General features: G+C 46.7%; 3 protein-coding genes and 1 pseudogene across 3 annotated transcripts; 2 read left to right on the forward strand and 2 right to left on the reverse strand.

Annotated features, from left to right (window-relative positions):
* Nucleotides 1-14,329: 14,329 nt before the first annotated feature.
* LOC123449217 (probable leucine-rich repeat receptor-like protein kinase At1g35710) lies at nucleotides 14,330-18,034 on the reverse strand. Its single transcript, XM_045126739.1, has 2 exons — nucleotides 15,091-18,034; nucleotides 14,330-14,993 (listed from the first exon to the last, which is right to left on the reverse strand). The coding sequence occupies exons 1-2, from the start codon at nucleotides 17,867-17,869 to the stop codon at nucleotides 14,635-14,637; spliced, it is 3,138 nt and encodes a 1,045-aa protein (XP_044982674.1). The 5' UTR covers nucleotides 17,870-18,034; the 3' UTR covers nucleotides 14,330-14,634.
* Nucleotides 18,035-26,521: 8,487 nt separating this feature from the next.
* Nucleotides 26,522-32,689, forward strand: LOC123450101 (carotenoid 9,10(9',10')-cleavage dioxygenase-like). The gene is made up of 12 exons (XM_045127692.1): nucleotides 26,522-26,649; nucleotides 27,853-27,999; nucleotides 28,116-28,218; nucleotides 28,320-28,579; nucleotides 28,665-28,844; nucleotides 30,440-30,518; nucleotides 30,611-30,692; nucleotides 30,863-30,925; nucleotides 31,010-31,148; nucleotides 31,274-31,595; nucleotides 31,691-31,752; nucleotides 31,830-32,689. The coding sequence occupies exons 1-12, from the start codon at nucleotides 26,536-26,538 to the stop codon at nucleotides 32,043-32,045; spliced, it is 1,767 nt and encodes a 588-aa protein (XP_044983627.1). The 5' UTR covers nucleotides 26,522-26,535; the 3' UTR covers nucleotides 32,046-32,689.
* Nucleotides 32,690-34,102: 1,413 nt separating this feature from the next.
* On the reverse strand, nucleotides 34,103-36,196 carry LOC123453048 (annotated as a pseudogene).
* A 9,541-nt stretch (nucleotides 36,197-45,737) lies between these two features.
* Nucleotides 45,738-47,335, forward strand: LOC123451128 (gamma-gliadin B-like). The gene has a single exon (XM_045128263.1). The coding sequence runs from the start codon at nucleotides 45,807-45,809 to the stop codon at nucleotides 47,157-47,159; it is 1,353 nt and encodes a 450-aa protein (XP_044984198.1). The 5' UTR covers nucleotides 45,738-45,806; the 3' UTR covers nucleotides 47,160-47,335.
* The last annotated feature ends 24,754 nt before the right edge of the window (nucleotides 47,336-72,089 follow it).

The raw sequence follows: 72,089 nt of genomic DNA on the forward strand, positions 1-72,089 counted from the left end.
CGGGGTTTGCAAAACATTCGGATCGCAACACAATCCAAAATCAGTGAGTAATAGCATGCAAACCTGGCCGGAATAGGTCAAAACTGTGAGTTTTGACGAGTTCTACGAAACCGGACCCCGAGGTTCCCAAAATATTTGAATCGCAGCAAGACCCAAAATCAGTGAGTAATAACATACAAAACTGGTTGGAATAGACCAAAACTTCGAGTTTTGACAAATTCCCCGTAACCGGACCCCGGGGTTCCCAAAATGTTTGGATCGCAGAAGGAACCAAAATCAGTGAGTAATAGCATACAAACCTGGCCGGAATAGGTCAGAAGTGCGAGTTTTGACGAGTTCCTCAGAACCGGACCCTAGGATTCCCAAAACGTTTGGATCGGAGCAGGACCCAAAATCAGTGAGTAATAACATACAAAACTGGTCGGAATAGACCAAAACTGCGAGTTTTGACGAGTTCCCCGTTACCTGAGCTCGGGGTTCCTGAAACGCTCGGATCGCATCAGGACCCAAAATCAATGAGTAATATTATACAAAACTGGTCGGAATAGGACAATACTGTGAATTTTGATGAGTTCCCTGTAACCGGACCCCGGGGTTCCAGAAACGTTCGGATCGCAACACGACCCAAAATCAGTGACTAATAGCATACAAAATTGCCACAATAGTCCAAAACTGTGAGTTTTGACGAGTTCCACATAACCGGACCCGGGGTTCGCGACACGTTAGGATCGCAGCAGGACCCAAAATCAGTGAGTACAAACCTGTCCGGAATAAGCCAAAACTACGAGTTTTCACGAGTTACCCGTAACCGGACCACGGGGTTCCCGGAACGTTCGGATCACATCAGGACCAAAAATCAGTGAGTAATCATACAAAATTGGCCAAAATAGGCCAAAACTGCGAGTTTTGACGAGTTCGCCGTAACCGGACCCCGGGGTTCCCGAAATGTTCGGACCGTAGTTGGACCCAAAGTTAGTGAGTAATAGCATACAAAACTGGTCAGAATAGGCCAAAACTGTGAGTTTTGACGAGTTTCCCGTAACCGGAGCCCGGGGTTCGCAAAACATTCGAATCACATCACGATCCAAAATCAGTGATTAATAGCATACAAACATGGCCGGAATAGGACAAAACTCCGAGTTTTGACATGTTCCCTTAAACCGGGCCGAGGATTCCCGAAACATTTGGAACGTAGCAGAACTTAAAATCAGTGACTAATAGGATATAAAACTGGCTAGAATAGGCCAAAACTGTGAGTTTTGATGAGTTCCGCGTAGACGAACCCCGGGGTTACCGAAACGTTCGGATCGCAGCAGGACCCAAAATCAGTGAGTAATAACATAGGAAACTGTCCAGAATAGGCCAAAACTACGAGTTTTGACGAGTTCCCTATAACCGGACCCGGGGTTCCCGAAGCGTCTCGATCGCAGTAGGACCCAAACTCAGTGACTAATAGCATACAAAACTGGCCGAAATAGGCGAAAACTGCGAGGTTTGATGAGTTCCCTATAACTGGTCGAATAGGACAAAACTGCGAATTTTGATGAGTTTCCTGTAACCGGACCCGGGGGTTCCCGAAACGTCCGGATCGCAACACGACCCAAAATCAATGACTAATAGCATACAAAATTGCCACAATAGGCCAAAACTGTGAGTCTTGACGAGTTCCATGTAACCGGACCCCGGGGTTCGCGACACGTTCGGATCGCAGCAGGAACCAAAATCAGTGAGTAATAACATACAAAACTGGTCTAAATAGACCAAAACTGCGAGTTTTGACAAATTCCCCGTAACCGGACCCCGGGGTTCCCAAAATGTTTGGATCATAGCAGGAACCAAAATCAGTGAGTAATACCATACAAAACTGGCCGGAATAGACCAAAACTACGAGTTTTGACGAGTTCCTGGAAACCGGACCCCGGGGTTCCAAAACGTTTGGATCGGAGCAGGACCCAAAATCAGTGAGTAAAAACATACAAAACTGGTCGGAATAGACCAAAACTGTGAGTTTTGACGAGTTCCCCGTTACCGGAGCCCGGGGTTCCTGAAACGCTCGGATCGCAGCAGGACCCAAAATCAGTGAGTAATAGCATACAAAACTGATCGGAATAGGACAAAACTGCGAATTTTGATGAGTTTCCTGTAACCGGACCCCGGGGTTCCCGAAACGTCCGGATCGCAACACGACCCAAAATCAATGACTAATAGCATACAAAATTGCCACAATAGGCCAAAACTGTGAGTCTTGACGAGTTCCATGTAACCGGACCCCGGGGTTCGCGACACGTTCGGATTGCAGCAGGACCCAAAATCAGTGAGTAATAGCATACAAACCTGGCCGGAATAGGCCAAAACTGCGAGTTTTCACGAGTTCCCCGTAACCGGACCCTGGGGTACCCGAACGTTCGGATCACATCAGGACCAAAAATCACTGAGTAATAGCATACAAACATGGCCGGAATAGGACAAAACTGCGAGTTTTGACGAGTTCTCCTAAACCGGACCCAGGGTTCCCGAAACATTTGGAACGTAGCAGGACTTAAAATCAGTGACTAATAGGATATAAAACTGGCTAGAATAGGCCAAAACTGTGAGTTTTGACGAGTTCCGCGTAGATGAACCCCGGGGTTACCGAAACGTTCGGATCGCAGCAGGACCCAAAATCAGTGAGTAATAACATACGAAACAGGCTAGAATAGACCAAAACTGTGAGTTTTGACGAGTTCCCTATAACCGGACCCAGGGTTCCCGAAGCGTCTCGATCGCAGTAGGACCTAAATTCAGTGACTAATAGCTTACAAAACTGGCTGAAATAGGCCAAAACTGCGAGTTTTGATGAGTTCCCTATAACCGGACCACTCGGTTCCCGAAATGTTTGGATCGCAGCAGGAACCAAAATCAGTGAGTAATAGCATACAAAACTGGTCAGAATAGACCAAAACTGCGAGTTTTGACGAGTTCCCCGTTACCTGAGCTCGGGGTTCCCTAAACACTCGGATCGCAGCAGGACCCAAAATCAGTGAGTAATAGCATACAAAACTGGTCGGAATAGGACAAAACTGCGAGTTTTGATGAGTTCCCCGTAACCGGACCCCGGGGTTCCCGAAACATTCGGATCGCAACACGACCCAAAATCAGTGACTAATAGCATACAAAATTGCCACAATAGTCCAAAACTGTGAGTTTTGACGAGTTTCATGTAACCGGACCCGGGGTTCGCGACACGTTAGGATCGCAGCAGGACCCAAAATCAGTGAGTAATAGCATACAAACCTGGCCGGAATAGGCCAAAACTACGAGTTTTCACGAGTTCCCCATAACCGGACCCCGGGGTTCCCGGAACGTTCGGATCACATCAGACGAAAAATCAGTGAGTAATAGCATACAAATTACTCAGTTCTCGTAGACCAAAAATCGTTCTCCCCGCTTCTCGGTCATCGGAGAGGAGCGTGGTGGGAGTCACTGCCCGTGATCGCCACATCTAGGAAGGAGCAAGGGGTGACTGTCATGGTTTTGGTCACGGCAGATGTTCTAGTGAGAGAACTTAGGTGTGAGGCCATCGCAACCATGTGGCGGCTTGAAGGGGTTGGTCGGAATCGAGAGACGCAAGTTTACCCAGGTTCGGCCCCTCCGATGGAGGTAAAAGCCTACGTCCTTCTTGTGTTCCATTGATGGAGATGATGATCTTGATTACAAGGGTGCAGACTCGCCACCTCTAATCTCGTGGGTGTCTAATCTGTCTATCCCATGATTTGTATTGTCTAGACCTAAGTTGTGAATCTTGTCCCTCTTGGGGCGCCTTACCCCTCCTTATATAGGTGGAAGGGGTAGGTTTACATGTAGAGTCCCACTAGGAGTAGGAATAGGACTAGTCTCTCTTGAATCCTAATCCGGCTCTTGTTTCTTTCTTGTGGGAGTCTTTCCTCTTCTTGGGCCTTCTCTTGTGAGTCGGCCCTCCTGGCCTCTCTATGAGTCGCCTTATGCCAGGGTGCACGCTGGGCCTTGGGCCTTCGTCATTTATCTAAGTCGCCTGTGGGGACAAGTATGAGTTGCCCGCCAGGTCACTGCTGAGTCGCCGGTGAGTCACCAAGTCCTTTGCCGGGTCATACTCCGAGCCGGGTTACACTGCGGGGTATATCCCCAACATTAGCCCCCAAGGTTAGCTTGAATTTATTCATGGTAAGCTTCTGAAATAAGAATAATAAATAAGTTAAGGGACCGGCTTGCTCCTCTGGCCGGCTTGCTTTACTGAAGTGGCTCCTTGAAAAATCCGGGTTTCATCGAACCGCCTTCAATCATCTCGTAGGTACGTGTCCTTTGTAATAAAATACATATGCCATTGAGTCGGCCTCCAATGCTTTGGCTTGATGAAAATTTGGGAAATAAGAAATCCGCACAATGTTGAACTAGCTTCTCTTGCTTCGGCGGGTTATGATTGACAATGGCGGGTCATGATTGACAATGGCGGGTTATCATTATTAGTAGTGCCCCGTCAAACAACGGAACTCCAATTGACAAATCCGTGTGATGTTGAGCCGGTCTTTCAGTGCTTCAACTAGATAAAAATATGCTGAACCGGTCTCCCAATACTTCACCTCCATGACAGAATAAAATGTGCTCTTCAATTTTTTGATATATCCATATTACCTGTAGCCCCCAAGGGTCGGGTCATCAGTGTATGATGGGCCGGGTCTTCAATTTGAACCTCATGATCTGTGAAACAACTTAGTGATGTAGACCCCAAGGGCCGAGTTGTCTCGCCTGCGGCAACCTGGGACTTTAGATATTATGATCTGAATAATGTAGCCCCTAAGTGATGGGTCGATTGCTTGCGGCGACTCGGGACTTCCACGTTCTTCTCTTTTGAAAATAAAACATCATATGATGTAGCCCCCAAGGGGCGGATAAAAATGATGAGCCGGTGCTTCCTTGAATCCATACTTGAATAAAGAGCGGTATGTAGCCCTCCAAGACCGGTTTATCTCCTTAATGTCGGGTCTGTTGATGATGTGATGATTTGAAAAGTGGATTGCATTAGCCCCCAAGTGTCATGGTGTATGCTTGCAGCAACATGGGACTTTCATACTTTGATGTAATCTTGATTTGAATAATGTAGCCCCCAAGTGTCGGATTGTGTGCCTGCAACGACTCGGGGCTATTCCTTCTATTGTAGAATAAAATCATATCCACTCCGTGAGCTGATGATGCCTTTGTGATAAAAGAAATCCTTGACCGTGGTTGCAATGTAACCCGGCAAATATATCCTTGAGAAATCCATATGTCGGAACAATCGACCCAAGATATTTTGAGGCAAGTCAGGAAAAAGCCTGAAAAACCTTGTGGCAGTGCCAGGAAGGTAAAAAATAGCAATTTTGTCGGCTCATAAGGTCGCGACAGGATAGGGCGAGTCAAAAAACTCAAGCGCCACCCAAGATAATGATTTCGTCGGCTCATAAGGTCGCGACAGGATAGGGCGAGTCAGAAAGCTCAAGCGCCACCCAAGATAATAATTTCGTCGGCTCATAAGGTCGCGACAGGATAGGGCGAGTCATAAAGCTCAAGCGCCACCCTAAGATGATGGTTTCGTCGGCTCATAAGGTCGCGACAGGATGGGGTGAGTCAGAAAGCTCAAGCGCCACCCTAAGATTATGGTTTCGTCGGCTCATAAGGTCGCGACAGGATGGGGCGAGTCAGAAAGCTCAAGCGCCACCCTAAGACGATGGTTTCGTCGGCTCATAAGGTCGCGACAGGATGGGGCGAGTCAGAAAGCTCAAGCGCCACCCTAAAATGATGGTTTCGTCGGCTCATAAGGTCGCGACGGGATGGGGCGAGTCAGAAAGCTCAAGCGCCACCCTAAGATGATAATTTTTCTGTAATGACCCGTGGTTCTTGAATTATTCATCCCAGTTGAGTCTGTCGAGCCATGTCCATGTAGCCCCCGAGTCTTAAGTCGACTCAAGGAGGCGGCTTGAGAGTCTCCATACTTGATTGTGGCATAAACTGACAGAGAAAAGATATTGGTACTCGCTCCATCTCCAAGATATAAAGCCACTGCACCGGTAAGTTGATGTTGTCCGGACCGTGAGGGTGGCGACTTATGTCCTCCTGTTGAGCGGCTCGTACAGGCAAGCACTGCACCGACATATTGATATAAACCGGACCATTGGTGCGGCAACTTGAATGTGAGAATTGTCTGGCGTTTTGGCATGGACTCGAGAATCGGCCGCGATATCGTAAACCGCCTTTGATTATGCGGACGTGACAGTTGGCCGCATCATTTGTAAATAGGCGCTCGCAGCGAGTTGTCCGTCAATTATGAACTGGCATGGACGGCGAGTTGGCCGCGGTATTGTAAACCGGCTCATGAATCCGTTGAGCATCGCCCGTAATATTATATCATATTTTTATTGAGTACTTGTCCTGATGATTTTGTCGGGTGAAATACCGATGACCCATACGCAGACGCTGATGCTGGTCTAGTCGTCCACGTTGTTGTATTTTCAGATGTTGCCTTGTAGTCATAGTATTTCTTGAGCAATCCACGTGGATACATGTCCATGCACATGGATCAAATCACATTGTCCATTGTGGCTTGGCTTCCTTGCCGAGCGTGGAGTTGATCAAAACATTTCCGGTCTTGCCATCCTTACGAACACTGCTATCCATGAGCCCCAAAGGTTCACCAGCGGCCAAAAGCTCGACGGGTCGGCGCGTGCTCGCGGGAGGAGCCGCCCCAGCTGGCGATGGCGTAGTCGGACGACTTCCCGTCGGGGGGGGGGGGGGGGGGGGCAGGCGAGCAGCGGTGTTGGTGCGGCCGGCGGCAGAGAGTCGGCTCGCTGAGAGATGGTCGGCTCAAGGTGAGGCCTGGCCAGCCCGAGGCGAGGTGAGCCATGGTGGAGATGAAGCTAGTACGTGCCTATTAGCTGCCTTTGACCTTCATGTAGTGACACGTAGGGACTCAGTCCATTAAATTTCACATCTGAGGTGGTTTGATCATGTCGGGGAGCTCCTGATCGCAACTGCCTGTGCATCTGTCACGACCTAACACGAAAAGTAACGTCCGGACGGCTTGCCACCAGTTGAGCTGCTAAGTAAGTTGAGCTGGTCTCGGTCTTCATGCCTTCCGGTCTTGATATGACTTTGATCCTGATGCGTGTAAATCAGTCTTCCGTCGTTGAGGCAACACTTTTGGCTGCTGTTGTTTGATCGCTGTTGAGGTGAGGTGGAGCCTAAGTCATGCGGCAAGGAGAGATCCATATGTTCGAGAAATCCATACGTGTTGTAGTTTATTACAGAGCACAAGTTGAAGAAATCCAAGGGCCGGTCAATTAGATGACTCGGCATTATATGTGATAGGGCGGCTCTTCGACAATAGTCAATTCTTCCGAGCTGGCTCAAAAACCCCAATCATTTAACACTGGTTATGATAAACCATGATAAAATCCAGTCAAATTGGCTATTCAAAGATTAATTTGCACCTGTAATAACTTATGCTTTGACCCGGTTTGAAGACCGGCATGATATGTATGTATGATGCATGATGCAATGCAAGATGATGCATGTATATGAAAGAATAGTGCTGGTATATGAGACTTGAATCTTACTTCAATGAAACTAGCTTGTTAGCCACTGGTTTATCCTCGCTCTCTGTAAGCCGGCACTCGCGACCAATCGATGTTTTAACCTCGATAGTTCAGGGTCCAACTGGATTGACATATGGAGAGTACACGGGATTCGGAGTAGCATCATGCAGACAGGCAGGTTTAACCAAGTTTCAAAGAAGGCGGCTTAATAGCCCATGGAATATCCTCGCTTTCTGTAAGCCGGCACTCGCGACCAATCGATGTTTTAACCTCGATAGTTCAGGGTCCAACTGGATTGACATATCGAGAGTACACGGGATTCGGAGTAGCATCATGCAGACAGGCAGGTTTGACCAAGAAGGTGGCTTAATGGAAAATGGAGTATCCTCGCTTTCTGTAAGCCGGCACTCACGACCAATCGATGTTTTAACCCGGATAAGTTCAGGGTCCATATGGATTGACTTATCATGGAACGGAGTACACGGGATTCGGAGTAGCATCACGCAGACAGGCAGGTTTAACCATGAATTCTTGCCATTAAGCCGGACACCATGTTGAAGTGCGCATCATGGCGACTCGTCCTCTTGGGCGACTTTAAAACGCCCGCCAATGAAGCAGCAGCCCTCGGAGCCGGGTTATCTTGCCTGTAATGATCCAATGTTCTTGAATTATTCAGCCTCGTTGGATCTGGCGAGCCATGTGTGAATAGCCCCCGAGTCTTAAGTCGACTCAAGGAGGCGGCTTGAGAGTCTCCATACTTGACTGCGGCGTAAACCGGTGGAGAAAAATGATGGTACCCGCTCCATCTGATGTGTTGATGTAAATTGGACCGTAGGGACTGCGGCTTGCGCATGTGTGTTGCGTGGCTTTTATAAGTGAGCACTGCACGTTATGTTGATGTCGCCCGGACCGCGAGTGTGGTGTCTTGCATCCGTTTGTTTGCGGCTCGTACAGGCGAGCACTGCACCGACGGGTTGATGTCGTCTAGACCGCGAGGGCGGCGTCTTGCATCCGTCTATTTGGCGGCTCGTACAGGCGAGCACTATACCGGCGGGTTGATGTAAACCAGACCATGGTCGCGTTTGAAACCAGCGTGGATAGGAAGTTGGTCAAGGCGTTGTAGCCAGTAGGGACGACGAGTCAATCGAGGCGTTGTAAGCCGGTATGATTGGTGGGTTGATTACGACCTTGTAAGCTGTCTTGGTCGCACGGTCATGAAAGTTGGCCGTGTCATTTTAAGCCAACGTTGATGATGAGTTGATCACAGCGTTGTAAGCCGGTGCGCGAGCCCTTTGAGCAGCCCAGACAGACATCATTATAGAATGGTGCTGGCCTGTACTCCATCTCTGAGATATAATGCCATCTTTGATAATGGATAATTGCCCTGCATAAAAATATCGCTGGACAGGGTAATTGTTCTTGGACAAATAACATGTATTAAAAGGTAGATAAGATGAATAACACCTGATGTATTTTCCACGGATGAATGTCAGGAAATTTTCTGACATTTTATATAAACCATGCAGTGGAGGCGGCGGCTTGCGTGCGTCCGTTGGGCGGCTTTTTTCTGACATTTTATATAAACCATGCAGTGGAGGCGGCGGCTTGCGTGCGTCCGTTGGGCGGCTCGAAGGAGCGGATGCGATACCAGTATGATGATGTAGATCGGACCGCGGGGGCAGCCGTTCACGCGCGTCTATTGAGCAACGCGATACGAACGAATACCAGCACAAAATGATTCTGGCGCCGCTCCATGTTCTCGAACAGTATATGTCCTGCTACTTGAACCAAGCCTCCACGTGATGTCTCTTCCTTTGTTTCTTCTTGTTTTTTGCTTGATCCTCACATGAGACAAAACCTTTTAAGTTTAGCGTCCATGTGGTTTTGATTGAAGTTTCACCAAGTCTGTGTGCACGCGCACAATTCCCTGGTAACGTGCCAGCCCCGGCCTCAGAACCTATAGTGCCCAGGAGCTTTCGAACCTCGATCTTGCTGTTGCGATGAGCAGGTATTTTTTATTCCTCTGGTAGTCATGCATCATGGCTCCGTACGACAGGGATTCCACCGAATTCAATAGCCACTGTACAATGATTTTTTTTTTTCCTGCGTAGAGGCGGCTGGCGAGGCTTGACGAAGCCGACTTGGACATGGCCGCTGCGTCGGGCGAGACGGGAGGTGTCGGATGCCAACCGGACTTGATTTGTAGGCGGAGGCTTGCTGCAGGCAGCAGTGTCACATGATGGGCGTAGCTCACCGCACATGCTGCACAACAACGATGAACTCACGATGGAAACGAGTCGGCGAGGCGGAGCTGCGTCCAACGTCATAAGCCACAGAGGCCGAGGCAGTCAGGCAGGAAACCGGCCTTTGAGGCGAGCTACGCCTGCAGAGGCGGGGTGACTCCCGGTGCGGCGGCGGCTCGAGGCGAGCGAGTTAAGGCGAAGCGGAGCGGGCCACGGAGCAGGCCGAATTCGAGGTGGGGCCACGACGGCTGATTTCTCAAGCTGAGGTGACGCACAACCGAGGTCAGCTCGGACGCGCGCTGGTGGAGCAAAGGCCGACTCGAAGTGAGGTGATGCTCGGAGGCAGGTGTGCTGCTGCGCTCGGACGCAAGGCGACGTCGGCCGGCTCGTAGGCGGTGGAGCCGACTACGGAGAGCGCGGCGAGGTGAGATGAAACTCGCGACAGCAGGGGCATGCTAGTGAAGCGGGGCGCGTTTGGCGATTTGGCGCAGCTCGCGATTTGGCCTTGATTTGTCGTGGTTTTTGTCACGGCAGATGTTCTAGTGAGAGAACTTAGGTGTGAGGCCATCGCAACCATGTGGCGGCTTGAAGGGGTTGGTCGGAATCGAGAGACGCGAGTTTACCCAGGTTCGGCCCCTCCGATGGAGGTAAAAGCCTACGTCCTGCTTGTGTTCCATTGATGGAGATGATGATCTTGATTACAAGGGTGCAGACTCGTCACCTCTAATCTCGTGGGTGTCTAATCTGTCTATCCCATGATTTGTCTTGTCTAGACCTAAGTTGTGAATCTTGTCCCTCTTGGGGCGCCTTACCCCTCCTTATATAGGTGGAAGGGGTAGGTTTACATGTAGAGTCCCACTAGGAGTAGGAATAGGACTAGTCTCTCTTGAATCCTAATCCGGCTCTTGTTTCTTTCTTGTGGGAGTCTTTCCTCTTCTTGAGCCTTCTCTTGTGAGTCGGCCCTCCTGGCCTCTCTATGAGTCGCCTTATGCCAGGGTGCACGCTGGGCCTTGGGCCTTCGTCATTTATCTAAGTCGCCTGTGGGGACAAGTATGAGTCGCCCGCCAGGTCACTGCTGAGTCGCCGGTGAGTCACCAAGTCCTTTGCCGGGTCATACTCCGAGCCGGGTTACACTGCGGGGTATATCCCCAACAGTGACCGTCATGATTGGGTTGTGTTCGCCGTGCCCCCACCTTATGTTCGTCCGCATCTGACAATGTCCAGCGGCATTGTCATTTGGGACGATGGCACATCCAGAGAAAGAATGGGAGGAGGGAATGTGTGAATAGGGGTGGACGGTTGTGCCCCTCTCCTTGTCGCATTGGATCATTTTGTGTGAACCAGGCAGACTCGCAGGGAGGGACGAATGTGATTCTCATCATAAGTGTTGATTTAATTATATTTGAAGAAGGAATATTTAGATACACATCTATCGATTAATTAATCGGATTTTTTCTTAAAGTATGTTATTTGTTTCCAGAAACAAATTGCATTGATGGGAGGTAATTTGTATGTTAGGCAAGTGTTGGTTTACAAGGAAAGAGTGGAGAGGATTTTCTTTTCTTAAAATATGTTTTTTCCTAAAACAAATTACATTGATGAAATATCTTTTGTATGTTAGGAAAGTGTTGATTTCAGGAAACGTGCGTAAAATTTGATTTTACTATTTGGAAACGTGCTATTGCTGTTTGCACGCCTCATTAGGAAAGTTTGAAGGAAAGTTTGAACATGTTAAGAAAGTTTTCAATAGATGATGGAAAAACCAATGTAAGATTTTGAGACGTGAGGCGAAAATAAACCAAACAAAAATAAACTGTGGAAACTAGCCTACCAACTGAGACTTTGGAAGTAGGGATTCCACCATGGCGCGCCGCATGGGCTTCTTGCGAGAGAAGAAGGCATGGCACGAGCAGCAGGCAGAGATTGAACAAAGCTCGCATTTTGCAGCCTAGTGTTTGCATATGTTGTGTTTTTGTTTGGGATGTGATTTCGTGCACACGGCTGCTCTATTTATATTTAACCAGCGTGTGTGTGTGTCGTCGACCATTGGTATCGTGCATAATGTTGAAGAGGCCGAACATTCGCTCGTTGCGATTGTATATATCAGCTCAGTATATCGATTGAATGAAAAATCGTTTGAATGAAAATATTCTTTACTAAAAGACGGCAAGCAAAGTATTCGTGTGTTTAAAAGTTGCTGGGGGATGTGATTCCGTGTGCACACGGCAACTGTATTTTACCATATTTAACCATTATGTCGTCCACGCACTGCTATGAGGTCCTAATAAGTCAGTCAACACACACAGCAATTGAGTCCAATTAAGTTGATGGTGCATCCTACATGCCAGACCAGACCATAGACCTCGCTCGCTCCCTCAAGTCTAGGTCCTTTCCGCACACAATACATGCACGTAACTGCACTCCAATTTCTGAGCTTACACTAAGCTAGCAAAGCAACCACAAAACACTACAGTACTTGAATGAAAAGGTTTTGATGCCTTGTTGGGTGAGTAAAAATCATATGGTTGGAGATATAGATAGATAGATAGATAGATAAACACGATACAAAATACCCGAGGATCGGCTTTGTAAGGTTGTACAAACATCATTTTCATATTCGTAGCCTGGAAATATCATCTAATTAAACGGGCCTATTACGGCACAACGGACGTGCAATCATACACGGGAGAGAGAGAGAGAGATAGACTGACTTGGCGCTTTAATTAGTCTACAATAATCCATGACCCGTGACACACACACACGGACACGGAGCACAGCAGTACTCCACTCCACTCCACTCCACTCCACTCGTGCTAGCTGTTGTGCAGTTACACCACAGTAGGCTCAATCCTACACGACGTGAGGGTATGGCATGGCCCATCAGCTGTACGTGCACCACAAGTGGTGCATGTGCCAAGACCGGAGGCTTGCTTTTTCACAGGAGCACCACACAAGTTTCGTCTCACCGCGTTTCAATTTTCCAGACTGCTGGTACACGGTGACGTGATGTACCGGCCGCATCAATCGACTCCATCGATCGTCTAACCAAGTCTTCGCCGTAGACCACCCGCACGTCCTTCTCACACTAGATAGATCAAGCAGTAATGCTACACATACACGCAATTACGGACTGATTTTGTTTACATGCTGACATGACAATAGATGATTGGAAAGAAGGAGAGTGAGGTGGGCCACCCCGATGAAAAATCAGGTGAGGCTGAGATTATTTATGAATGGTCCGTACTAAACCTGTAAAGACCCCGTAGGTCTAGGATTATTGTAGATCAAGAGTTCAAGGCGCGTTGACGACCGAGGAACATGACACACACACACGCACACACGACAGGAACGAAAGATTTGCCCTCTCGGATGCGTGCAAATTTCCGGTACGTTGATATATACACATAGAAACAATATACTTAGAAACCCGAGGATTTAAAATGACATTTTTCATATTTTGTAGGCATGCCAAATCCGCAAGCGGATCCACATGTTTTTTTGATGTCACTGCTTCGAGTATGATGATGACCACTTTGATTTGGGTAGTTTTTTTATTGCCAATACATGCAATCAACTAAGCCGAAAACCTCTTGCCGCCCTAATTGCCATCAACTTTTCTAGGTGTCTTCGACGGTTGGTTCTCTTAGGTACTCCGCTCCAAACACTTTTACCATTGCGCGCGGCAAACTTCACAGTGACCTCAAGACATGTGCTCTCCCCCCATCCGGACCATCTCATTAACGGCATCCTCAGAGAAGCCGTGAATTTTTGCAAAGGAGAAAACAACAATTGTCCGGAACAATCCTTCCTGAGACTGAAGTAGGAACATTTGCCTCCACGACATCCACCACGCGCAAGAACAAGGGTTTGCTCATCCAGAAGCGACGCCGAAAATGCCAAGTAGTCCTTGTAGAGCAGCGGTGCACCAACGATCCTATTGTCGTGGTAACGATTCCGACAATAGAAAGGGGGTAGGATAACGGAGCACGATCTATCGAGATGTACATGGGTGACACAGTGGTTTTAGCAAGTTTGGGCCTCTCACAGTGGAGATAACAACCCTACGTCTCGTGCTCCGGAGAGGCTTTGTTTTATCTGTCATGGACATGAGTTACATGGTATAGAGAGAGCCAGAGCTCAAGGGAAAGAATGAGCCCGCGGGGGGAGAAGAAGACGGTCCCTGAGCTATGTGGTGGTGGGAGGTGGCTTATATAGAGTGCGCCACCCCCTCACCTCTTATGTTACAAGATGGAGCATTGATCCCATAATGTCAGTCCACTACAGAACCTCCTCTATGCTTCGACTGCCTTACCGACTGTTGGTATTTGCATACCCGAGTGAGTCATACGGCCGAGTGGTTGACTGTCATCCGAGTGGATGGAATGTACTTGTCCGAGTGGATCCATACCGAGAGGATTAGATGTTGTCGCGATCCAGCCATAATTTCCCTTGTAGTCCTAATAATGAGGTGCCCTTGGGTAGGACATATAGGTCAGGCCTATGACCCTACCCTAGGACTGTATCCCTGTCATTAGTCCCCGAATGAGAACACTGGACGGGACACACATTTTTACGTTGAAAACCCTCGAGGGAAAAACCATGGGTACACAACAGTTATCTCTTGTTGTATCGGGAGAGTCTACAAATAGCTAGACGTACAGTGAGTCGTCAACTCATCCTGTGTGGCATGTCATGGCATACAAGAGGTATATATAGGTGGTTTATGAGTGACTCGAGCCAAAAGCGGAAACCTAAATCGGCCTCCACTTTGATAGACCCTGGATTCTCACTAGAATTCAGATGATATGTCAACATGCATCCCTTACTTGTTGTAATGTAAGTGTGCTGAAAGGCACGGTTCGGGAACTAGGAGAGGGCCGCTGGATGAGTGTTTGGTAGGCCTCTCTCATGGCTGGTCTTGCTTGTGGAGACGATTCCAAGCAAGAAAAGGCCATCTTGATGAGCAGAGCTAATCTATTCTCTTCTGTTTCTGTTGGTGATGTGGGCCGTTGGTCCAGAATATCTTTCACCATTATAGATTGTTCCACGCTCAACAAACTACCATCTAATAGATCCCTTGGATGCTTCCCCATCACTAGCTCCAGCACAACCACGCCAAAGCTATAGACATCACATTTCTCTGTCACAACAGATGTGTACGACAGTTCTGTGCAAAATCAAAACATTAGAATTAGGAACAAATTGATAGAGATGAATGCTTATGATGTGAGAAGAAAGGTTATAATAGTAGTACTTGTGCATACCAGGAGCTATGTAGCCGTATGTTCCTGCTAGTGCACTCCAGTTTGATGAATCGGGCTTAAGAATCCTTGCTGTGCCGAAATCCGAGACAAAAGCCTTGAACGCTGTATCAAGTAAGATGTTGTTGCTCGTGATATCTCGATGGATTATAGGTGGACTGCATTCATGGTGCAAAAAAGATATTGCTTGGGCCACATCAATTGCAAGAGCAATTCTCTTCCCCCAATCCAATTCCTTTGCTAGCTCCTCACTTTCCAATGTTCCGTGGAGGTTGCCCTGCTGAATGTAGTCGTAGACGAGAAATTTATATAATCGATGGGAGCAGAATCCATACATTTTAACAATGCTTCGTTGTCGGATCTGTGATAATATTTCCATTTCACTGAGAAATCTTCTCTCGTCACCCAACTCTTCTTCGGTCTGGTGAAGCTTCTTCACAGCAACTAGCAGCCCGTCTTGGAGTTGTGCCTTATAGACTTTGCCGTACCCTCCTGTTCCGATGATGTACTTATCATCGAAGTCTTCCATCGCCCTTAGAATATCGTCAAATGCCAATCTTCCATCAAAATTCCAAACAGAGAATAGGTCCCTTGCTTCCGCAGTGACACCTTCTTGTGGTTTTCTCTTCTTACGAGTAAGCATTATTATGACAACAATTGTAGCAACAATGACGAAACCCATCACAACAACAATTGGCAAAAGTAAACCAAGTATCTTTTGCTTATGGTGACTGACTAATGGAGTTGAATAACAAGGTGGCAGGCTAGAGAGGTTGCCACACAGACCTTTATTAGGTAGAAACCAATTCACTGAAGCATTTTGGGGAAGCTGTGTTGTTGGAACTGGTCCTTCCAAATCGTTGTAGGAAACATCGAGTGTTGAAAGGCTCACCATGCTTGAGAAGGAAGATGGAATGCTGCCTCTGAACTGATTATGCGATAAATTCAGAGATTCTAGCATCTCCAACTTCCCAATTTGTTGTGGTAACACACCATTGAGGTTATTGTTGCTCACATCTAACGTGATCTGCAGGCCTTCTAAATTTCCAATCGCGCCAGGCAAACTCCCACTGAAGTTGTTGTTGTCGATCTTCAAGGATTGTAGTTTCATGCATGCCCCTAGTTCCTCAGGTATTAATCCACTCAGTCTGTTCCCAGATATATCAAGATATCCTAGATTGCCTAGCTTTTCTATCTGTGTAGGTATGGATCCGGATAATTGGTTCGATGATAAGTTCAGGCTATATAGATTCGTTAAAGTAAAGATTTCTGGTGGAATCTCACCGCTGAGATGATTAGAATTGAGTCTCAGATCTACTAGGTTGGGCAATTGAGAAAGGATCGGAGGTATGGAACCCGTGATCAAATTTTCTGCCATATGTAGTATCGTTAGTTGGGTACATGCACCAAGATTTGGTGAGATGTGCCCAGAGAGTCTATTCGATGCTAAGACCATCTGTATGAGTTGTGGATACACACCAAATTGCTGAGATATATCTCCTGTTAGTTGGTTCCTTCTAAGGGAAATTCGAACCAAACTCGTGCAAGTCTTTAAACTACCTGGAACGGGGCCATTGAACATATTAGAATGAACATTGAAATATTGAAGTCTACCACCTGAACATATATTTGTGGGTAAAGGTCCTGAAAGTGAGTTGTTAGATAGATCGATGATAACAAGGCTTATGAGATGTCCAAATTCTTGAGGAAGAGAACCTGATAATTTGTTTTCATAGAGTTTAAGGCTTTTGATGCGTTGCAACTTCCCGAAAGTTTTTGGTATTGATCCCAAAATTTGGTTCTGAGACAAGCTTAAATATTCGAGGTTCATCAGATTGCCAATCTCATGGGGAATGGAACCGGTTATTTGGTTTTGGTCTAAGTTTAACACTTGGAGATTCAACAAGCTGCCCAATACTGAAGGTATTGGACCTGTGAGTTGATTTGTATAGAGAGTAAGTTCATTCAACATAGTGAGGTTCCCTAGTTCTAGGGGTATTGAACCTGCTATTTGGTTTGTGTAGAGGGCAAGTTGGTTTAGCATAGTGAGACGGCCTATTGCCGAGGGTATTGGACCTGTTATTTGATTTTCAAAGAGGAAAAGTGTGTTCATCTTAGTAAGATTAGTTATGGAGATTGGAATTGAACCTGAAAAATCATTTGAATTAAGCTGAAGAATTTGCAAATGGATTAGCCTTCCAAGTTCTTGGGGTATAGGCCCTGAAAGTTGATTACCAAATAGGCGCAAAGTATTTAGTTGGGTCAGATTTCCAAGGTTTTTTGGTAACATGCCGCTTAAGGTGTTGTTGCTTAGCTGTAGAATTTGTAGGTTAACTAGCCTTCCAATCTCCTTAGGGACGGGACCTGATACCATGTTTTGATGAATTATAAGATCATTTAACATTGTTAGGTTGCCAAGAGACGCAGGGATATGCCCCGTGAGTCTGTTGAATGAGAGCTCAAGCACCCCGAGACTTTGCAGGCCACCAATCTCATGAGGAATTCTCCCTGTGAGCTGGTTGTAGGTAAGGTAAAGCTCCGAAAGTGCTGATAGAGAGCCGATACTAGCTGGTATTGGACCATGGAGACTGTTGTTGCTGAGGTCAATGTATGCGAGGAATGGAAGAGCCGAGAAGTTGAGCTTACCAAGCTGGCCATGGATGCCAGCACCCGGCAGCGAGATGTTGGTCACCACCCAGGGCATGCGGCGGCCATGGCGAACAACCGCGCACATGATGCCTGTCCAGTTGCACGGGCCGGTGTTTTCCTGCCAAGAGCTCATCTGCAGCGGTGGGCTTGCAAGTGTAGCTTTTCAGTGGAGGAGAGCCGTGTGTTGAGACCTCAGTGAGATCCCTACATGGCGCGCCGCATGTGCCTCTTCCAAGAGAAGAAGGCATGAGACCAGCAGTAGGTAGCAGACGGAGAACAAAGGTGTTTGCATGGTGTGTATTGGTTGGGGGATGTGATTCTATGCACAATGCAACTACTGATATTTAATGACTGTGTCGTCCATTGTTAGAGGCCCTCGGTCAGTCAACACACAAATGAGTGGAAGCTGCTGCTAGATGACTATTATTTAGTCTGTCGCCATCTCTGCTGGGCATCTCTACTTCAGTCAGTGTCACCATCTTTTTCTTTTTTCTTTCCTCATGATTGTGGAAAAATGACACAGTAATTATTCCTAGAAAACAATTGAAGACAGGGATAGAAGTGAGCCTACTTATATCTTTCCAAGTTATCCTGCGTCTACAACTTGTCCACTGAATGGACTTGAGTTAACATTGCAGTAGAGTATTCTATTTGATGGTATATCCTGTGCGTGATTGGTTTGATAGTATTTCTTGTTTATTTCATCATGCAACATGTAACTTCAATTCCATTAAAGAAATGGAAGCAGCTTGTCTCAAGCCATTCTCTGAAGTACCTTATTTGCTTTTCAGCTGCTACAGAAGATTAAGAACTCGTTGTCGGTGGAGCAACACAAGGATTAAATGTGGGGAAAATCCCCATGTCTTGTTGGAAAAAAAATTAAAGGTTTCCGTTTCGTATTTTGCTCAATACGAATCCTGGACCACAAGTCTTGTTGGAAGTCATGTGTATGAGGAAAAATGAGGCAGTGGCTGCAGCTTTTGTGGAATTCATGTGGAAAAATGAGGCAGTGACTGCAGCTTGTGGAATTCAAAGCCTGTACGTACAAACCAAGCAACATCATGACGAAGCTGACTGAAGAAATGCTCCAAGCCCAAGTGGGTTGACTCGGTAAATTTCTACTACGTGTTGATTAATTGCTTTCTGTACGTACGTGTTGATTAATTGCCGTGTAATATCCAACACACCAGTATTATTATTAATTCCCTTTGGTGCATGCCCTTTCTACTTTACAAGTAGTAATCAAAGGCGTTCAAATTATTATTACTGCTTGGGTAAAATTTGGTATCTCATAGCAGCGCATAGAGATGTAGGTTTGGGTACAACGTATCAGAAACAGGAGTAAACACTTAGGCATTTTGTGTTCATTTGATCATGTAACTTGCAACTGCTTCAGTTGTGTCTTCAGCTATTCTCTAAAGGTGTTTCCTTTCAAAATTAAAATATTAAGCTCAAGGACTCATGACTGGTGACGCAAGGCAAAGACAAATTGTGTGGAAATTTCGCCACTGGCGGTGGTAGAAATAAAGGGATCAGTGTTTGATTGTGGTTCAACAAAGCCTGGACCTCAGGTCTTGTTGGAAGTCAAGTCATGTGCCAAGGGAAGGGAAGGGAAGGGAAAGCGCGTCAAATGTGCTCTTCTGTAGACAGTAGACTCGTACTACCTTTGCCATTTAACACGCTTTCTGCATCATGTCTGCAAGAACTTCGTTTTCTTCGTTGAACGATGCAATGTTCCTTCCCGTTGTTTTGGACTAACAAGGTGCAATGTTCTCAAGTAATTTAAAGTATTTCGCTTTTTCTTTTCTTTCAGAAAGTGTTTAAAATTTTGAATTTCTGAACTCATTTTCGAATTCACATTGTTTTTGTTCATTTTCGAATTCACATTGTTCCTGAACACGTTTTTTTTTGTTCATTGCTCTCGGATGGCGAGACCTCCTCCAGAACCCGGCTGCTAATCACGAGCATGTCGATGGCTTCTATAAGACCCTCTTCTCCTCCTCTCCTAGAAGTGGGCCTATAGCTCCTGTACGACGTTTTTGAGGTGAATTGGAAGGAGTGCGACGTCGTTCGTCTGAATTGCCTCAGTGCGACGTTTCTGACCGAGGAAATATCCCACGCACGACATGGCCCTTAATCTGAACTAATGCCCTCATTAGCTATATGGAGCTGGATCCACAACTTATCCACGTTGTACCGGTCATAACATCTCTCCCCGCCTTCTCAAACAACTCGTCCTCGAACTGAACATCTGGAAACTGCTGGCGAAAATCGTTGGGCTTCTCCCAAGTCGCTTCCTCCTCTGACAGGCCGGTCCACTGTACCAAGACATGCCAGACGTCGCGACGCTGCTGCGCTTGCAGCACCTTCGCCACCTGTGCGGAAACTGGAAGGAGGTGGCCATCCGAAGAAGGAGGAAGGGTCGGCGTCGCTGTAGGAGGGTCCCCGCGGTAGGCCTTCAGTAAGCCGACATGGAAGACGTCGTGGAGGCGAGAACCAGCTGGCAGCTCCAAGCGGTATGCGAGTGTGCCGACACGCTCCAGCACACGAAAGGGACCGGCGTAGCGAGGTCCCAATTTGCGCTTGGAGCGCGGGTCCAGAGACTGCGTGGTCCTGTGAAGGAGGCGCAGCCACACCCAATCGCCCACCGCGAACTCCGCCTCGCGATGATGAGCATCGTAGTACTTCTGAGCCAGCTGTTGTGCTTGGAGAAGACGCTGGCGCGCCTCAGCCAGAATGTCGTCGCGGGTGCAGAGTAAGTCGCCTCCCGTCTCGGACCGAGACGTCCGAGGCTCGTAAGGGAGCATCGCCAGAGGTGGGCGCCCGTAGACCACCTCGAAAGGCATGGTGCGCAGGGCGGAGTGATAGGAGGTGTTGTAGCAGTACTCCGCCCATGCCAACCAGTCTACCCAAGCTCGTGGACGATCACCAGTAACACAGCGCAGGTACATGGCGATCACCTTGTTGACCACCTCGGATTGGCCGTCTGTCTGAGGGTGGAACGCCGTGCTCATGCGGAGCTTCATGCCCGCCAGTCGAAAGAGATCCCGCCAGACATGTCCCGTGAACACGGGATCACGATCGCTGACGATGGACGACGGAAAACCATGGAGGCGGACGATGCCGTCGAAGAAGGCCCGCGCCACGGAGGCGGCTGTATATGGATGACCCAGGGCGATGAAGTGCGCGTACTTGGAGAAGTGGTCAACCACCGTGAGGATGACAGACTTGCCGCCCAACTGGGGAAGGCCCTCGATGAAGTCCATGGAAATATCCGCCCACACCTGGGAGGGTACGTCCAGCGGCTGCAGTAGACCCGCGGGTCGTAGTGTCTCCGTCTTGTTCCGCTGGCACGTCACGCACGACCGCACCCAGTCGCGGACCATCGCGCCATCACCGGGGATGTAAAAATCAGCACGGAGACGATGGAGAGTCTTCTGCACGCCATCGTGCCCTGCAGAGTGCGCCAAGGTCAGGACCTGTTGGTTCAGGTCGCCATGGTCGGGCACGAAGATGCGGCGGCCATGTAGGAGCAGCCCCTCGTCCAAGCGCCAGGGCACGTCCAGCTCGCCGGCGTCAAGGCACTGGCGTAGGCCCTGCGCGTCCGTGGCCGTCGAAGTTGCCCGGTGAATGTCGTTGATGAAGGCGAAAGATGGCCCGGAGCGGATGCACATGATAGTGCCAGCCATGGCGACGTCGTCCGCGACATCCTCAGTGTCGCGGCGGGACAAGGCATCGGCGACCGTGTTGAGACGGCCGGGGCGGTACTCGACGGTGAAGTCGAAGCCGAAGAGCTTGTTGTTCCACTGGTGCTACGGAACTGTGAAGAGACACTAGTCCAGCAAGAACTTGAGGCTGTAGTGGTCCGTGCGCACACGGAATGACCGACCCCAAAGATAAGGCCGCCAGTGGTGCACCGCCTGAACCAGCCCAATAAGCTCGCGCTCGTAGGCCGCGAGCTTGTGATGGCGAGCGGCGAAGGGGCGGCTGAAGAAGGCGAGCGGTCCCTCACCCTGGTGGAGGACGGCGCTGAAGCCGATGCCAGAGGCGTCGCAGTCCACCATGAACGGCATATCAAAGTCCGGCATCTGGAGGACGGGTCCCGTCGTGAGCGCCCGCTGGAGAGCCTCGAATGCCGTAGTCGTCTCCTCGTCCCATGAGAAGGCGTCGCGTCGAAGGAGATGCGTCAGTGGCACGGCGATGAGGCCGAAGTCCCAGATGTACTTCCGGTAGTAGCCGGCGAGGCCCAAGAAGCCGCGGAGCGCCCGCGGTGACCGCGGGGTCGCCCACGCGGCGACGGCGGCAACCTTGTCCGCGTCCATCGCTACCCCGTCCGTCGAGATGACGTGCCCCAGGTACGCGAGGAAGGTCGTGCCGAACGAGCACTTCGAGCGCTTGAGGTGAAGACGATGCGCTCAAAGCTCGTTGAAGATGATTGCCACGTGTTGTAGGTGCTCCGCCCAAGATGCACTGTAGATAAAAATGTCATCAAAGAAAACAAGCACAAAGGGGCGCAAGTATGGGCTGAGCACGTCGTTCATCAGGGTCTGGAAGGTCGCCGGCGTGTTGGAGAGGCCGAACGGCATCACTAGGAACTCGAAGTGGCCATGGTGAGTGCGGAGCGCCGTCTTCTCGATGTCGTCAGGGTGCATGCGCACCTGATGGTAGCCCGAGCGAAAGTCGAGCTTGGTGAAGAAGCGCGCTCCGTGTAGCTCGTCCAAGAGCTCATCCACGACGGGGATGGGGAACTTGTCCTTGGACGTCAGGGCGTTGAGGGCGCGGTAGTCGATGCAGAAGCGCCATGTGCCATCGGGCTTGTGCACAAGGAGCACCGGGGCGGAGAACGGCGATGTCGAAATCCGGATGATGCCTTGCGCGAGCATGACCGCTACCTGACGCTCGAGCTCGTCTTTCTGTAGTTGAGGGTACCGGTACGGACGCACGGCGACAGGTGCCGTGTCCGACAGCAGGTGGATGCGGTGGTCACAGGGCCGCGCGGGAGGGAGGCCCTGTGGCTTTTCTAAGATGTCGCTGTGCTGCTGCAGGAGGTCGGCCAGGAGGGGATGCGCCTCGTCCAGTGCGGCCGCCATCAACTGGAGCTGCGGAGTCGCGGCACCGGAGCCGCCGATGCCTGTCCACTGAACGCGACGGCAGCCCTCGCACGAGAAGATAGGGACATCACATCGATGTCCCAAAGGATGGGGCCGAGAGTGGACATGAAGTTGATGCCGAGGATGAAGTCGTAGTAGCCCAGGCCGATGCCGACGCAGTCGATGGAGAACGGCTCGTCACCGATGAGGAAGGGAACCTACCGCGCCACCCCCTGGCAAGCAAGGCAGTCCCCGTTGGCGACGGTGACGCTGAACTTTTCCGAGCCTGCCGGTTGGAGTGCGAGGCGGTGCATGGCACCCTAGACAGGAAGTTGTGCGTCGAACCTGTGTCCACGAGCGTGGTGAGACGCTCCCCGTTGATCATCACCGGAAGCAGCATCGTCTTTGCCGTCTTGATGCCAGCCATGGCATGAAGGGAGACGACGAAGGCGGTCGCGTCGACCGGCCCGTAGGTCGTGACGCCGGCCTCGGAGAGTGTGGTGGTGTCGAGCTCCGCGGTGAGGGCCTCCACCTCCGCGTCGTCGACGGTATCCAAGTAGAACAGGCGGGCGCACGTATGACCCGGCGCATACGGCTCGTCGCAGTTGAAGCGCAGGCCCTTGCGGCGCCGCTCGAGCTGCTCGGCCGACGTCAAATGCCGAAAGGTGTGTGTCAGCGCGGGGGCAGCCGCAGTAGCGGCCGGCAGGGCGGGGCGTGTCGGGGTGGCGGCCGCCGGGGCGGGGCGGGTCGGGGGACGCGTGTCGCGGCCCGGGAACGCCTGCTGCAGGGCGTTGGCGCGCTGCTCGTACGCGTGTGCGTAATACATGGCCGTCTGCAGGTCCTGGGGGTCGCGCATCTCGATGTCAATGCGGATGTGGTCGGGAAGGCCGCGGACGAAGAGTTCGGCGCGTTGGCGAGCCCTGACGTCAGGCGCATGGTAGGCCAACGTCTGGAAGCGGTCGGCGAAGTCCTGCACCGAGGTGGTGAAGGGAAGGCGACCGAGCTCGACCAAGCGGCTCCAACGTATGGGGGGCCGAACCGGAGGAGACACAGGTCACGAAAACGCTCCCACGGAGGCATCCCGTCCTCGTCCTGCTCGAGGGCGTAGTACCACGTCTGGGCGGCCACGGAGGTGGCAGGAGGCAATCCACGTGCGGTCGGACGCCATGGTCCGCTGCCCCCTGAAAAACTGGTCGCACTGATTGAGCCAGTTCAGGGGGTCGACGGTGCCGTCGTAGGTGGCGAACTCCAGCTTGGTGAAGTGGGGCGGCTGCTGCCCTTGTGGCGAGGCCGCGTAGGTGCCCTCGTGACGACCCAGCGTGGCGGAAGGAGAGTGCTGCGACACCACGGAGCTCCCGGCGTACGGGTCAGTGTACCCGCCGAACCCCACGAAGGTGGGGGCGGGTGGCTGCAACACCGCCGGCTGTAGCGGCGCCGTCGTGTAGGTCGGCGTGTCGATCCACGTCGGTAGCAGGGACGGCGATGGCAGCCACCGGACCTGGGTGATCGGCAAGCCCTGAGGCGCGGCAGTGGCCGGGGCGGTGGCGCGAAGGGCGCCGCCGGCGGAGGCGGTGGTGGCGGGGTTGCGTACGGAGCCTGGAGGAAAGTCCGGAGGTTCAGACAGCCAGGTTGAGGTCGTGGATCGTCGAGGACATCTCTGCCGGGGAGAGGACGGGGGCGGGTTCGGCCGCCAGGGCCGCGGTACCGGAGGCGGCCGGACCTGAGGTGGCCGGGGCGGCGAGTGGTGCGGCGGCGACTGGTGCTGCGAGGTGGCGGGGAAGGCGGTGGTGGCAGCGACGGTGTTGGTGGGAAGGTCCGATAAACTCATCGAACCCAAGCTACCTGATACCAAATTGGTAGAGGCTAGGGTTCTACCAGGTCTCGGACGTAGGTTGTAGGGGTGAAAGTGCGGGATGCGAGGTTGGGGACGCCAGCGCCGGCGGTTGGGCGCCGTCGCGGTGTGTGTGTGTGAGAGAGAGGCGGCTAGGGTTTGGGGCTCCCGTCTCCTGAGGGAGACGACAACAGAATACTGTTTATTGTCTGCTTAATATCGAAGGGGTATATGTGTTTATATAGGAGGACAGCCTCCACTAAACCCTAGATAACTTGGACTCTAACTTGGACTCTAATATAACTTGGACTCTAAGATAGATAAGATAACTTAGCCTAAACCCGTAATTAACCCTGCCTATTGGATCTCCTCCGTTGGTACGTTGTACCGGTCATAACAGAAAACTATACAGCAATGCTAAGCAAGTCCTGGACACGGGACGCTAAGCAGAAGTTTCAAGCAAGTCAATTATCTAAAAGAAAAACATAGGCCATAGATGGTCAACACGTAGAGAAAGTGACCACAATTGAGCTTGGATTTTTGCTTCAGCTTGTGTGGTCAAGATGCTGCTTTGCTGTACAGGCTTTGAATTCCACAAAAGCTGCAGCCGCTGCCTCTGTTTTTCCTCACACGCGTGACTTGCAGCAAAGACTTGCAACATGGAGGAGATCCACCGACAACTCACCGCCCATGCGGTCAAGACACCGTCCATCCGCCACCCGCTAGGGTCGCCAGCCGAGGACGGCGTTGCCATGCCTACCGGGCCGCCGCCTCAATCCAAAATCCTCCACGATGACCGGAGCGATGAGATCCATCATCACGCGGCCCGTGCTGTCGCCCGAACCTGCCGCCGCCCGAGGTCGCCATCGTCGGGAGCCGCCATGCTGCCAGAAGACCCACACCCCATGAATCTGGTCATCCGCGCACCGCAGCAATCCCACCACCGCCGGGACTTGCTGCATCGTCGGGAGGGCCGCACCTCACGGATCTGGACACCCTCGTCGCCTGTGGATTCGAGGGAGGGAGGAGAGGCCCTCCGTCGCCGCCATCGGGCGCACGGGCTTTGCCCGGGGCCGACCATCAGCAGCGGTGAAGGGGAGGTGGGCGTCGTGGGAGGACTAGGCGGCGGCGGCTGATATCATTTGCGAACTCTTGTTACTTCTTTTGCGCATGTCCAATGTTGTTCTATAGCGGTGGTAAAGATTTAAGCAAGGAATGATGCCTGACTTGTCAGCATCGTGTAATGTATTGAGTTCCTGATCTGAAGCTTGTAATAAAAAAACCTTAAAAGTTGTGAAGCAGAAGTCTTGGAAGAAACATAAAATCACTATATAGAAAGGAGGCAATAATGCAGCAACTATAGGACTAACAAGTTGCAGCATCCCAATAAGTTCATAATTTGTAAACCCCAGTTGCTGGGTGCAGACAAAATGTGAATGCGATTCCGTGAAGAGGATCTCAAATCAATCGATCCCATTTGAGCTTCAAGCCATGATCTAGCAACGTCACGGCGGTGGGGTGGCGCCAAATGAGCATTAATTAATTAGCATTAATTGCCGTGTGGAATAGATTTTTACTCGTTCCAGTGCCATCCACACTTTTAAAGAACTAGCCAATAATAATAGACATCTCTTGTTATAGAGACTTCAGACAACAAGAGCACACGTCAGTGAAGCCTCCAAGTCAATTGCTGATAATTTTATGTGGAGAAAAAGGTGTTCCATCTCCGGTTCCATCATGCATGTGTCCAAACCGCTCGAGTGCTAGTAACCATGCCGGATATTCCAAGATGCATGCCCACAAGGCATCAATAATGTTCTATAAGTTGAGGCTAATCCTCCTTCTGATTGCAGGAGGACTAGCCTTATCACTATCAGAATGTGGAAAACTAGGTCTCCCCATACCTTGAGGCAACCTTCCCGTGTCTACAAACCTGCTTTCTCTCTCGGTCCAAGAGCCTCGTCATCGTCGTTTGGAACCTCAAATGCAAAGGTCCTTCCCTTCCCTCTTCTTTTGAAATTTCCCGGCTTCTGTTGATGAAGTAATTGAACCGTTTCTCGTGAAAATTTGAAGTTCGAGATGGGACGTAAACTTACTTTTATACTATCCCGTGTCGGAAAAGAGCGCGCATTAGCTTTCTTACCTCAATGTGTATTGCAGCGAGTCGGTGCATGCAAAATCGGTACTATCCACCTCCGTCAGAAATCGCGCATGGATCGATCACATCAACACACGACGAACATGCGCACAAAAAACCTTTATAACTAAAGGCCCTTGTCGTGGCCTTTTTTCTCTTTATTTTTTTTCTGCCTTTTCTCACATTGATACAACTCACGGCAGCCTCGTGTATATATATACACGTCAAGCCAGCACCCAACCTACTTGACTATTCCTACGCTAATTTCTACACGGACAGGAACTAACCCTGCCTAAACTAGTATGAACCTTGGACACGGACGTGTGAGTTTGTACTAATCAAACTAGCTATGAAACTAATACAAACAAATTACAACTTTGGATAATTTTCACCAAGGTCCATGAGCCAATACTCCACACGGTTAATCAGGAATAAGATCTCCATTTTTAATGAGATATATGTTTTGTTCAAGAAATAAAAAAAACTAAAAAATATTTTACTCACATCATATTGCAGTATGTATGGAAACATACATGTATATACTTATATTAGATGTTAGTGAAATCAATATTGTTTTATTATCATAATCATTTGAACTAATAACTGTCCACATTTAGGAATCGATATAGAACTATGATTTTGACATGCACATCATAAAAAAATTTCCCCAACCTTTTGTACCACTCGCCTTTTCATCTAGCTATCCTTGGTCTTCTCATTCATCACTTGCTCTCTTCAATCGTTTTGTACTTCATCTAAAAAATATCACGGTGTACTCTCCCTCGCTTTGTTAAGACGTTCTCGAGACCCTACCTTCTATTAATTTGCTATATTTGGAGACAGAATCATATTGTGTGAATATTTGATTATGGACGAACAAAAAATGATGGTAGTTGGTAGGTGATCCATTCAAACGTTTAATTATCTAGACCTCCTCTTGCCTTTTGAAAGGGCCAACAGACCACAAACATCTAGCATGTGTTTCTTATTCCTGATTAGCCGGTCATGTACTTCTAGTATATAATAATGGTAGATGTTTTGTTCCTTTCTTGCTTCAGAAATCTTTGATCCAGCAGCTCCAAAGTCAGCTCTCTATCAAAATTGACGAAGCATCACATGTAATGAAGAAAGTCCCACAAATACTCTTGGATGCAATAGTCGACTCAGCCTTCAAATTTACTGATCAAGCTCTGCACTCATCCGAGGTACTTCAGGCGATAAAACTCACGCTTCCCATGAGGAAATTATAACAATGATAACCCCAAAACTCATCTACGCTTCATTTTTTCAAAAGTTAACACTACTCATGAAAAGTTTGCAGAGCAACTTTGCACCAGTTGATGAGATCGGTGGGTCCATAGAAATATTGCAGCTTGAAGGAAACATACCTGAAGATTTCCCAGAGGGCGTATACATCAGAAATGGTGATCATATAGATATTTTCTTATTATTGTAGTAGTACTAAATAGGTGCAATAGAAATGAGGATCACAAACAGCAAGCTAACTATCAGACAACTGCAACAGGTTCCAATCCCCTATTTGGCGCTCTCCAATCGACTGCCTCAATCTTTGGAGAGTCAAATGACATATGGGTTGAGGGAGAGGGCATGCTCCATGCCCTGTACTTCACCAAGAAGAATTCAGCTTCTTGGTCAGTCTCCTATGCTAATGGCTATGTGCAATCAGAAACATTGAAGATCGAGCGAGACCGCCAGAAACCATGCTTCCTCCCTGCCGCCCAGGGGGACTCTGCAGCTGTCATTTCTGCCTACATTCTCAACTATGTAAGGAACAGTTTGCAAATCCACATTACATGAGGTTTTTATTAGATAGAACCCCTTAACCCAAATGAATAATCATCTAATGCAGCTAAGGTTTGGCAAGGTGAACAAGAACATCAGCAACACCAATGTGTTTGAACATGCGGGCAGGGTTTACGCTGTTGCTGAGAGCCATCAGCCCCAGGAAATCTGCATACAAAATCTTGAGACAGGAAATACATGGGACATCCACGAGCAATGGAATCGACCCTGCACATCTCACCCAAAGGTACTGACGACCAGCAATTGTGTGAGAGTGGTTTTTCTACACCCCCGCTCGATGCACTCACGCAAGAAAACATATCAAAACATTTAAAAGAAATCTGAAACTTTGTGGGGATGCTTTCAACAAATGTTATGGGCACCTGCAAAGTTTGGTGGTCCAATAACATTCGAGGAGCTCTTCACAAAAAAGACAAAATTACTGAAAATTAGTCAAAATGTAAGTGCACTGTTTGACAAGATTTTGCAGTTTTTCTTTTTTGTACTGAGCTATCCGAATGTTATTTGACCATCAAACTTTGCATGTGTCCATAACATTTATTGAATATCATCTCCACAGAGTTTCAGATTTTTTGAAGTGTTTTGATACGTTTTCTTGCGTGGGTGCACCGACAGGGGGTTCAGCCACCAATTACCCCAATTGTATCCTGCGTAAGTTGCAGGGTTAATAAGAGCACTAATTCAAATATGTAAGTAAATAAAGGCCACAAGATTAGAATAGGTAAAAAGGTACATGTAATGTAGCCACATAAAAAGTTTGATCCCGTAACTTGAGAAGAATAACCTATTAATGTGTCTTTCTTTCCTTGAAAAGGCATGTTGATACAAATCATATACATCTAAAAAGTGTTTCGGACTAACTTATGTCTCTCAACATAAATTTGGGGCATCTCAACCACTGAAAAAAAATAGCGTGCTATACCACCGCTAATAGCACGCTATAGCGTATACAGAATTGGCTCGCTAAATTGATGAGTGTACAATGTCTCGCTAATACCACCGCTAATAGCACGCTAATAGCATATTTTCAGGGACGACGCTATTTTGTGGAGCACGTTATTTTTTTCATTGATCTCAACATACAACCATGCATATGAAATATCCACCGTGCTATACAACCATGCATGGGGGAAAGCAAAGTCGTTCTGATTCTATTATGCTACTTATATTAAAAAATAGTTTACAACTGTACAATAAATCATATGTATTTTCAGATTTCTTTTTAGTTTCAGTTCTTATATTATTAATTCAAATACTCATGTTTCATACAACCAAATCTAATTGAAATGTATTGTAACCAGTTCTCGTAGGAACGTGTGAGGTATTATTTAGCTTATTCGATAATATGTGTCATATATACAAATTAATTGAAACACGATCATAACCACTACTCCCTCCGTCCCAAAATTCTTGTCTTAGATTTGTTTAGATATGAATGTATCTAGTCAAGTTTTAGTATTTAGATACATTCATTTCTAAACAAAGTTAAGACAAGAATTTTGGGACGGAGGGAGTATAATATTTCAGATACATTTCTGTTCTGCATAGCATGAAAAGCTTACGCCCGATGTGACATTGAGCTATCATCTTTGTTTCATTTCTTGCTGGTGCAACCATTTCTGCATGACGAGCCAGCATGACAAATAATCTACATTATTTAACTACAACGAAAAATATGTGCAGCGCTTATCCAAACCTAGTAAATATAATTAGAGAAAAAGAACATGTACTCGATTCGCATACACGCACGCACGCTCGCACCATGTTGTCCTTGTTCAGTCCGTCTAATTGCTTTGAGGCACTTTGTTCAAATGGCCGTAGGTAGCTCCAGAATCACGTGAGCTGGTCATCTTTGGTTCAGATGCAAAGAAGCCTTTCCTAGTTGTGGGGGTTATCTCAGGTAATTCATTCTACTTCTCTAGAAACTTTTACCATTTATGGTGTGCCATGATAGAAGTCAGATAATTACAGCCCAAGTTTTATTTGACTTAGATGATGGAACCAAACTTAAACATAAAGTTGACCTCAAGCTAGACAGACCTACACTTTGCCATGACATAGGAGTTACTATAAGGTATGTGAACTCAGGAAATATCATTTGCATTGCACCCCCCAATTTATTGAATTTATTGCATACTATTGGTCAAATTTTAATGTGTCGATGAGCGATACTAGAATAATCCTAGACTGGTATATTCAATTAGTCGATCAAAGCAATTCACGTTTATTGTTCTCTTGATGTAGGTACAACATAATCATGGATTTACCACTAACAGTTGACATCGGCAGACTCACTACAGGCGGTCAGTAAGTATTCCAACTAAACTTATCCTAATAAATAAGTACTTGCCTTAATTTGCGGAACAAAGCTAAATAGTACCCCTCGCATAGGCTAATTGAATTTGAGAAGGAAGGTTATGCAAGAATTGGGGTTATGCCCCGCTATGGCGATGCAGAGTCGGTTGTATGGTTTGATGTTGAACCATGTTGCATGTTTCATCTTATCAACTGCTTTGAGGAGGGTGATGAGGTACATAGTATTCGTTGAGTTGTTAACTTTTTCAAATATATTTGTAATTGTATTGAATTTGGTTAAACAAAATTGTTTCTAACAACTACCCGTGCTACAAAATTCATCCTTTCCCGCCGACTTAGGTTGTTGTCCAGGGACTCTGTTCAGCTGATTCGGTCATACCAGGCCCAAGACTAAGCAAATCCGACATATTACCTGAAAAATCTCAACTGACAGGAGATGGCAAGACAACGAAGCAGAGAATTAATGAGAAATTATTCTCTCGCTTATATGAATGGAGATTAAACCAAGAAACAAAGACAATTACAGGGGAATATTTGACCGGAAGGGAGTGCTCCTTGGAGTTGCCAATGATCAACAACCACTACACAGGCCTGCATCATAGTTATGCCTATGCACAAATAGTAGATTCTGTAACAAGATCTGGAGAAGGATGTGGAAAAGGTATTTCTTAAATGAAGCCACATTGTCTAATTTTGTGTGTTTATACAATATTATGCATAACAAGTTGATTGGTTTCTTCTTATCATATATCATAGTACTCCCAAAATATGGAGGATTTGCAAAACTCTGCTTAGATGAGAGAGGGACTGGAACAGAGGTATGTATCTTCTTTGTGCATCATTTCAACAAATATTTAACCGACATTTCATAACTCAGATTAAAACTATAAACCAGACCTCAACCAAAGATCTAATAAAGATGGAAATTCATCGACTTGGTGAAGATCAGTTCTGCTCTGGAGCATCATTTGTTCCAAGAGTTTGTGGCTCACATGAAGATGATGGGTGGATAATTTCTTTTGTACATGACGAAGTAACTAATACATCACAGGCACGTTTTCATGGAAACACAGTATATATACACCCCAATTTCCATGTAAAAGACAAGTGAGTCTAGCTGTGAAGCTTTAATTATTTCATATGTCGCAGGTGCACATTATTGACACCCAAAGATTTGAAGGTGCTCCTGTTGCCAAAATAACATTGCCACACAGAGTACCCTATGGATTTCATGGAACTTTCGTCCATAGCAAAATAACAGAGCACGCGAATAATAAATAAGCAACAAAATCGATAGCTTAGAGTTTAAATATATATATTGAATTGGGTCTTTATAAGTACTTGGTAGGCACACATGTATTCTCATCATCAATTTGACCAAGGACATGTAAGATATGTGCCACAAAAAGTATATCATTAGAAACTTCTTGTTGTTGAAGGAGTGGTCTTGGAGTTCGAGAGGTGATCTCTAGGGTGAAAACACATGTACATGCCTTCACTAGTTTGTTTTGACAATATTGTCGTATGAGTGTTTCATCCTTCTCGAAGGCATTGTCTTGGTGGCCCAATCGATACATGGGTCATTCGATGGTTGTTGGTATGTGCCTTTTTTTGGAAGTGTAGCTCTTTGTCACACAACCGATGGTTAGATTCCCCAAAGTTAGCCATCGCATGTCATATTCTTACTTGTTGTAAGTACTTCGAGGCCTCGAAGTCTTAGACGTCATTTGAATAAATTTGGTCACGCGCATAGTGTAGGGTGCAAATGATAGGATGGCGGTCGTATCTTTTCGTGTCTTGAAGTGTTAGCATACAATATTAAGTGAATTGTTTATACATTCCCCCTATGACCCTATATGTGAGTATATATGTGACTTCTATAGTTTAGTAGGTTATAAAATCACTTCTAGAAGTATAAGGAACATGTGTTATGCTAATACGAGCATATGACTACTGCATAATAGGCCATCGTAGTCAGAGCATTGAATACGAATATATTAAGCCTGATTATAGGGGTGCTTATTGCAAGTAGTTCACTGTTCTAGCTATTTGCATAATTTGCATAGTCGGTTGTTTACAAATCCCTTTTTAAATGGTGGACTAAAGCATGCAGTTTCTCTTAAAAACATTATACATGAACACCCAAACACCAAGTGTGGCATTGAAGCTCAATACCAAGGTCTTGGGATATTTGGGATTGGAGCCCATGCAATACCAAGGTCTTGAATGTCTACAATAGCAACTTTGCAAGCAGGTGGACTGAAGCATTGCCTTCCACAGTCGATTCTTAAAGCGAGTCGTCTACAATAATTTAAGCAACATATCTGGTTCTATTTTGGAGCCGTCTAGGTTGTGCCCACTAGTCCTATACCATTACTGCTAGACCATAACCCTAGCTGCACTCATGTTATACACATGCACACGCCACTTCACATTTTATCCCCATCTTCACTACGTGCAACTAGAGTTAGAGTTTACGGAGATGCCTACTAATTGCCACTGGACCTACACCGCCGATGCCGCAACAGTACAAGAAGAGTCTCGGCCTCCGTTGCATCGTGCCTCGTCGCACTCAGGGAAAGTAGTGGAGGCCGTCACACTACATTTTGAGAGTCCCGATCTTGCACTACTATAAAAAAACATCTTCACAAACGGGCACTAAATTGCGTACACTGACATGTTAAGCACTCGTCATTACACGTTCGTGGATGGTTCTGAAAATACATCGTCGGTGGTGGTACTACCCAAAAGGTGTGATTCATTTGTCGAGCACAGAACACCGAGCGCTAAGCCCACGAGTGTAGCAACCCGACCCAGTAAGGATCGGAGTCCGTGTGTTTGACTGCTCTAGACGGTCTTTCCTGGTATTCTCGCTTCAGCTCCCGGTTTTGTTGTTTGTTGTTTGCGGTTTGAGTGCTCTAGAACTTGGTTTTGTTCCTTCCTGAGCCGTGGAATGATGGAATGCCTCCTCCCATTATTTTCTGCCATCGATCCTTTGTGTTAAGTTTGTACTAGGCATGAATATCAAGAAGGTTGTATGATGTTTGGTCCATGCATGCCAATCTCACCAACCACTGCTTGAATGAAATTAAATAAGCCAAAGATAGTACTAAATTGTATATATACACACACATATGGAACCTTGTTTTAGAGCATACGCCGACTATCCTAACACACGTTTAACATTAGTTTAAACAATTTATTGACATTCTCTTCTGTTGCTGTTGGTGATGGGGGCCGTTGGTCCAGAATATCTTTCAACATTATAGATTGTTCCATGCTCGGAAAATTACCATATAATAGATCCCTTCGATGCTTTCCCATCACTAGCTGTAGCACAACCACGCCAAAGCTATAGACTTCACACTTCTCTGTCACAACAGATGTGTACGATAGTTCTGCGCAAAATCAAAACATTAAAATTAGGAACAATTTGATAGACATGAATGCTTATGATGTGAGAAGAAAGGTTATAATATTGGTCTTGTGCATACCAGGAGCTATGTAGCCGTATGTTCCTGCAAGTGCACTCCAGTTTGATGAATCGGGCTTAAGAATCCCTGCTGTGTCGAAATCCGAGACAAAAGCCTTGAAGGTTGTATCAAGTAAGATGTTGTTACTCGTGATATCTTGATTGATTATTTGTGGACTGCATTCGTGGTGCAAATAAGATATTGCTTGAGCCACATCATTTGAAAGAGCAATTCTCTTCTGCCAATTCAATTACTTTGCTAGCTCCCCATCTTCCAGTGTCCCGTGGAGGGTGCCCTGCTGAATGTAGTCATAGACAAGAATTTTGTATGCTGGATGGGAGCAGAATCCATACATTTTGACAATGCTTCGATGTGATAAGATATCCATTTCAATACGAAATCTTCTTTCCTCGTCCAACTCTTCTTCTGTCTGATGAAGCTTCTTCACAGCAACTAGCCGCCCGTCTTGAAGTTGTGCCTTGTATACTTTGCGTATCCTCCTTTTTTATAGAAAAGGAGGATGACCCCCGGCCTCTGCATCTGGAAGATGCATGGAGTCATTTTATTAATTATTCACAAAGATCTTACAAAGCAATACATCAATATATCTGAAGCCGCCCTCTTGACAATATCAGTCGCTACTCCTATTCAATGATGAATGGGTGCAGAAAGTGTGAGCCACATACCCAGACCTCTCACCTAGCCTAACATCTAAAGCCGAAGGCCCCGACCGAGCCACATACCGGGTCAGGGGCACAAACCGGTCCAACGCACCCTCATAGGTCGTCGCCGCCGCTTTCCATCAATCCATCTTCAGAAGAGTTACTGACGCATCGATCTTGCAAGGCCTGCCGTCGATGCCCCCACGGCGCCAGACAGCGCCTCCTATTCCAATGATGTACTTATCATCGAAGTCTTCTGTTGCCCTCAAAATATCGTCAAATGCTAATCTTCCATCAAAATTCCAAACAGAGAATAGGTCCCTTCCTTCAGCAGTACCACTTTCTTGTGGTTTTCTCTTGTTACGACGAAGCATTATTATTATGAGAGAAACCGCAGCAACAATGCAGAAACCCACCACCAGGACAATTGGCAAAAGAAGACCAAGTATCTTCCGTTTATGGTGACCAGCTGCTACTGGAGTTGAGTAATAAGGTGCCAAGCCAGAGAGGTTACCACATAAACCTTTATTGGGAAGAAACCAGCTTGCCAAAGCATTTTTTAGCAGCCGTGCTGTTGGCACTGGTCCTTCCAAGTTGTTGTACGACACATCGAGTGTTGAAAGGCTCAACATGCTTTCAAAGGAGGATGGAATGCTGCCACTGAACTGATTGTGTGATAAATTCAGAAATTCTAGCATCTCCAACTTCCCAAGTTGTTGCGGCAATGCACCACCAAGATTATTGTTGCTCACATCTAACATGATCTGCAAGCCTGGCAAGTTTCCAATCGCACCAGGCAAACTCCCATTGAAGTTGTTCTTGTGGATCTTCAAGTACTGCAGTTTCATGCAGGCCCCTAGTTCCTCAGGTATTAATCCATTCAATCTGTTTCTAGATATATCAAGATATCCTAAATTGCTTAGCTTTTCTATATCTGTAGGTATGGGTCCATATAACTGGTTTGATGATAAGTTCAGCCTATATAGATTAGTTAAAGTGCAGATTTCTGGTGGAATTTCACCGCTGAGATGATTAGAATCAAGTGCTAGTTCTACTAGGTTGGACAATTTAGAAATGATTGGAGGTATGGAACCCGTGATCATATTTTGTGCTAGCTTTAGTACCATTAGTTGGGTACATGCACCTAGATTTGGTGAGATCTGCCCAGAGAGTCTGTTCGATGCCAAGCGCATATCTATGAGTTGTGGGTACACACCAAAATGCTGAGATATATCTCCTGTGAGTTGGTTCCTCTCCTAGATTGATCTTGGTGACACGTAGATTTTTTTTGAATTATTACTACGTTCCCAACATCACTTAGCGTAGCACCTGTTAGCGATGCATGACTTGACAGCTCCACCAAAGCTCCATGCAAGACGATGCCGCTCCACCTCCTTCCTTTGTCATCCAGCGCTGCTCCACAAACGATGTTTCCAAGAGAAAAAGGCACCGAAGTACCGTCATCGTCCGATCTGGAAGACCAGATCCTAGGGTTTCCCCCGAAACAGTGCCCATCACTAGCAACCGTCAAGGATCCACATAGCACCCACCATCACTTAGCCCTTAAGGCGACTCCTTCAGGATGGACATGACGTCAAAGACGCCGCCGCCGCCCACCAGAGTTAGGGTATGGCGCAGTTGTAGGTATAAGTAAAGCAATACTTTGACGCGAGCGCGATGATTGTTCTATTTGGAGTTTCTTTTTCTTCTTCTTCGATCTAGGATAGGTTCCAGACCGACAGCCTAGGATAGCAAGGATGGACAATGTTTTTTTATCATTTGTTTTTGTCCGTAGTCGGACCCTGCTCTTCTACATGGTGATTGAATATGTTGATGTATTGATGTGATCTTGATGTATCTTGTGGCCAATTCCATATACTCATCCCTTCAGTACATGTACAACCGTCAACGATCCACATAGCACCCACCATCACTTAGCCCTTAAGGCGCGCACTTTGTCCCCACTCATGCGCATCCGGGATTAACTTCCCGGTCGGTCACCCATCCTAGAACTACTCCAAGCCGAGCATGCTTAACCTGGGAGTTTTGTTCGAATGGGCTTCCCGAAAAAAGGAATTTCTTATAGATATGAGTAGTCTATAATCCCTAATAAGCCAGGCTATCACATAGGGTTTCCACCCGAGGGCAAGTAAAAGGGAAGTAGAGGAGCAGACATAGACCGACGTCTCCAAGAAGAAACCGGCGCCCTTGAGGGTCGTCGTCGGTGCGGCCAGGTGGGGCCGACCAAAGTTTCCTCTAATCTGGATCTCCTTCACTAGCTTCACAGCACCCACATTTCAAGGTCCCGGCAAGCCATGCCGGCACCACGAGGAACCTCCACCCCCGCTCTGTGTTGTCGAGTCGAATCGTCATGCCGCAACCACACGGACAACCAACGCCACCACCATGAGCTGCCCAACCTCGAAGACCAACACCAGGAGCAACATGGAACCAACTTGAGGTAAGCTGTCAACTAGGATGACATCCGCCGGGGGGGGGGGGGGGGGGGCAGCCCCTCGCCACCCGGGTTGCCGACGACCAGATCTGGCCTCGCCAGATTGGGGCCGCGGACACCATGGGCACGTCCCAGTCAGCCATCCACGCAGTCACCAGGGACGCAGGAGAGCCATGGAGCATGCACGGGAGCCATCATCACCGCCCGAGCGTGCGCCGTCGCACCCTGCCATGAGCGCGTTGCCGCCCGCCAAAAGGACTGCCCGCGTCGTTCCCATCATCAGAGGGGAGAAGAAGTCCCGCTGCCACCGACGCCAGCTGGGCTTTGCCCGATGGCACGCCCCGACGGCGGCAACACTATTGATTGTCTATGTTATCAGATAGTCTGTTTTTTGCTTGTGCCCCGGGGAAGCCAGAAATCCCACCTCACTTCCATACTTGTTTTTTTTAGAAGGAGGACCGTCCCCGGCCCCTGCATCATGATGATGCATGCAGCCATTTTAATAGAATAAAGAGTTCCAAACAAATGCAATATCCAGCACTGGCCACATGGCTGTGTCAAATGCACTAGTGATCATTACACCACCAAAACATCACCAGGAATCATGAGGGACGTGCATATCTCATCAATCGAATTAATACGTTTGTCAACCAGGAGGATGTTGGTGCAAGAGGATGAAATATGACTGTCTATAGTGCCGCACGCATCCGTTCGTACCTTTTTATAGAAAAGGAGGATTCCCTCGGACTCTGTATCAATACGATGCTTGCCACCACTTTCAGTTGTATTTGAATTTTACCTACTTTTCAGATATGCAGACCAGGCAAGACAAGATGATGTATGGTAGACATAAAAGTACACTTTACAATCCTAAACTTGCCGCTCGGTCTATCTGGCGATTAGATGAGTCATGTCTAAATATCCATCTTATAATCATATCGTGAAAAAAATACAAAGTTAGTTTGGAGAAAATAGTGTCTAGAAACAACCTTCACAGTAATAGTGGGATCTATCATAATGAAACATGGAAGCTTACAAATTTAGTTCCACACTCGAGCTATGTCAATCTGGACAAGCATAAAAGTACAATTTCACAAACTAAATTCCAAAAAGGGACAAAATCTGGATCAATATTTGAAGTGTAAAGTGAATCCGATGAGTCATTGGTCGTTATCGAGCAGTTCTTACAATCAGATGATATCGAGCTTCATGGACGTGCCATCCGGCCCATGTCCCTTGACCATGCCACAACTTCTAAGCTGCTACAGCCGGTACTCATGCCATCGCATGAGACAATCATGACAACATGCAGCTACTTATCCATCCGGCCATGTCATGAACAGGTTCACGCTGCATGGACCGGTTTTTATTTTTTCTAGAAATAAAACCTACGAGATGACACGATTGGATTACATAGTTAAACATACATATGTGGCATAGAGTGACTCGAGGCAAAACGGAAACCTAAATCGGGTTCTGCTACGATGGACCCTTCTCGCTAGAATTTCGATCATGTATTAGCAAGCATCCGTTACTTGCTGCAATGTAAGTGTGCCGAAAGGCACTGGACATGAACTAGAAGAGGGTCGATGGATGAGTGTTTGGTATGCCTCCCTCATGGTTGGCCTTGCCTGTGGAGAAGATTCCAAGCAAGAGAAGGCCAGCTCGATGAGCAGAGCTAAGCTATTCTCTTCGGTTGTTGTTGGTCTTGTCGGCTGTTGGGCCAGAATATCATTCACCAGGATAGCTTGTTCCCTGCTCAGCAAACTACCATCCAATAGATCCCTTGGATGCTTCCCAGTAACTAGCTCTAGCACAAGCACGCCAAAGCTGTAGACATCACATTTCTCTGTCACGACGGATGTATACGACAATTCTGCACAAGATCAAAACATTAGAGTTAGGAACAAATGGATAGAGATAAATGCTTCTGACGTGAACACAAATATTGTACTAGTACATACCAGGGGCTATGTAGCCATATGTCCCTGCTAGTGCACTCCAGTTTGATGAATCGGGCTTAAGAATCCTTGCCGTGCCGAAATCCGAGACAAAAGCCTTGAAGGTTGTATCAAGCAAGATGTTGTTGCTCGTGATATCTCGATGTATTATAGGTGGATTGTATTCATGGTGCAAATAAGATATGGCTTGAGCCACATCAGTTGCAAGAGAAATTCTCTTCTGCCAATCTAATTCCTTTGCTACCTCCTCATTTTCCAATGTCCCATGGAGGCTTCCTTGCTGAATGTATTCGTAGACGAGAAACTTATAAGTTGGATGGGAGCAGAATCCATGCATTTTGACGATGCTCCGTTGTCGGATCTGTGATAAGATTTCCATTTCACTACGAGATCTTCTTTCATCGTCCAACTCCTCTTCGGTCTGATGAAGCTTCTTCACAGCAACTATCTGCCCATCTTGGAGTTGTGCCTTGTAGACTTTACCATATCCTCCTGTTCCAATGATGTACTTATCATCGAAGTCTTCAGTTGCCCTTACAATATCATCAAATGCTAATCTTCCATCAAAGTTCCAAACAGAGAATAGGTCCCTTCCTTCAGCAGTAACACGTTCTTGTGGTCTTCTATTCTTACATCTAAGCATTATTAGGCCAACAATTGCAGCAACAATGCTGAAACCCACCACAAGAACAATTGGCCAAATTAAACCAAGTACTTTTATCTTATGGTGACCGGCTACTGGAGTTGAATAACAAGGTGGCAGGCCAGAGAGGTTACCACACAGACCTTTATTGAAAAGAAACCAACTTGCTGAAGCATTTTGGAGTAGCCGTGCTGTCGGGACTGGTCCTTCCAACTCGTTGTAGGACACATCAAGTGTTGAAAGGCTAACCATGCTTGCAAAGGAGGATGGAATGCTGCCGCTGAACTGATTATGTGATAAATTCAGAAATTCTAGCATCTGCAACTTCCCAATTTGTTGTGGTAACACACCACTGAGGCTATTGTTGCTCACATCTAACGTGATCTGCAGGCCTTCTAAATTTCCAATCGCGCCAGGCAAACTCCCACTGAAGTTGTTGTTGTTGATCTTCAAGGACTGTAGTTTCATGCAGGCCCCTAGTTCCTTGGGTATTGATCCACTCAGTATGTTCCCAGAGATATAAAGGTATTCTAGATTGCTTAGCTTTTCTATTTGTGTAGGTATTGATCCAGATAATTGGTTCGATGAGAGGTTCATGCTATATAGGTTCGATAAAGTGCAGATTTCTGGTGGAATCTCACCGTTGAGATTATTAGAATCGAGTCTCAGCACTTCTAGGTTGGACAATTTAGAAAGGATTGGAGGTATGGAACCCGTGATCATAATTTTTTGCTAGAGTTAATACTGTTAGCTGTGTACATGCACCTAGATTTGGTGGGATATTCCCAGAGAATCTATTAGATGATAGGCCCATATATGTGAGCTGTGGATACACACCAAAATGCTGGCCAGTTTTCTATGCTATTACTCACTGATTCTGGGTCCCAAGGCGCTACAAACGTTCGGGGAACTTCGGGGACCGGCTACGGGGACCTTATCAAAACTCGCAGACTTGGTCCTTTCTAACCAGTTTTCTATCTTATTACTCACTGCTTTTTGTTCCCGGGGCTATCCAAACGTTTCGCTAACTTCGAGGACCGGTTACGGGACCTTGTCAAAACAACCAAATTTGGTCCATTATGACCATTTTCTATGCTAATACTTACTGATTCTGGGTTCTGGGCGCTACAACCATTCGGCAAACTTCGGGGACCAGATACGGGGACCTCGTCAAAACTCACACATTTGATCCATTCTGGCCAGTTTTCTATGCTATTACTCACTGATTCTTGGTCCCGTGGCAATACAAAGGTTCGGGGAACTTCGCGGACCGGTTATGGGGACCTCGTCAAAACTCATAGGTTTGGTCCATTCTGGCCAGGTTTCTATGCTATTACTCACTGATTTCGGGTCCCGGGGCGATCGAAACGTTTGGGGAACTCCGGGGTCCGGTTACGGGGAGATTGTCAAAACTCGCAGATTTGGACCATTCTGGCCAGTTTTCTATGCTATTACTCACTGATTTTGGTTCCCGGGGCGATCTGAAAGATCTGCGAACTTCGAGGACCGATTATAGGGACCTTGTAAAAACTCAACGATTTGGTCCATTCTGGCCAGTTTTCTATGCTCTGGGTCCCATGGCGCTACAAACGTTCGGGTAACTTCGTGGACCGGTTACGGGGACCTCATCAAAACTCGCAGACTTGGTCCTTTCTGACCAGTTTCTATCCTATTACTCACTGCTTTTTGTTCCCGGGGTGATCCAGATGTTTCGCTAACTTCGAGGACTGGTTACGGGGACCATATCAAAACAAGCAGATTTGGTCCATTCTGACCATTTTTCTATGCTATTACTCACTGATTCTGGGTCCTGGGCGCTACAAACGTTCGGCAAAGTTCGGGGACAAGTTACGGGGACCTCGTTAAAACTCATACATTTGATCCATTCTGGCCAGTTTTCTATGCTATTACTCACTGATTCTGTGTCCTGGGGCGATACAAACGTTCGGGGAACTTTACGGACAGGTTACGGGGACCTTGTCAAAACTCATAGGTTTGGTCCATTCTGGCCAGTTTTCTATGCTATTACTCACTGATTTCGGGTTCCGGGGCGATCCGAATGTTTGGGCAACTCTAGGGTCCGGTTATGGGGAGATTGTTAAAACTCTCAGATTTGGTCCATTCTGGCCAGTTTTCTATGCTATTACTCACTGATTTTGGTTTCCGGGGGCGATCCGAATGATCCGCGAACTTCGGGGAACGGTTATGGGGACCTTGTCAAAACTCAAAGATTTGGTCCATTATGGCCATTTTTCTATGCTTATTACTCACTGATTCTGGGTCCCGGGGTGCTACAAATGTTCCACGACCTCTGAGGACGGGTTACGGGGATCTCATCAGAACTCACACATTTTTTCCATTCTGGCCAGTTTTCTATGCTATTACATACTGATTTTGGGTGCCGGGGCGATACGAACGCTCCGGGAACTTCGGGGTCTGCTTACGTGGACTTCGTGAAAACTCGCAGATTTGGTCCATTCTGGCTAGTTTTGTATGCTATCACTCACTTATTCTGGGTCCCATGGCGCTACAAACGTTCGGGGATCGGTTACGGGGACCTCATCAAAACTCGCACACTCGGTCCTTTCTGGCCAGTTTTCTATGCTATTACTCACTACTTTTTGTTCCCGAGGCGATCCAAACGTTTCGCTAACTTCGAGGACCGGTTACGGGGACCATGTCAAAACTAGCAGCTTTGATCCAATCTGACCAGTTTTCTATGCTATTACTCAGTGATTCTGGGTTCCGGGGCACTACAAACGTTCGACGAACTTCGGGGAACTGTTACGACGACCTCGTGAAAACTCAGACATTTGATCCATTCTGGCTAGTTTTCTAGGCTATTTCACACTGATTCTGGATCCCGGGGCGCTACAAACTTTCGGGGAACTTCGGGGACCGGTTACGGGGACCTCGTCAAAACTCGCAGATTTGGTCCATTTTTGCCAGTTTTCTATGCTATTACTCACTGATTTCGGGTCTCGGGGCGATATTAACGTTCGGGAAATTCGGGGTCCGGTTACGGGGACCTCGTGAAAACTCGCATATTTGGTCTATTCTGACTTGTTTTCTATGCTATTACTCATTGATTTCTAGTCCCGGCGCGATCCGAACATATGGGGAACTCTGCGGTTTGGTTATGGGGAGACTCTCAAAACTCATAGATTTGGTCCATTCTGGCCAGTTTTCTATGCTATTACTCACCGATTTTGCTTTCCGGGGCGATCCGAACGATCCGCGAACTTCGGGGACCGGTTATGGGGACCTCGTGAAAACTCACAGATTTGGTTCATTCTGGCTAGTTTTCTATGCTATTACCCACTGATTCTGGGTCTTGGGCGCTACAAACGTTCGGCGAACTTCGGGGACCGGTTACGGGGACCTCGTCAATACTCACACATTTGATCCATTCTGGCCAGTTTTCTATGCTATTACTCACTGATTCTAGGTCCCGGGGCGATACAAACGTTCGCGGAACTTCGAGGACAGGTTACAGGGACCTCGTCAAAACTCACAAATTTGGTCCATTCTGACCAGTTTTCTATGCTATTACTCATTGATATTGGTTCCCGGGGCGATCCGAACGATCCGCGAACTTCGAGGACCGGTTATGGGGACCTTGTCAAAACTCAAAATTTGGTCCATTCTGGCAGTTTTCTATGCTTATTACTCACTGATTCTGGGTCCCGGGGCACTACAAACGTTCCACGAACTCCAAGGACCGGTTACGGGGACCTCATCACAACTCGCAGATTTTGTCCATTCTGGCGAGTTTTCAATGCTATTACTCATTGGTTTTGGGTCCCAGGGCGATACGAACGTTCGGGGAACTTCGGGTCTGGTTAGGGCCTGTGTCGCTAAGCCTGGACCCTCCAGTCGAGTTTTTGGGCTCGGTCTGAGAAACATGTAGGCCGAGCTTGCTCGTTGGCTATTAAATTTGCGAAATCTTTTATATTTGCAAATATTTTCTTAAATTGTGAACAGTTTATGAAATGATGACCTTTTTAAATACATGAATATTTTTTAACAAAATTGTGATTTAGTTTTTACAAATTCGTGAAAATCCTCTTAAATCATGAACATATTTTGATACCGTGATTTATTTTTACACTCACGATCACTATTTCGAAATCTGAACATTTCAAAAAAATCATGAACTTGTTTTTGAAGCCGTGAACATCTGTGTTTTGATCTTGAACATTTTTTGAACCATGAACAGATTTTAAATTCACGACCATTTTATTTGTAACCGTGCACATTTTTTAAATTTGTGATCATTGTTTTAATTCACATACATTTTTTGAAATTCTGAACATTTTTCTTATTTTTTAAAAAAAATTGTGGACATATTTTTTTACAAATTCGTAGACATTCTCTTGAGCCGTTAACATTTTTTGAATGAATGACCTTTTTTTTTTGAAATCATGAATATTTATCTGTATTAATGATTATTTTATTAAAAAATAGCAAGCTCTCTGGAATATAGAACTTTTTGATATCCTGAATTATTGAAAAAAGAAAAAAATACAGGCTGCGTCCCAACACGCACATGGGCCGACCCAGATGAGCGCCCGGTACAAGGGTGTGCGAGTGGGTCACGCTAAACCTGATCATCTGGTCGGGTTTTGGGTGGGGTTGTCAAAACCCAAAGCCAAAATAGTATTCTCATTTTAAATAAAAGTAGTCCGGGTCGGTTTTCGGGCTGAGGTTGTCAAAACCCGAAGCCAAAATCCCAAGCCCGAGCCCAGCTCGACCTGAAACACATGAACAACGATAGTTGTCAATTAAAATAATTGTATTCAGAGTATTAAAATAATAGAATATACCTATATTTTGAATAAAGTATACATTTGATGCAATTTCGTGCTGAGCCCCAGGCCAGAAAATATGACCAATAGACTATTGTATGCAATATCTTACTGTTTGCCACACATGTAGAGCTTCACATTATAGTATTCTTATTTCATTGCTTATGTTTTCGGTCTACTTTTGTTTCAATTGCATCTAAATTGGTAGATCCTTTCCGAATCTGCAAAGCATACACGACGACATGGTGCATCTTAGAGAAAAGTCCATGTTATAACTTACAACCCTCAACTTGCTACTTGGTTTATCTCGTTATTTGATGAGTCATGTTTGGTTATCCGTCTTAGAATCATATTGTGCAAAAAACATAAAGTTATCCTTGGAAAGATAGTTTAGAACAATCTTCACATTAATAGTGTTATCCATCATAATGACACACACAAGCTTACACACTTAGTTCCACTCAAACTATGCCAATCTAGATAAGACTAACAACATGTACAACTTCACAAACTAACTTTCAAAAAGGGATAAAATCTAGATCAATGTTTGGAGTGTAAAGTGAACATGATGAGTCATTGGTAGTGATCGAGCATTCCTTACAACCAGATGATATGTGCAACAAAAAGAAACGATCATGAAAATCCAAAATCTTGCTAGTAAGTAGTGCCACCAAACACAACATACCAAATTATTAGTTGAATAAGTAAACAAACACTTTTTCAAAAAGCGAGTGCAAAGATAAAAGGAAACCATGCATGATAGCTATAAATACACACGTACCATCAAGGTCACCTTCCACCATCCAAACTTTCACATATCTAGACCACAAACATCAAAGTCGAGCAAGCAGTAGTAACCACCGATCCAACATGAAGACCTTTCTCATCTTTGTCCTCGTTGCCATGGCGATGAACATCGCCACTACTGCTAGGCAGCTAAACCCTAGCAACAAAGAGTTGCAATCACCACAACAATCATTTTCCCATCAACAACAACCATTTCTGAAACAACAATCATATCCACAACAACCATTTCCCACACCCCAACAACAATTCCCGCCGCAACCACAACAACCATTTCCCCAACCCCAACAACCAATTCCCCTGCAACCACAACAACCATTCCCTCAGCAACCCCAACAACCACAACAACCTTTTCCTCAACCCCAACAACCATTTCCACAGCCCCACCAACCATTTCCCTCGCAACCACAACAACCATTTCCCCAAACCGAAGAAGCATTCCCTCTACAGCCACAACAACCATTCCTCCAGCAACCAGAACAAATAATTCTCCAGCAACCCCAACAACCATTCCCTCTTCAACCAGAACAAATAATTCCCCAACAACCCCGACAACCATTCCCCCTGCAACCGCAACAACCACTCCCCCAGCAACCCCAACAACAATTCCCCCAACAACCCCAACAACCATTACCCCAGCAACTAGAACAAATAATTCCACTGCAACCACAACAACCGTTCCCGCAGCAACCACAACAACCATTTTTCCAGCCTCGACAACCATCCCCCGAGCAACTAGAACAAATAATTACCCTGCAACCGCAACAACCATTCTTCCAGCCCCAACAACTAACCCCCCTACAACCACAACAACCATTCCCCCAACAACCCCAACAACCTTTTCCCCAGCCACAACAACCATTCCCCTGGCAACTAGAACAATCATTCCCATGGGAACCACAACAACCATTTTCTCAACCCCAACAACCAGTTCCCCAGGAACCGCAACAACCATTCCCTCTACAGCCGCAACAACCATTCCCCCAACAACCACAACAATCATTTCTCCAGCCTCAACAACCAATTCCCCAGCAACCCCAACAACCATTCCCTCTACAGTCACAACAACCATTCCCCCAGCAACCACAACAACCATTTCCCCAGCCTCAACAACCATCCCCCCAACAACCACAACAACCATTCCCCCTACAACCGCAACAACCATTCCCCCATCAAACCCAACAATCATTTCTCCAGCCCCAACCCCAACAACCATCCACCCTGCAACCGCAACAACCATTACCCCAACAACCACAACAACCATTTCTCCAGCCCCAACGACCATTAACCCATCAACCAGAACAAATAATTTTCCAGGAAACCCAACAAACTTTCCCCCAACAACCACACCAACCTCAGCAACCCTATCCACAACAACAACCATCCGGGAGTAGTGTTACAAGCATCGGTGGCCAATGAAATGAAGACCTGTAAAACAAAAGACGGGCGGATCATCGTTGTTTAGTCAATGAGCGTTCAATGTACCGATGATAAATAAAGTGATGTGCACCATCATGTGTAACCCCGACCTATACTAGTTCAAACATGGGAATAAAAGATAAATACAGTTCTTGTCACAAGGACATTGCTGATAATTGTTATATTCATGCCATATTTAGTTTTTTCATCCCTAACCACAATCTCAGTCTTATGCATTATCTACCTACTTATGAAGTGAAGTCATATGAATCTAACATAACTAATGGATGTGAAACTTGGTTTAAACTGAAGTACTACGAATTAAGGACTAATTGTAAATTATCTCTTCGGTGGCTAGCCATATGAATTGTGTGACCTTCTTGTATGACATGGTTCTCGATTCTACACACACATATCTTTTTACACTAGCTGGGGTGCATATGGCACAACATATGCTTAAAGATATGGAAAGTGTTGATGAAATGTCTTTTGTATGTTAGGAAAGTGTTGATTTTAGAAAACATGCGTGAAATTTGATTTTGTTATTTGGAAACGTGCTATCGCTGTCTGCACGTCTCATTAGGAAAGTTTGAAAATGTTAGGAAATTTTATTGGATGGTGGAAAAACCAATGTAAGATGGTGAGACGTGAGGTGAAAATAAACGAGATGAAAATAACCCGGACGAAAAATAAACCATGGAAAGTAGCCTACCAACTGAGAGATTTTTAATAGATGGTGGAAAAACCAAAGTGAGGAGATTATGGCGAGACGTGAGTCAAAAATAAACTAGCCTACCAAGTAAGACTTTAGGAGTAGAGATGAGCGGAAATGCAATTCGGCTCCCGGAAGCACGTCCTACTGTCCATGAAAATGAATTTTAATATGTCAAAAAAATCCCATAAAAATATTATGTGTTCTTTTTCACATCCAAATACTAACTGATATTTTTTTAGGCAAAAAGAAGAAAGCATTTTTTTAGACGTCTCGTTTTGTTTAGCGCCACAAGCGACAATTGGACTGCGGCCCAATTGTTACTTTTTGGGCTGGAGTTACGAATATTTCTTCTCTGAATCGTCACCGCTCAAAATAAAAAAGTACTCTCCAGTCAGTCCCACCGCCGGCCTCCGTGTCTGTGCTCCGGCCACCGATACCAAGTTGCTGTTGGAATTATGCCCTAGAGGCAATAATAAATGTATAGTTATTATTATAATTCCTGTATCAAGATAATAGTTTATTATCCATGCTATAATTGTATTGAATGAAGACTCATTTACATGTGTGGATACATAGACAAAACACCGTCCCTAGCATGCCTCTAGTTGGCTAGCCAGTTGATCGATGATAGTCAGTGTCTTCTGATTATGAACAAGGTGTTGTTGCTTGATAACTGGATCACGTCATTGGGAGAATCACGTGATGGACTAGACCCAAACTAATAGACGTAGCATGTTGATCGTGTCATTTTGTTGCTACTGTTTTCTGCGTGTCAAGTATTTATTCCTATGACCATGAGATCATATAACTCACTGACACCGGAGGAATGCTTTGTGTGTATCAAACGTCGCAACGTAACTGGGTGACTATAAAGATGCTCTACAGGTATCTCCGAAGGTGTCAGTTGGGTTAGTATGGATCAAGACTGGGATTTGTCACTCAGTGTGACGGAGAGGTATCTCGGGGCCCACTCGGTAATACAACATCACACACAAGCCTTGCAAGCAATGTAACTTAGTATAAGTTGCGGGATCTTGTATTACGGAACGAGTAAAGAGACTTGCCGGTAAACGAGATTGAAATAGGTATACGGATACTGACGATCGAATCTCGGGCAAGTAACATACCGAAGGACAAAGGGAATGACATACGGGATTATACGAATCCTTGGCACTGAGGTTCAAACGATAAGATCTTCGTAGAATATGTAGGATCCAATATGGGCATCCAGGTCCCGCTATTGGATATTGACCGAGGAGTCTCTCGGGTCATGTCTACATAGTTCTCGAACCCGCAGGGTCTGCACACTTAAGGTTCGACGTTGTTTTATGCGTATTTGAGTTATATGGTTGGTTACCGAATGTTGTTCGGAGTCCCGGATGAGATCACAGACGTCACGAGGGTTTCCGGAATGGTCCGGAAACGAAGATTGATATATAGGATGACCTCATTTGATTACCGGAAGGTTTTCGGAGTTACCGGGAATGTACCGGGAATGACGAATGGGTTACGGGAGTTCACCGGGGGGGGGGGGGGGGGGCAACCCACCCCGGGGAAGCCCATAGGCTTTGGGGAGACACACCAGCCCTTAGTGGGCTGGTGGGACAGCCCCAAAGGGGCCTATGCGCCAAGATAAAGAAAATCAAAGGAAAAGAAAAAAAAAGAGGGAAGAAGTGGGAAGGGAGGGGGACTCCTCCCACCAAACCAAGTCCAACTCGGTTTGGGGGGGGAGTCCTCCCCCCCTTGGCTCGGCCGACCCGTTGGGAGTCCCTTGGACCCCAAGGCAAGGTCCCCCTCCCTCCTCCTATATATATGGGGCTTTTAGGGCAGATTTGAGACGACTTTCTCACGGCTGCCCGACCACATACCTCCATAGTTTTTCCTCTAGATCGCGTTTCTGCGGAGCTCGGGCGGAGCCCTGCTGAGACGAGATCATCACCAACCTCCGGAGCGCCGTCACGCTGCCGGAGAACTCTTCTACCTCTCTGTCTCTCTTGCTGGATCAAGAAGGCCGAGATCATCGTCGAGCTGTACGTGTGCTGAACGCGGAGGTGCCGTCCGTTCGGTACTAGATCGTGGGACTGATAGCGGGATTGTTCGTGGGGCAGATCGAGGGACGTGAGGACGTTCCACTACATCAACCGCGTTTTCTAACGCTTCTGCTGTACGGTCTACAAGGGTACGTAGATCACTCATCCCCTCTCGTAGATGGACATCACCATGATAGGTCTTCGTGCGCGTAGGAAATTTTTTGTTTCCCATGCGACGTTCGCCCACAGTGGCATCATGAGCTTGGTTCATGCGTAGATGTCTTCTCGAGTAGAACACAAAAGGTTTTGTGGGCGGTGATGTGTGTTTTTCTGCCCTCCTTAGTCTTTTCTTGATTCCGCGGTATTGTTGGATTGAAGCGGCTTGGACCGACATTACTCGTACGCTTACGAGAGACTGGTTTCATCGTTACGAGTAACCCCCTTTGCTCAAAGATGACTGGCAAGTGACGGTTTCTCCAACTTTAGTTGAATCGGATTTGACCGAGGAGGTCCTTGGATGAGGTTAAATAGCAACTCATATATCTCCGTTGTGGTGTTTGCGTAAGTAAGATGCGATCCTACTAGATACCCTTGGTCACCACGTAAAACATGCAACAACAAAATTAGAGGACGTCTAACTTGTTTTAGCAGGGTATGATTGTGATGTGATATGGCCAATGATGTGATGTGATATATTGGATGTATGAGATGATCATGTTGTAATAGAAATATCGACTTGCACGTTGATGGTACGGCAACCGGCAGGAGCCATAGGGTTGTCTTTATACTAACATATGTGCTTGCAGATGCGTTTACTATTTTGCTAGGATGTAGCTTTAGTAGTGATAGCATAAGTAGCACGACAACCACGATGGAAACACGTTGATGGATGATCATGGTGTGGCGCCGGTGACAAGAAGATCGTGCCGGTGCTTTGGTGATGGAGATCAAGAAGCACGAGATGATGGCCATATCATGTCACTTATGAATTGCATGTGATGTTAATCCTTTTATGCACCTTATTTTGCTTAGAACGACGGTAGCATTATGAGGTGATCTCTCACTAAAATTTCAAGACGAAATTGTGTTCTCCCCGACTGTGCACCGTTGCTACAGTTCGTCGTTTCGAGACACCACGTGATGATCGGGTGTGATAGACTCAACGTTCACATACAACGGGTGCAAAACAGTTGCGCACGCGGAACACTCGGGTTAAGCTTGACGAGCCTAGCATGTGCAGACATGGCCTCGGAACACATGAGACCGAAAGGTCGATCATGAATCATATAGTTGATATGATTAGCATAGGGATGCTTACCACTGAAACTATACTCAACTCACGTGATGATCGGACTTGGGATAGTGTAAGTGGATCATGAACCACTCAAATGACTAGAGAGATGTAATTTTTGAGTGGGAGTTTAGCATATAATTTGATTAAGTTGAACTCTAATTATCTTGAACATAGTCTAAGTCCACTTTGAATATATTTGTGTTGTAGATCATGGCTCACGCAAGTGTCATCCTGAATTTTAATACGTTCCTAGAGAAAGCTAAGTTGAAAGATGATGGAAGCAACTTTGTAGACTGGGCTCGTAATCTTAAGATAATCTTACAAGCTGGAAAGAAGGATTATGTCCTTAATGCTGCTCTAGGAGATGAACCGCCCGCTACGGCTGATCAGGATGTTAAGAACGCTTGGTTAGCACGTAAGGAGGACTACTCAATAGTTCAATGTGCAGTCTTGTATGGCTTAGAACCGGGACTTCAACGTCGCTTTGAGCGTCATGGAGCATTTGAGATGTTCCAGGAGTTGAAGTTTATCTTTCAGAAGAACGCCCGGATCGAGAGGTATGAGACCTCCGATAAATTCTATGCTTGCAAGATGGAGGAAAACTCGTCTGTCAGTGAACATGTGCTCAAAATGTCTGGGTACTCAAACCGTCTAGCTGAACTGGGGATTGAACTCCCGCAAGAAGCTATCACTGACAGAATCCTTCAATCACTGCCGCCAAGCTATAAAGGCTTTGTGTTGAACTACAACATGCAAGGGATGAACAAGTCTCCCGGCGAGTTGTTTGCGATGCTGAAAGTCGCAGAGTCTGAACTCCGTAAAGAGCATCAAGTGTTGATGGTGAGCAAGACCACTAGTTTCAAGAGAAACGGCAAAGGCAAGAAGGGCAATTCGAAGAAGAGCGGCAAGCCTGTTGCCAATCCGCCGAAGAAACCCAAGGCTGGACCTAAGCCTGAAACAGAGTGCTTCTATTGCAAGGGTATGGGTCACTGGAAGCGCAATTGCCCCAAGTATCTGGCAGATAAGAAGGTGGGCAAAGAAAAATCAGGTATATTTGATATACATGTTATTGATGTGTACTTAACCGGCTCTCGTAGTAGTGCCTGGGTATTCGATACCGGTTCTGTTGCTCACATTTGCAACTCGAAGCAGGAACTGCGGAATAGACGAAGGCTGGCGAAAGACGAAGTGACGATGCGCGTAGGAAACGGTTCCAAGGTTGATGCAATCGCCGTCGGCACAGTGTCACTTCAACTACCATCGGGATTAGTGATGAACTTAAATCATTGTTATTTAGTGCCTGCGTTGAGCATGAACATTATATCTGGATCTTGTTTATTGCGAGACGGTTACTCTTTTAAGTCTAAAAATAATGGTTGTTCTATTTCTATGAGTAACATCTTTTATGGTCATGCACCGAATGTGAGAGGATTGTTCATATTGAATCTCGATAGCGATACACATATACATAACATTGAGACCAAAAGAGTTAGAGTAAACAATGATAGCGCCATATTTTTGTGGCACAGCCGCTTGGGTCATATTGGTGTAAAGCGCATGAAGAAACTCCATGCTGATGGACTTTTGGAGTCACTTGACTTTGATTCACTTGACACGTGCGAACCATGCCTCATGGGCAAGATGACTAAGACTCCGTTCTCCGGAACGATGGAGCGTGCAAGTGACTTGTTGGAAATCATACATACCGATGTGTGTGGTCCAATGAGCGTGGAGGCACGCGGCGGATATCGTTATTTTCTCACCTTCACTGACGATTTAAGTAGATATGGTTATGTCTACTTGATGAAGCACAAGTCTGAAACATTTGAAAAGTTCAAGCAATTTCAGAGTGAAGTGGAAAATCATCGTAACAAGAAGATCAAGTTCCTACAGTCTGATCGTGGGGGTGAATATCTGAGTTTCGAGTTTGGTACTCACTTAAGACAATGTGGAATTGTTTCGCAGTTAACACCGCCTGGAACACCACAGCGTAATGGTGTGTCCGAACGTCGTAATCGTACTTTGTTAGAGATGGTGCGATCTATGATGTCTCTTACTGATTTGCCGTTATCATTTTGGGGTTATGCATTAGAAACAGCTGCATTCACTTTAAATAGGGCACCATCGAAATCCGTTGAGACGACACCATACGAACTGTGGTATGGCAAAAGGCCAAAGTTGTCGTTTCTTAAAGTTTGGGGATGTGATGCTTATGTCAAAAAGCTTCAGCCTGAAAAGCTGGAACCCAAAGCGGAAAAGTGCGTCTTCATAGGTTACCCAAAAGAGACAGTTGGGTACACCTTCTATCTCAAATCCGAGGGCAAAGTGTTTGTTGCTAAGAACGGAACTTTTCTCGAGAAGGAGTTTCTCTCGAGAGAATTGAGTGGGAGGCAGATAGAACTTGACGAGGTTGTCGAACCTCTCATCCGTCTGGATGGTGGCGCAGGGCAAGGGGAAACCTCTGTCGTTGCGACGCCAGTTGAGGAGGAAGTTAATGATGATGATCATGAAACTCCAGTTCAAGTTTCTGTTGAGCCACGCAGGTCGACGAGATCACGCGCTGCTCCAGAGTGGTACGATAATCCCGTCTTATCAATCATGTTGTTAGACAATAATGAACCTGCAAATTATGAAGAAGCAATGGTGGGCCCAGATTCCAACAAATGGCTAGAAGCCATGAAATCCGAGATAGGATCCATGTATGAGAACAAAGTGTGGACTTTAGAGATACTACCTGAGGGCCGCAAGGCTATTAAGAACAAATGGATCTTTAAGAAGAAGACGGACGCTGACGGTAATGTGACCGTTTATAAAGCTCGACTTGTGGCAAAGGGTTTTTCACAAGTTCCAGGAGTTGACTACGATGAGACTTTCGCACCCATAGCGATGCTTAACTCCGTCAAAATCATGTTAGCAATAGCTGCATTTTTCGATTATGAAATCTGGCAGATGGATGTCAAAACGGCGTTCCTTAACGGTTTCCTTAAGGAAGAGTTGTATATGATGCAACCCGAAGGTTTTGTCGATCCTAAAAATGCTGACAAGGTGTGCAAGCTCCAGCGATCCATTTATGGACTGGTGCAAGCATCTCGGAGTTGGAACAAACGCTTTGATGAGGTGATCAAAGCATTTGGGTTTATACAAGTGGTTGGAGAATCTTGTATTTACAAGAAGGTGAGTGGGAGCTCTGTGGCGTTTCTAATATTATATGTGGATGACAAATTACTGATTTGAAACAACATAGAGCTTTTGGAGAGCATAAAAGGTTACTTGAATAAAAGTTTCTCTATGAAGGACCTAGGAGAAGCTGCTTACATACTAGGCATTAAGATCTATAGGGATAGATCAAAACGCCTGATAGGACTTTCACAAAGCACATACCTTGATAAAGTTTTGAAGAGGTTCAAAATGGAACAGTCCAAGAAAGGGTTCTTGCCAGTGTTACAAGGTACGAGATTGAGTAAGACTCAGTGCCCAGCAACTGATGAAGATAGAGAGCATATGCGCTCCGTCCCCTATGCTTCGGCCATAGGTTCTATCATGTATGCAATGTTGTGCACTAGACCGGATGTTAGCCTGGCCATAAGTATGGCAGGTAGGTTCCAGAGTAATCCAGGAGTGGATCACTGGACGGCGGTCAAGAATATCCTAAAGTACCTGAAAAGGACTAAGGAGATGTTTCTCGTGTATGGAGGTGACGAAGAGCTCGCCGTAAAAGGTTACGTCGATGCAAGCTTTGACACAGATCCGGACGACTCTAAGTCGCAAACCGGATACGTATTTATTCTTAATGGGGGTGCAGTAAGCTGGTGCAGTTCCAAGCAAAGCATCGTAGCAGATTCTACATGTGAAGCTGAGTACATGGCTGCCTCGGAGGCGGCTAAGGAGGGTGTCTGGATGAAGCAGTTCATGACGGATCTTGGAGTGGTGCCAAGTGCACTGGATCCAATAACCTTGTTCTGTGATAACACTGGTGCCATTGCCTTAGCGAAGGAACCAAGGTTTCACAAGAAGACCAGACACATCAAACGATGCTTCAACCTCATCCGCGACTACGTCGAGGAGGAGGACGTAAATATATGCAAAGTGCACACGGATCTGAATGTAGCAGACCCGCTGACTAAACCTCTTCCACGGCCAAAACATGATCGACACCAGAACTGTATGGGTGTTAGATTTATTACAATGTAATTCGCATGGTGATGTGAGGGCTAGATTATTGACTCTAGTGCAAGTGGGAGACTGTTAGAATTATGCCCTAGAGGCAATAATAAATGTATAGTTATTATTATAATTCCTGTATCAAGATAATAGTTTATTATCCATGCTATAATTGTATTGAATGAAGACTCATTTACATGTGTGGATACATAGACAAAACACCGTCCCTAGCATGCCTCTAGTTGGCTAGCCAGTTGATCGATGATAGTCAGTGTCTTCTGATTATGAACAAGGTGTTGTTGCTTGATAACTGGATCACGTCATTGGGAGAATCACGTGATGGACTAGACCCAAACTAATAGACGTAGCATGTTGATCGTGTCATTTTGTTGCTACTGTTTTCTGCGTGTCAAGTATTTATTCCTATGACCATGAGATCATATAACTCACTGACACCGGAGGAATGCTTTGTGTGTATCAAACGTCGCAACGTAACTGGGTGACTATAAAGATGCTCTACAGGTATCTCCGAAGGTGTCAGTTGGGTTAGTATGGATCAAGACTGGGATTTGTCACTCCGTGTGACGGAGAGGTATCTCGGGGCCCACTCGGTAATACAACATCACACACAAGCCTTGCAAGCAATGTAACTTAGTGTAAGTTGCGGGATCTTGTATTACGGAACGAGTAAAGAGACTTTCCGGTAAACGAGATTGGAATAGGTATACGGATACTGACGATCGAATCTCGGGCAAGTAACATACCGAAGGACAAAGGGAATGACATACGGGATTATACGAATCCTTGGCACTGAGGTTCAAACGATAAGATCTTCGTAGAATATGTAGGATCCAATATGGGCATCCAGGTCCCGCTATTGGATATTGACCGAGGAGTCTCTCGGGTCATGTCTACATAGTTCTCGAACCCGCAGGGTCTGCACACTTAAGGTTCGACGTTGTTTTATGCGTATTTGAGTTATATGGTTGGTTACCGAATGTTGTTCGGAGTCCCGGATGAGATCACGGACGTCACGAGGGTTTCCGGAATGGTCCGGAAACGAAGATTGATATATAGGATGACCTCATTTGATTACCGGAAGGTTTTCGGAGTTACCGGGAATGTACCGGGAATGACGAATGGGTTCCGGGAGTTCACCGGGGGGGGCAACCCACCCCGGGGAAGCCCATAGGCTTTGGGGAGACACACCAGCCCTTAGTGGGCTGGTGGGACAGCCCCAAAGGGGCCTATGCGCCAAGAGAAAGAAAATCAAAGGAAAAGAAAAAAAAAAGAGGGAAGAAGTGGGAAGGGAGGGGGACTCCTCCCACCAAACCAAGTCCAACTCGGTTTGGGGGGGGGAGTCCTCCCCCCCTTGGCTCGGCCGACCCCTTGGGAGTCCCTTGGACCCCAAGGCAAGGTCCCCCTCCCTCCTCCTATATATATGGGGCTTTTAGGGCAGATTTGAGACGACTTTCTCACGGCTGCCCGACCACATACCTCCATAGTTTTTCCTCTAGATCGCGTTTCTGCGGAGCTCGGGCGGAGCCCTGCTGAGACGAGATCATCACCAACCTCCGGAGCGCCGTCATGCTGCCGGAGAACTCTTCTACCTCTCCGTCTCTCTTGCTGGATCAAGAAGGCCGAGATCATCGTCGAGCTGTACGTGTGCTGAACGCGGAGGTGCCGTCCGTTCGGTACTAGATCATGGGACTGATCGCGGGATTGTTCGCGGGGCGGATCGAGGGACGTGAGGACGTTCCACTACATCAACCGCGTTCTCTAACGCTTATGCTGTTCGATCTACAAGGGTACGTAGATCACTCATCCCCTCTCGTAGATGGACATCACCATGATAGGTCTTCGTGCGCGTAGGAAAATTTTTGTTTCCCATGCGACGTTCGCCAACAGTTGCGTCTCCGTCGGCGTCCAACTCCGAGACCATGCCGCGCCGATCGACTTCTCGGCAGCCGTCCTCGCGGTGAAGCTCCGAGCTCCGGCCATCGGGTGCAGCGGGCAGCGACTGCGGTGTCTTAGATTATGTCCACGAGCTCTGCTATGAGAAGCTAGGTGCTCATTCTCCTCGCTTCTCTACATTGATCCAAACATTCCGGGAACCCCCAATAATTTGTCTACGAGAAGTGAGTAGTTTGTATGCTATTACTCACTGATTTTTGGTCCTGATGTGATCCGAACGTTCCGGGAACCCCGGGGTCCGGTTACGGGGAACTCGTGAAAACTCGTAGTTTTGGCCTATTCCAGCCAGGTTTGCTGCTATTACTCAGTGAATTTGGGTCCTGCTGCGATCCTACCGTGTCGCGAACCCCGGGTCCGGTTACGTGGAACTCATCAAAACTCACAGTTTTGGACTACTGTGGCAATTTTGTACACTATTAGTCACTGATTTTGGGTCGTGTTGCGATCTAAACGTTTCGGGAACCCCGGGGTCCGGTTACGGGGAACTCATCAAAACTCGCAGTTTTGTCCAATTCCGACCAGTTTTGTATGCAAACTTACTGATTTTTGATCCTGATGTGATCCAAAATCAGTGAGTAATACCATACAAAACTGGTCGGAATAGACCAAAACTGCGAGTTTTGACGAGTTCCCCGAAACCGAACCCAGAGTTCCCAAAACATTTGGAACGCACGAGGACCCAAAATCAGTGAATAATAGGATACAAAAGTGGCCACAATAGGCCAAAACTGCGAGTTTTGACAAGTTCCCTATAACCGGACACCGGGGTTTCCGAAGGGTCTGGATCGCAGTAGGACCCAAAATCAGTGATTAATAGCATAGAAAAGTGACCAGAATAAGCCAAAATTGCGATTTTTACGAGTTCCCCGTAATCGGAGCTCGGGGTTTGCAAAACATTCGGATCGCAGAACAATCCAAAATCAGTGAGTAATAGCATGCAAACCTGACCGGAATAGGTCAAAACTGCGAGTTTTGACGAGTTCTACGAAACCAGACCCCGAGGTTCCCAAAATATTTGAATCGCAGCAAGACCCAAAATGAGTGAGTAATAGCATACAAAACTCGTCGAAATAGACCAAAACTTCGAGTTTTGACAAATTCCCCGTAATCGGACCCCGGGGTTCCCAAAATGTTTGGATCGCAGCAGGAACCAAAATCAGTGAGTAATAGCATACAAACCTGGCCGGAATAGGTCAAAAGTGCGAGTTTTGACGAGTTCCCCGGAACCGGACCCCGGAATTCCCAAAACATTTGGATCGAAGCAGGACCTAAATCAGTGAGTAATAACATACAAAACTGGTCGGAATAGACCAAAACTGTGAGTTTTGACGAGTTCCCCGTTACCTGAGCTCGGGGTTCCCGAAACGCTCGGATCGCATCAGGACCCAAAATCAGTGAGTAATATTATACAAAACTGGTCGGAATAGGACAAAACTGTGAATTTTGATGAGTTCCCTGTAACCGGACCCCGGGGTTCCCGAAACGCTCGGATCGCAACACGATCCAAAATCAGTGACTAATAGCATACAAAATTGCCACAATAGTCCAAAACTGTGAGTTTTGACGAGTTCCACGTAACCGGACCCGGGGTTCGCGACACGTTAGGATCGCAGCAGGACCAAAAATCAGTGAGTACAAACTTGTCCGGAATACGCCAAAACTACGAGTTTTCACGAGTTACCCGTAACCGGACCCCGGGGTTCCCGGAACGTTCGGATCACATCAGGACCAAAAATCAGTGAGTAATCATACAAAACTGGCCAAAATAGGCCAAAACTGCGAGTTTTGACGAGTTCACCGTAACCGGACCCCGGGGTTCCCGAAACGTTCGGACCGCAGTTGGACCCAAAGTTAGTGAGTAATAGCATACAAAACTGGTCAGAATAGGCCAAAACTGTGAGTTCTGACGAGTTCCCCGTAACCGGAGCCCGGGGTTCGCAAAACATTCAAATCACATCACGATCCAAAATCAGTGAGTAATAGCATACAAACATGGCCGGAATAGGACAAAACTGCGAGTTTTGACATGTTCCCTTAAACCGGACCCAGGGTTTCCGAAACATTTGGAACGTAGCAGGACTTAAAATCAGTGATTAATAGGATATAAAACTGGCTAGAATAGGCCAAAATTGTGAGTTTTGACGAGTTCCGCGTAGACGAACCCCGGGGTTACCGAAACGTTCGGATCGCAGCAGGACCCAAAATCAGTGAGTAATAACATAGGAAACTGTCCAGAATAGGCCAAAACTGCGAGTTTTGACGAGTTCCCTATAACTGGACCCGGGGTTCCCGAAGCATCTCGATCGCAGTAGGACCCAAATTCAGTGACTAATAGCATACAAAACTGGCCGAAATAGGCGAAAACTGCGAGGTTTGATGAGTTCCCTATAATCGGACCACTCGTTTCCCATAATGTTTGGATCACAGCAGGAACCAAAATCAGTGAGTAATAGCATACAAAACTGGTCGGAATAGATCAAAACTGCGAGTTTTGACAAATTCCCCGTAACCGGACCCCGGGGTTCCCAAAATGTTTGGATCATAGCAGGAACCAAAATCAGTGAGTAATACCATACAAAACTGGCCGGAATAGACCAAAACTACGAGTTTTGACGAGTTCCTCGAAACCGGACCCCGGGGTTCCAAAACGTTTGGATCGGAGCAGGACCCAAAATCAGTGAGTAAAAACATACAAAACCGGTCGGAATAGACCAAAACTGCGAGTTTTGAAGAGTTCCCCGTTACCGGAGCCCGGGGTTCCCGAAACGCTCGGATCGCAGCAGGACCCATAATTAGTGAATAATAGCATACAAAACTGGTCGGAATAGGACAAAACTGGGAATTTTGATGAGTTTCCCATAACCGGACCCCGGGGTTCCCGAAACGTCCGGATCGCAACACGACCCAAAATCAATGACTAATAGCATACAAAATTGCCACAATAGGCCAAAACTGTGAGTTTTGACGAGTTCCATGTAACCGGACCCCGGGGTTCGCGACACGTTCGGATCGCAGCAGGACCCAAAATCAGTGAGTAATAGCATACAAACCTGGCCGGAATAGGCCAAAACTGCGAGTTTTCACGAGTTCCCCGTAACCGGACCCCGGGGCACCCGAACGTTCATATCATATCAGGACCAAAAATCAGTGAGTAATAGCATACAAACATGGCCGGAATAGGACAAAACTGCGAGTTTTGACGAGTTCCCCTAAACCGGACCCAGGGTTACCGAAACATTTGGATCGTAGCACGACCCAAAATCAGTGACTAATAGGATATAAAACTGGCTAGAATAGGCCAAAACTATGAGTTTTGACGAGTTCCGCGTAGACGAACCCCGGTGTTACCGAAACGTTCGGATCGCAGCAGGACCCAAAATCAGTGAGTAATAACATACGAAACAGGCTAGAATAGACCAAAACTTTGAGTTTTGACGAGTTCCCTATAACCGGACCCAGGGTTCCCGAAGCGTCTCGATCGCAGTAGGACCTAAATTCAGTGACTAATAGCTTACAAAACTGGCCGAAATAGGCAAAAACTGCGAGTTTTGATGAGTTCCCTATAACCGGACCACTGGGTTCCCAAAATGTTTGGATCGCAGCAGGAACCAAAATCAATGAGTAATAGCATACAAAACTAGTCGGAATAGACCAAAACTGCGAGTTTTGACGAGTTCCCCGTTACCTGAGCTCGGGGTTCCCGAAACACTCGGATCGCAGCAGGACCCAAAATCAGTGAGTAATAGCATACAAAACTGGTCGGAATAGGACAAAACTGCGAGTTTTGACGAGTTCCCCGTAACCGGACCCCGGGGTGCCCGAAACGTTAGGATCGCAACACGACCCATAATCAGTGACTAATAGCATACAAAATTGCCACAATAGTCCAAAACTGTGAGTTTTGACGAGTTCCACGTAACCGGACCCGGGGTTCGTGACACGTTAGGATCGCAGCAGGACCCAAAATCAGTGAGTAATAACATACGAAACACGCTAGAATAGACCAAAACTGTGAGTTTTGACGAGTTCCCTATAACCGGACCCAGGGTTCCCGAAGCGTCTCGATCGCAGTAGGACCTAAATTCAGTGACTAATAGCTTACAAAACTGGCCGAAATAGGCCAAAACTGCGAGTTTTGATGAGTTCCCTATAACCGGACCACTGGGTTCCCAAAATGTTTGGATCGCAGCAGGAACCAAAATCAATGAGTAATAGCATACAAAACTAGTCGGAATAGACCAAAACTGCGAGTTTTGACGAGTTCCCCGTTACCTGAGCTCGGGGTTCCCGAAACACTCGGATCGCAGCAGGACCCAAAATCAGTGAGTAATAGCATACAAAACTGGTCGGAATAGGACAAAACTGCGAGTTTTGATGAGTTCCCCGTAACCGGACCCCGGGGTTCCCGAAACGTTAGGATCGCAACACGACCCAAAATCAGTGACTAATAGCATACAAAATTGCCACAATAGTCCAAAACTGTGAGTTTTGACGAGTTCCACGTAACCGGATCCGGGGTTCGCGACACATTAGGATCGCAGCAGGACCCAAAATCAGTGAGTAATAGCATACAAACCTGGCCGGAATAGGCCAAAACTACGAGTTTTCACGAGTTCCCCGTAACCGGACCCCGGGGTTCCCGAAACGTTCGGATCACATCAGACGGAAAATCAGTGAGTAATAGCATACAAATTACTCAGTTCTCGTAGACCAAAAATCGTTCTCCCCGCTTCTCGGTCATCGGAGAGGAGCGTGGTGGGAGTCACTGTCCGTGATCGCCACATCTAGGAAGGAGCAAGGGGTGACCGTCATGATTGGGATGTGTTCGCCGTGCCCCCACCTTATGTTCGTCCGCATCTGACGATGTCCAGCGGCATTGTCACTTGGGACGATGGCACATCCAGAGGAAGAATGGGAGGAGGGAATGTGTGAATAGGGGTGGACGGTTGTGCCCCTCTCCTTGTCGCATTGGATCATTTTGTGTGAACCAGGCAGACTCGCAGGGAGGGACGAATGTGATTCTCATCATAAGTGTTGATTTAATTATATTTGAAGAAGGAATATTTAGATACACATCTATCGATTAATTAATCGGATTTTTTCTTAAAGTATGTTATTTGTTTCCAGAAACAAATTGCATTGATGGGAGATAATTTGTATGTTAGGCAAGTGTTGGTTTACAAGGAAAGAGTGGAGAGGATTTTTTTTCTTTCTTAAAATTTGTTTTTTTCCTAAAACGAATTACATTGATTAAATATCTATTATAAGTTAGGAAAGTGTTGATTTCAGGAAACGTGCGTGAAATTTGATTTTACTATTTGAAAACGTGCAATTGCTGTTTGCACGTCTCATTAGGAAAGTTTGAAAATGTTAAGAAAGTTTTTAATAGATGGTGGAAAAACCAATGTAAGATGGTCAGACGTGAGGCAAAAGAAACCGAATGAAAATAAACTGTGGAAACTAGCCTACCAACCGAGACTTTAGGAGTAGAGATTTTTAATAGATGGTGGGAAAACCAATGTGAGGAGATTATGGTGAGACGTGAGGCAAAAATAAACTAGACGAAAATAAACCAGAGGGAATAAACCGTGGAAACTAGCCTAACCGTGGAAACTAGCCTAACAGTTTGCTAGGTAGCGACGCCATCGCCAACTCCCTCGACTGCCTCAGGTTAGTAGGTGCTGCCTCGCTCTTGCTCTCCCAATCTAATGAATCCTGCAGCATCTGGTGATTGAAATGCCCAGCAGGGAGCCGACCGGACCAGTGCTAGCTACAGCATCCAGCAAACTCTCAAATTTATATCAGTCTTAGATTTCTTCCGAAACATTACTTTGGCACTTTTGCGGAGCTTCACTAGTTTTGTGTCATGCACATGTTAACTTAGAGACAAAGACAGTAGTTCTCTGTTCGATCTTTTCATTTTTATGTTGAAAAATGCAGAGCTTGATGCTTTGGAAGCTGATATGCACTTCGAGTCAAACTCAGCCCCATCCTACCTCCAACCAGACAAGGAGACTGATCTTTATTCTGAGCTTAACTTACCTTCTGCACCAAGTGGTCATGCAGCAGTCCCGGCATGCAAACCGGCAGCACGTATGTCAATTGTGAGACTGACTAGTTTATATTCACATTGATTATGGCGCTGATATCCCAAGGAAGAAATCGATGACTCGTGTCATTTTCCCATGCAATCAGGTGTCCTTTATCTTGTCACCTGGTCTAATTGACAGGTATTTCTTAATTCATGAATCATGAAGTTTAGGCTTAATTTTATGCTACATACGTATATGTATTGTTGGTGTGAAAATTGAGCTTATCCTATCTTAATCTTACTAGCAAAAGAAACACACAGAAGGGGGAATATAAAAACCATTCTCATGCCAAACATCTGTTGTATAATGGATTTGACCTTGAACTTTGAAATCCTCTGTTGAACATCTCAAACGGCACGGCACATACTTTAATTTGCTTGATTTCCCCCTGGTTGTCTACACTTGTCAGCCAGTAGACTAATTTGCTCTGCTTAATTGGAGAATGAACTGAGACTGCCTACAGTGCCACACGCATCAATTCACACCTGAAAAGTAACCAAAAAAACTACGTTATAGGTTTGATCTCGTTGTAAATAGTCGAGACTTTGTTTATGCATGGACAAATTCATTGTATCTTGCCTCATATACCACTGCAATTCATGTTCTCTATACGGTTGTACATCCTGTTGCTAGTATGTCTCTGTTGAGTTGAATTGGTATCTGATTTTCTGATATGAAATTATGGGACGTTGCTAGCTCTCGTGCTGTCAGTCATGCCTTTTTCTTATCATCTCATCTCATCCTTTGTTAAGTTTGTAGTAGGCATGAAGAAAAAAGAAGGTTGTATCTTTGTTCCATGAAAATCTCGCCAACCAGTGCTTGAAATTAAGTGTAGTAGTAAATTGTTTGTTGCTCCATGCTAAGGACAAGGACAACATATGCTCATGCCCTACAACCCTCTGTAGGTCCTTTTACTTGGTACTGTTCTACTTTTCTTCTTTTATGCCTGTATATCTGTGTGTTCACATTCATTTGTTCCTGTTCACATTCATTTGATCATTGTGATCGTTCCTGCTTGGTACAGGGTATTTTTACTTTGATACCCAAAGAACAATAAAGCGGGATCATGATACCGCGTCAGTTTTGGATTGCATTTTTTTTGTCGTCTTCAGGTTCACAGAAGCAATAATAATTGATAAAAGGTGATATGCAGTAGTACATTGCTCCGTGATAAGGACACTGACTACATACTACGGCCCTACAACCCCCCTAAGTTATTTTACTTAGTGTACTGTGGTACATTTCTTTTTTGATGTACCTATTTATGTATGTTTTCATTCATTTGTTCCCATTTATGCATGAACCATTTGATCATTCCTGCTTGGTCCAAGATATTTTATCTTGATTCCCATATAGAATAATAAAGTGGGACTACATGATATCACACCAGTTTTAGATTTCATTTTTTTCCATCTTTAGGTTCTTGGGAGCAAATAGTAGATAAAAAGAGACAAATATTAGCAGACCATTTCAAGTAGCCTTGCAGACAACAACCAAAAGAAAGTGTCACATGTGGATACCATGTCCACTGTCTGAAAACAAATATAACATAGGCAGCAACCTGCAAAACTAATTGTATTTATGCACTGTTATAAATCGGCAATCCAACAAACTGGGAAACAATGAGAGGAGGGCTAGTGATGCCACCTGGCGATCCGGGCGACCCGGACGTCCCTGGTGGCGCCGGTGTGGAGACAGAGTCTCTTAGATCGCCGGCAGCTCGGAGGGTCCTTTCTCGTGTTGGGCCGGCGGCGGTGATAGAGCATCAGATCCAAATCCTGCCGTCGGACCAGCTTCCCTTGCGGATCGTTTGGAAAGTGTCGTATTCTAAGGTTAGTGTTTGGATTCAGCTCGAGGGTAAGATCGTTTTTCATCCAAAATCTTGTTGGTTAACCCTCCGGGATGAGGAGAATGACATTCTCGCCGGACGGTATCTCGAGGAAGGGGATCAGATCTCGGCAGGAACTCGTCTGCAAGTCGATGGGTACTCTGTTCGTTGTGTGTCTTTTGTCCCGCAGGAACATACCGTCGACGATAATCATCAGGTTTTCGAGGTTTCCTCTGACGAGGAACGGACTAGCTCGCCGGCGTGGAAACCAACTTCGGGCGGATGAAGGTTTTGGGCGAACGCGACGGCGGGTGACGACGATGATGAGCTGATGTCGCCACAGGAGAATGTCAGGTATGTTCATGATTATCGATTGGAGACGGTGCAGGTGATGACGCCGGACGTTCCTTCCCCGGCCAGCCCGGTATCGTCGATAGACAATTTGCAGGAGCGCAAGCTTAGGTGGGATTCTTTTCTTGAGAGGAAGAAGAGGCAGGTGACACCAAGGAAGCCATGGGTCGGGCCGATCCCAAAGGTAAACCTCCCTCCCCTTTCTTTATCGGATTTCTTCAAACCTGATTGTTGGGTGACAAGGAATCGGGTGGCCAAGAAAGATCGATCCGCTGTTCGTCCATCAGGCTCGGCAGTTCATCCGTCAGGCTCAGCGGTGGTTGTGCCGTCGTCCCGGGATTCGAGGGCCAGTTTTTTGAAAGCTGCTCTAGATGCTAATGGGCCGGTGGTGCGGTCATAAGTGGTCTCGGATCATCTGGGTATATGGCCCAGTCCGAGAGTCCTAGTCCGGTTTTGTCTGCTCCTAGCTGTCGGGGTTTAGACGAGGTCGAGTCCTTGGCATCGATCCCTAGGGTTATCGTGCGCAGGGGCTTTCCGCGGCTGGGTATAGGACGAGCGGCTCGAGTCCCTCGTCTTGCGACAGAGATCATGTCGGGGAAGGGGGCACCTCCGGCTGTGGCACCGCTGGCCAAGGCGCCTGCAGCTAAGCCGCCCTCGCAGGCCAAGGTTTCGAATCCTAAACAGCAGGCTCTGCAGCCGGGGAAGGCGACTGTCCAGGGGAGCCGGCCTCTAGCCCAGGTGGCGAGGCCGATGGTGAATCAGCAAGGTGCTGGAGGGTCGGTGGGAGATGATGCTAACCACATGCAGCCGCGAGGTCGTTGGGGAGACGATGGTGTCAACGCGTATGGTCAAGGACTGCATCGTGGCTCTTCTTCGTCTGGTGGCGGTCGGGGGTATGCTTGGCAGGGGCCTCCACGTAATTTTGTGCCAGGTGTTGCAGGTCCGTCGCATCCCAAGAGAGGTGGATATCGGCAGAATTGGGGTGGCCGTGGCGGTGGCAGGAAGCCTAGACCTCCACTGCCACCATCTGAGGATCATGCGCCGCGTGATCCGAATGTTGTGCAGGCAAAGGGGCAGTCCGTGGCTCCTCCTGTTGAGCAGCTGCTGGCTAATGGTGGTGCTGAGGAGATGGTTGATCTGGCGTTGGTCAAGGGCAATTCTAATGTAAAGTTGGATGGGGGTGATAGACCATCTAAGTGGGCGCGCAAGAAGGAAAAGATGACATGTTACCGATGTGGAGAGAATGGCCACTTTGTGTCTGAGTGTACGGCGGAACTATGTGAGTTTTGTCTCAAACCCGTACATGGTTCGCTTTAGTGTCCTCTCACAGTTGGACCAATGCCTGTGGTGGCTATTTATGGGGCTTGCTGTCAGGAGCTTATGTTTTTTTGAGTCCCCATCTGTGACGACTGCGGTACATGCACCGGATGTGGCCCTTACAGGTATGGTTGCTATCGCCAGCGGGTCTATGACTGCGGACCAGGTGGTGCAGCAACTGCGAGAACTGGTTTCCTCATCTTTTCGTTGGGATCCTATTGCGATTGCTGATAATGTGTTCAAGGTGGTTTTCCCTTCCAAGGAAGATTTGGCACGGTTGTTGAAATTTGGCATGTGCAGAGTGCCAAGCACGTGCTGCATCTTAGAGTTTGATGCCTGGAAGAGTGAAGAGCCTCAGGGGGTTCCTCTTCATTAGATTTGGGTGCGATTTTCGGGAGCTCCGTCTAAGGCTGTTAATGATTTTCATGTTGCTTGGAGTCTTAGGTCTTTGATAGGAAAGACTGAGAAGGTTGACATTGTTGGAATTATGCCCTAGAGGCAATAATAAATATAGTTATTATTATAATTCCTGTATCAAGATAATGGTTTATTATCCATGCTATAATTGTATTGAATGAAGACTCATTTACATGTGTGGATACATAGACAAAACACCGTCCCTAGCATATGCCTCTAGTTGGCTAGCCAGTTGATCGATGATAGTCAGTGTCTTCTGATTATGAACATGGTGTTGTTGCTTGATAACTGGATCACGTCATTTAGGAGAATCACGTGATGGACTAGACCCAAACTAATAGACGTAGCATGTTGATCGTGTCATTTTGTTGCTACTGTTTTCTGCGTGTCAAGTATTTATTCCTATGACCATGAGATCATATAACTCACTGACACCGGAGGAATGCTTTGTGTGTATCAAACGTCGCAACGTAACTGGGTGACTATAAAGATGCTCTACAGGTATCTCCGAAGGTGTTAGTTGAGTTAGTATGGATCAAGACTGGGATTTGTCACTCCGTGTGACGGAGAGGTATCTCGGGGCCCACTCGGTAATACAACATCACACACAAGCCTTCCAAGCAATGTAACTTAGTGTAAGTTGCGGGATCTTGTATTACGGAACGAGTAAAGAGACTTGCCGGTAAACGAGATTGAAATAGGTATGCGGATACTGACGATCGAATCTCGAGCAAGTAACATACCGAAGGACAAAGGAAATGACATACGGGATTATACGAATCCTTGGCACTGAGGTTCAAACGATAAGATCTTCGTAGAATATGTAGGATCCAATATGGGCATCCAGGTCCCGCTATTGGATATTGACCGAGGAGTCTCTCGGGTCATGTCTACATAGTTCTCGAACCCGCAGGGTCTGCACAGTTAAGGTTCGACGTTGTTTTATGCGTATTTCAGTTATATGGTTGGTTACCGAATGTTGTTCGGAGTCCCGGATGAGATCACGGACGTCACGAGGGTTTCCGGAATGGTCCAGAAACGAAGATTGATATATAGGATGACCTCATTTGATTACCGGAAGGTTTTCGGAGTTACCGGGAATGTACCGGGAATGACGAATGGGTTCCGGGAGTTCACCGGGGGGGGCAACCCACCCTGGGAAAGCCCATAGGCCTTGGGGGAGACACACCAGCCCTTAGTGGGCTGGTGGGACAGCCCACAAATGGTCTATGCACCAAGAGAAGAAAAATCAAGAGAAAAGAAAAAAAAGGGAGGAGGTGGGAAGGGAGGAGGACTCCCTCCCGCCAAACCTAGTCCAACTCGGTTTGGGGGGGGGGAGAGTCCTCCCCCTTGGCTCGGCCGACCCCCTTGAGGGTCCTTGGACCCCAAGGCAAGGCCCCCTCCTTCCCACCTATATATACAGAGGTTTTAGGGCTGATTTGAGACGACTTTTCCACGGCAGCCCGACCACATACCTCCACGGTTTTTCCTCTAGATCGCGTTTCTGCGGAGCACGGGCGGAGCCCTGCTGAGACAAGGTCATCACCAACCTCCGGAACGCCGTCACGCTGCCGGAGAACTCTTCTACCTCTCCGTCTCTCTTGCTGGATCAAGAAGGCCGAGATCATCGTCGAGCTGTACATGTGCTGAACGCGGAGGTGCCGTCCGTTCGGTACTAGATCGTGTGACTGATCGCGGGATTGTTCGTGGGGCAGATCGAGGGACGTGAGGACGTTCCACTACATCAACCGCGTTTTCTAACGCTTCTGCTGTACGGTCTACAAGGGTACGTAGATCACTCATCCCCTCTCGTAGATGGACATCACCATGATAGGTCTTCGTGCCCGTAGGAAATTTTTTGTTTCCCATGCGACTTTATCCAACAGTGGCATCATGAGCTAGGTTCATGCGTAGATGTCTTCTCGAGTAGAACACAAAAGTTTTATGGGCGGTGATGTGCGTTTTGCTGTCCTCCTTAGTCTTTTCTTGATTCCGCGGTATTGTTGGATTGAAGCGGCTTGGACCGACATTACTCGTACGCTTACGAGAGACTGGTTTCATCGTTACGAGTAACCCCCTTTGCTCAAAGATGACTGGCAAGTGACGGTTTCTCCAACTTTAGTTGAATCGGATTTGACCGAGGAGGTCCTTGGATGAGGTTAAATAGCAACTCATATATCTCCGTTGTGGTGTTTGCGTAAGTAAGATGCGATCCTACTAGATACCCTTGGTCACCACGTAAAACATGCAACAACAAAATTAGAGGACGTCTAACTTGTTTTTGCAGGGTATGATTGTGATGTGATATGGCCAATGATGTGATGTGATATATTGGATGTATGAGATGATCATGTTGTAATAGAAATATCGACTTGCACGTCGATGGTACGGCAACCGGCAGGAGCCATAGGGTTGTCTTTATACTAACGTTTGTGCTTGCAGATGCGTTTACTATTTTGCTAGGATGTAGCTTTAGTAGTAATAGCATAAGTAGCACGACAACCCCGATGGAAACACGTTGATGGATGATCATGGTGTGGCGCCGGTGACAAGAAGATCGTGCCGGTGCCTTGGTGATGGAGATCAAGAAGCACGTGATGATGGCCATATCATGTCACTTATGAATTGCATGTGATGTTAATCCTTTTATGCACCTTATTTTGCTTAGAACGACGGTAGCATTATGAGGTGATCTCTCACTAAAATTTCAAGACGAAATTGTGTTCTCCCCGACTGTGCACCGTTGCTACAGTTCGTCGTTTCGAGACACCACGTGATGATCGGGTGTGATAGACTCAACGTTCACATACAACGGGTGCAAAACAGTTGCGCGCGCGGAACACTCGGGTTAAGCTTGACGAGCCTAGCATGTGCAGACATGGCCTCGGAACACATGAGACCGAAAGGTCGATCATGAATCATATAGTTGATATGATTAGCATAGGGATGCTTACCACTGAAACTATACTCAACTCACGTGATGATCGGACTTGGGATAGTGTAAGTGGATCATGAACCACTCAAAGGACTAGAGAGATGTACTTTTTGAGTGGGAGTTTGGCATATAATTTGATTAAGTTGAACTCTAATTATCTTGAACATAGTCTAAGTCCACTTTGAATATATTTGTGTTGTAGATCATGGCTCACGCGACAGTCATCCTGAATTTTAATACGTTCCTAGAGAAAGCTAAGTTGAAAGATGATGGAAGCAACTTTGTAGACTGGGCTCGTAATCTTAAGCTGATCTTACAAGCTGGGAAGAAGGATTATGTCCTTAATGCTGCGCTAGGAGATGAACCACCCGCTACGGCTGATCAGGATGTTAAGAACGCTTGGTTAGCACGTAAGGAGGACTACTCAATAGTTCAATGTGCAGTCTTGTATGGCTTAGAACCGGGACTTCAACGTCGGTTTGAGCGTCATGGAGCATTTGAGATGTTCCAGGAGTTGGAGTTTATCTTTCAGAAGAACGCCCGGATCGAGAGGTATGAGACCTCCGATAAATTCTATGCTTGCAAGATGGAGGAAAACTCGTCTGTCAGTGAACATGTGCTCAAAATGTCTGGGTACTCAAACCGTCTAGCTGAGCTGGGGATTGAACTCCCGCAAGAAGCTATCACTGACAGAATCCTTCAATCACTGCCGCCAAGCTATAAAGGCTTTGTGTTGAACTACAACATGCAAGGGATGAACAAGTCTCCCGGCGAGTTGTTTGCGATGCTGAAAGTCGCAGAGTCTGAACTCCGTAAAGAGCATCAAGTGTTGATGGTGAGCAAGACCACTAGTTTCAAGAGAAACGGCAAAGGCAAGAAGGGCAATTCGAAGAAGAGCGGCAAGCCTATTGCCAATCCACCGAAGAAACCCAAGGCTGGACCTAAGCCTGAAACAGAGTGCTTCTATTGCAAGGGTATGGGTCACTGGAAGCGCAATTGCCCCAAGTATCTGGCAGATAAGAAGGCGGGCAAAGAAAAATCAGGTATATTTGATATACATGTTATTAATGTGTACTTAACCGGCTCTCGTAGTAGTGCCTGGGTATTCGATACCGGTTCTGTTGCTCACATTTGCAACTCGAAACAGGAACTGCGGAATAGACGAAGGCTGGCAAAAGACGAAGTGACGATGCGCGTAGGAAATGGTTCCAAGGTTGATGCAATCGCCGTCGGCACAGTGTCACTTCAGCTACCATCGGGATTAGTGATGAACTTAAATCATTGTTATTTAGTGCCTGCGTTGAGCATGAACATTATATCTGGATCTTGTTTATTGCGAGACGGTTACTCTTTTAAGTCTGAGAATAATGGTTGTTCTATTGCTATGAGTAACATCTTTTATGGTCATGCATCGAATGTGAGAGAATTGTTCATATTGAATCTTGATAGCGATACGCATATACATAACATTGAGACCAAAAGAGTTAGAGTAAACAATGATAGCGCCATATTTTTGTGGCACTGCCGTTTGGGTCATATTGGTGTAAAGCGCATGAAGAAACTCCATGCTGATGGACTTTTGGAGTCACTTGACTTTGATTCACTTGACACGTGCGAACCATGCCTCATGGGCAAGATGACTAAGACTCCGTTCTCCGGAACAATGGAGCGTGCAAGTGACTTGTTGGAAATCATACATACCGATGTGTGTGGTCCAATGAGCGTAGAGGCACGCGGCGGATATCGTTATTTTCTCACCTTCACTGACGATTTAAGTAGATATGGTTATGTCTACTTGATGAAGCACAAGTCTGAA

This window comes from Hordeum vulgare, chromosome 1H, assembly GCF_904849725.1.
Source record: "Hordeum vulgare subsp. vulgare chromosome 1H, MorexV3_pseudomolecules_assembly, whole genome shotgun sequence".
In the NCBI taxonomy this organism is placed as follows: domain Eukaryota; kingdom Viridiplantae; phylum Streptophyta; class Magnoliopsida; order Poales; family Poaceae; genus Hordeum; species Hordeum vulgare.

Coding starts and splice junctions, on each gene's coding strand:
- LOC123449217 (XM_045126739.1), bottom strand. CDS start 17,869: ATGAGCTCTTGGCAGGAAAACACCGGCCCGTGCAACTGGACAGGCATC. Junction 14,994..15,090: donor ATACGGCTACATAGCTCCTG/GTATGCACAAGT, acceptor GATTTTGCACAG/AACTGTCGTACACATCTGTT.
- LOC123450101 (XM_045127692.1), top strand. CDS start 26,536: ATGTGGAAAACTAGGTCTCCCCATACCTTGAGGCAACCTTCCCGTGTC. Junction 28,000..28,115: donor AAGCTCTGCACTCATCCGAG/GTACTTCAGGCG, acceptor AAAAGTTTGCAG/AGCAACTTTGCACCAGTTGA. Junction 30,519..30,610: donor AGTTGTGGGGGTTATCTCAG/GTAATTCATTCT, acceptor TATTTGACTTAG/ATGATGGAACCAAACTTAAA.
- LOC123451128 (XM_045128263.1), top strand. CDS start 45,807: ATGAAGACCTTTCTCATCTTTGTCCTCGTTGCCATGGCGATGAACATC.